Source organism: Petromyzon marinus, unplaced genomic scaffold, assembly GCF_048934315.1.
Source record: "Petromyzon marinus isolate PM22_M1 ecotype Great Lakes invasive population unplaced genomic scaffold, UKy_Petmar_22M1.pri1.0 PM_G_Scaffold_20, whole genome shotgun sequence".
Taxonomy (NCBI): Eukaryota; Metazoa; Chordata; class Hyperoartia; order Petromyzontiformes; family Petromyzontidae; genus Petromyzon; species Petromyzon marinus.
In genome coordinates, this window is record NW_027422762.1 from 2,089,061 (window position 1) to 2,147,743 (window position 58,683).

A 58,683-nucleotide genomic window follows, 5' to 3' on the forward strand; every position below is an offset into this window, starting at 1 on the left:
CAGTCGCCGCACACTGCCGGAGAGGTGACTTGAGGCCCGAGTAATCGACTTTAAAAAGATGCAGTCGATTACAATTTTTTGGCGATTAATCACCTTCATGGACTCATCGTCCCAGCTCTAAATTGTAATATGCAATCCACTGCTGGATGAAGGCCTCTCCTAAGCCGCCGTCATTTCTCGTGATCGTCCTGCGGTGTATAACAATTAACATCTTTTCATCTCCACAGTATTTTACTTTGAGCTTCAACTCGGCAGACTCCCATGTTCCCGGGGGGAGTGGAGGGAGCCAAAAACACATCACGCGTAGAAATCCGCGCATTCCTAACCCTGGAAGAAAACAAAATCTGATGAGCAGATAGGAAGGACCATGGTCCCCTGCACCTGTGAATGCGTTTAGAGTATTTAGAGAAACGTGCGTTTAGAGTATTTGGCTGCTATACAACGCCACATGATAAGCCACTTCATTGAGCAATCATTTTTTTGGCCAGGTCGCTTCTGAAAAAGAGCTATACAGCTCAGTGGGCCTTGCCTGGTAAAATAAAATTGTAGTAAAATGTCATACTAAAGTACAGTATATGGAATCCTGCCATGGTGTCATGGTTAGCACACCGGACCTGCAATCTAGAGGTCATCGGTGGCCCAGTGTTGGGTTCCAAGTGGGATTACCGCTTTGCGACGATACTACGATAGATCGCGCGATATAAGATCCGCAATTGTCATCGTGGATACAATTAAAATGGTTTAGTTTTCGTTCGGGATTAAAACTTCATGGCAGGATTGAGAAAAGGCTGTATTTTCCGTACACTCTTACTTGCGAGCTCATGTAGCTGTGGCGAACGTTCTAAAGCAGCGTTTGCGTATTAATGTAGTTCACCCGTGTCATCCTGAAAGGGGTTCAAATCCGCGAGTCCCCGCATGGGAAAAAAAACCCCTTTGGTAGAAAGCCCAATAACCTGAGAGAGAGAGAGCCCCATATGAACCGAGAGAAACCCGAGAAAACCGAGGCGCAGATATAGTTAACTGTCATGGAGGCAAGGGCTCGTCTCATTGAATTTGTGTGGCAGAGCAATAGGCGAATGTGACTTAACCACTTGGTGAATGCGCCCAGAGTTCAACGATAAATCGTCTTGGATAGGTGTGATTTAATCTTGATTTGAAGCTTTCGTGACTGCAGGAATCCATACTCTTTGGTTCTTTCACATAGTGGGTACAAAATAAAATAAATGACGACGTTTCGGGCGCGACACAAGCGTCCGCCATCAGGTGAGAATGCTTTCTCACCTCATGGCGGACGCTTGTGAGAATGCTTTCTCAGAGAAAGCTTTCTCACCTCATGGCGGACGCTTGTGAGAATGCTTTCTCTGAGAATGCTTTCTCACCTGATGACAGACTCTTGTGAGAATGCTTTCTCAGAGAAAGCTTTCTCACCTCATGGCGGACGCTTGTGAGAATGCTTTCTCAGAGAATGCTTTCTCACCTGATGACGGACGCTTGTGTTGCGCCCGAAACGTCGTGATTTATTTTATTTTATACCTACCACGTGACTTTACGAAAAGAGCCGAAGAGTATCGGTGCGTATTCTTGGTTCTTTCGGTAAAGTCACCACCACGTAGAAGGGAAACAATAAAGTGATAAAAATATAAAACAATACAATTCTCACGACGTTTCGACCGCAACACAAACAATCATCATCAGGTGTAAAACCCACAGCAAGAAAATGTTCTTGTTGTTTTATATTTTTATTACTTTATTGTTTCCCTTCTACGTGGTTACTTTACCGAAAGTACCAAGAAGATTAATCCCTGCAGTCACGAAAGCTTTAATCGAAACACATTTACATTTACGCGATCTAACCCAAAAAACGCGCCAGTCACGTGGTCCCCCCGCTCGGATTAGTCCATTTTGTTCTCGGCGCGGGGGGGTGGGATGGGATCCACGCCAGGGCCTCTACCGAGTCGCCTCTAGCGTGGTGGGGGGGGGGGGTGGCGGTGGAGACGTTTGCCTCGTTTCTCCTTCACGACGTTTGAATTACAATAACAAATAATAATGTCTTACTGTCATTGTTATTAACGTCTCGCATCCGCCTCTGTCAGACCTCGGCGATGTCGACGGCGTCGGTGATGGGGTCCGGCTCTTCGTCGTCTGGCTCTTCGTCGTCCTGCTCTTCGGACGGAGCCTCGGGCTCATCTAGCGGGGCGGCCGGGAGAGGCTCGCCTCGAGGCGGCCGGCGCAAGCGGCCGGCGCAAGCGGCCATCCGTGACGGCCTCGTGAACTCGTACGAAGACAAGGTCAAAGACTTCTTGTGGTGGGTTGGGTTTGACGCGCGCGGGCGGCATGGCGGTTTGTCGACTGTTCATTCGCGTACGCGACAGAACTCCAATCTACTCGTGGATGAAGGCCTCCAAATTACGCGGTGTCGATACTCTTTGGTTCTGTTTACCTACGTGACTTTACCCAATAGAACCAAAGAGTATGGATCCTTGCAGTCACGAAAGCTTTAAATCTAGAATACGCAGTGTCGCTCCGTGCGAATTGCTTGTCCATACTTCACCACGCTGGTCAGTGCGTGTTTGGGAAGTACTTGGGGGGGGGTGGCTGGGCAGGACTGGTTCAAGTATCGCTTGCCACCGATGTAAGCCGTCGCCGGGATTCTATCCCAGGTACAGGGAGTAGCTACCCGTGGATTGAGTGGTTACGGCGCTCCGTGACCCCGTTTCCCCCCCCCCCCCCCCCGAGTTTGATTCCAGGCAACGGCCTAAACCTCAGTGCCGAGAGAGAGAGAGAGATGCCCCGAACCGGTTCTGGAACTTGGCTTCTGTACAAAGCCGCAAATGAAGTAGCAGCAGCAGCAGTGCGCTGGAGGATGATCGAACAAACATCGTCGCCTTTTGATTTAAAGCTTTCGTGACTGCAGTAATTCATATTCTTAGTTTTTTCGGTAAAGTCACGTTGAAGGGAAACAACAAAATAATAAAAAATATATAAAACAATAAAAATTCTCACGACGTTTCGACCATAACACAAACGGTCGTCTTCAGGTGTGTTGGTTTGCATAAATGTATTTTTAAACGGTGCATTTATTTATTTATAAAAAACGTTAGCGCCACGCGCAGCGATTTGGCAGTTTATTTAGGACTAGTCCATCTATATTCTGAAAAGAGGAGGGGGGAGACGAATTTTTTTTTTATGTATGCTGTCTGAAAGCCACTGTAAGCGTGAACAATCAATTAAGACCTGAAATGGTTTATCAAATCTTTCCAATGATTGCTAAGATAGAATCCATCTTCTCGGTTGAAATTGTCTCTGTGCTTGTATATGTGGATAGCCTCATGAACGAATCTCTCATGGTAGCCAGATGGCTTACAAAGAACCTCTGTCTTGGAAAAGTAAATGGCATGTGAGCCTACTGAATTATAACAATGATCTGCCACGGCCGAGGTGTTGGTCTTACCGTGTTTAAGGTCTGCTTTGTGTTCACGAATGCGGTCCGAGACATGGCGTTTGGTTTCTCCAATGTAACTACTACCACAGAGGCAACTTAGTTTGTAGACACCAGGGTATTGTATGTCCGGAATCACATCTTTTACAGACGGAACCATATCACGGATTTTATGTAATGTGTTAAAACGGACCTGGATCTTGTGTTTATTCAAGATTTTGGAGATCTTTTTTGTGATCCCCGCAATGTAGGGTAAAGTGATGGTTTTGAAAGGCTCCTCAAGAGGGTCCTTCTTCATGGTTTGAGTGATAGCTTTGCGGATTGTATAGTCTTTGTAAGCCATCTGGCTACCATGAGAGATTCGTTCATGAGGCTATCCACATATACAAGCACAGAGACAATTTCAACCGAGAAGATGGATTCTATCTTAGCAATCATTGGAAAGATTTGATAAACCATTTCAGGTCTTAATTGATTGTTCACGCTTACAGTGGCTTTCAGACAGCATACATAAAAAAAAAATTCGTCTCCCCCCTCCTCTTTTCAGAATATAGATGGACTAGTCCTAAATAAACTGCCAAATCGCTGCGCGTGGCGCTAACGTTTTTTATAAATAAATAAATGCACCGTTTAAAAATACATTTATGCAAACCAACACACCTGAAGACGACCGTTTGTGTTATGGTCGAAACGTCGTGAGAATTTTTATTGTTTTATATATTTTTTATTATTTTGTTGTTTCCCTTCAACGTGACTTTACCGAAAGAACTAAGAATATCGTCGTCTTTGTCAACTCGCTTGGTGTTTTTCTTCTCACACAGCTTAAAGGTCGTGATCTAAGCGTGGCTTCTCCCACTCCAGCGCTGTCCTCCAGACAGTCTCGTCCCTTCACCTGATGAAGGCCGCTTGTGTTGTGGCCGAAACGTCGTGATTTTTTGTTATTTTATTTTCACCTACGTGACTTTACCCAAAAGAACCAAAGAGTATAAACATCGTCGTGGACGGGCAGGCGGCAGGGTGCGAGTGTGGGGAGGCACTCGGCCACCAGTTGATCATTGGCATGGCTTTTGGTCATTTAAAGACCCTTGTACGAATATCGGTGAGACACTTTACTTAAAAAAAGTATTTACGTCATTGGTTTAATGCAGTATTGATTGCGCTTAGTTTGTGTTTGTGTTCGGTGGGTGAATGCCAATAACGACGTTTATTGTTTACGTTTATCCGGGGATGCTTAATTGAATTTCAAGGATGTTTTAGATGTTTATGCAAACGGTACTAACATCGCAATTGGACTCGTTCCGTCACTCCAGTCTACTTCTAGAGTGAAATTATTCGACAAATTTTGCAGAAGTTATGTTAGCCATTGTCCCGCGTTTGCATTGTTTTTAAAAATAATTGTTGGCGCTTTACAGGGCAGACTGGACTTAGTTGTACTAAAAATGTATTATTTTTAACAGTTTTTTTTGGGTCCTATAATAACGACAACAAAGTATTCGTGTTTCCAAGGAACATTTTATCGGGGACATCTGAGCTCGGTAACGTTCTAATACACCATTACTATAATTGCCATAGCTGTGTAATTGCTTTAGTGGATGCTCTGTTAGTCCTAAAAGCTAAAGCTGATTGATGTCTCAGTGTGCTGAAGTTTCTATTTAAAGCTTTCGTGACTGCAAGGATTCATCTTCTTTGGTTCTTTCGGTAAAGTCACCACCACGTAGAATGAGAATAAAGTAATAAAATAACACAATAAAATTATCACGACGTTTCGGCCATTCTACGTGGTGGTGACCTTACCGAAAGAACCAAAGAAGATGAATCCTTGCAGTCACGAAAGCTTTAAATCGAAATTTAACCGCCTCTACGGGGAGGGATTTCACACAACCTTAAGCACCTGAAGACGGCCGCTTGCGTTGTGGCCGAAACGTCGCGATAATTTTATTGTGTTATTTTATTATTTTATTCTCATTCTACGTGGTGGTGACTTTACCGAAAGAACTAAAGAAGATGTGCTGAAGTTGCCACAGCTATCTGTCTGTCCTCGAGAAGTCGTTCTTAACCTTAACTGCAACCTTGCACCAAATTGGTTCTCAATTGTATTTTTATGACGTGAATAAAACATCGACTTGATAAAGCAAAGTAGTTGTATCATTAGACCTCCTTTGCCAGTACCAAAATATAATAAAAGGGTTTTTTCCCCTTTTTTCTGGCAACAAAACTGAAACCTTTTTACAAGGATTCATGTTACTGCATTAACCACAATACCTGCAGTCAAAATGCAAACAAAACACATACTATGATAATATATGATGCATTGCTGTTGAAACTGATTGGTCCACGCCAAGGGACGGCTTTCTTTTGAGCCTCGACCCAATTGGTGTTCGACCAGATGACGCCACGAGGCTTGCAGCTCAAAGACAATGCACTGTCAAAAGTAATGAGGGCTCGGGGTGAGCATCTACATCATTAGACCTCCTTTGCCAGTAACAAAATATAATAATAGGGGTTTTTCCCCTTTTTTCTGACAACAAAATTGAAACCTTTTTAACAAGGATTCATGTTACTGCATTAACCACAATACCTGCAGTCAAAATGCAATACAATAAACATACTGTGTTTGCATTTTGACTGCAGGTATTGTGGTTAATTCAGACACATACTATGTTTGCATTTTGACTGCAGGTATTGTGGTTAATGCAGTAGACATGAATCCTCGTAAAAAAAGGTTTCAATTTTGTCGCCAGAAAAAAGGGGAAAAAACCCTATTATTATAAAGTAGTTGTAATTACGTGCCCGCGCTGACGTACGCGTTTCAACGATTTACCTTTAAAAACAATGTGGCCATGCCTCGCACCCCCAGAACGGTAATCTCGCACCCCCAGGAGGTGCCCGGGTTAAGAAGAACCACTGGCCTAGAGCATCTTCTGTGTGGAGTACTTTATTGGCAAATCGTAGCTATAGAATCCTTAATTGTCCGACTGCGTCAGCTGTCTTAGTCTGTTCGTAATGCTCTTCATCTGTTAAAGCCTAAGTGAGCGACAAGACTGCGTAGTATATATGATGCTGTGTAAACATCAAATATTTTTTTCGTATAAAAGAAGGATCTTGCATGAGGATGTTTGACCAAATCCATGCTGTAGGTTTTTTTTGGGTTAGATCGCGTAAATGTGAATGTTTTTTGATTTAAAGCTTCCGTGACTGCAGGGATTCATATTCTTGGTTCTTTCGGTAACGTCACCGCCACGTAGAAGGGAAACAATAAAATAATAAAAATATAAAACGACACAATTCTCACGACGTTTCGACTGCAACGCAAGCAACCTGATGATCGCTTGTGTTGCAGTCTGATTGCTTGTGTTGCTAACCTGATGATTGCTTGTGCCGTTGCATTTTCAGCCCCATCTGTTTCGACACGATGGAAGAGGCGTACATCACCAAGTGTGGCCACAGCTTCTGGTACGTGCTTCTGCTTGGCGGAGAATTGCTTACGTTCACTTGTTGGGGGGGCTGCACGCTCGAGGTTGAATCATACGCGGCAGGCGGCAACGATCGCTTCAGTGGCCGTGCATGCACGTTGATGAATAAAGGATGTCGTGCGGTGCACCGCGTGGCACTGGATAGTTGTTCTTGCGAGGAAAGACACGGCATCGCGCAATGTTACATTACATTTAGGCGCCTCATGCATACTTGGTACGCTGTGCATGGTCCGTGTGGGATGCGGTAGTGTAGTGGTTAGCGGTAGTGTAGTGGTTACCGGTAGTGTAGTGGTTAGCGGTGGTGTAGTGGTTAGCGGTGGTGTAGTGGTTAGCGGTAGCGTAGTGGTTAGTGGTGGTGTAGTGGTTAGCGGTAGTGTAGTGGTTAGCAGTAGTGTGGTGGTTAGCGGTAGTGTAGTGGTTAGCGGTAGTGTAGTGGTTAGCGGTAGCGTAGTGGTTAGCGGTAGTGTAGTGGTTAGCGGTAGCGTAGTGGTTAGCGGTAGTGTAGTGGTTAGCGGTAGTGTAGTGGTTAGCGGTAGTGTAGTGGTTAGCGGCAGCGTAGTGGTTAGCGGTAGTGTAGTGGTTAGCGGTGGTGTAGTGGTTAGCGGTAGTGTAGTGGTTAGCGGTAGCGTAGTGGTTAGCGGTGGTGTAGTGGTTAGCGGTAGTGTAGTGATTAGCAGTAGTGTGGTGGTTAGCGGTAGCGTAGTGGTTAGCGGCAGTGTAGTGGTTAGCGGCAGTGTAGTGGTTAGCGGCAGTGTGGTGGTTAGCGGCAGTGTAGTGGTTAGCGGCAGTGTGGTGGTTAGCGGCAGTGTGGTGGTTAGCGGTAGTGTAGTGGTTAGCGTACTGTGCTACGGACCTGGCGACCAGAGTTCGATTCGCGCTCGTGGCTATCACCCGTGACGAATATCTGAACCGAGACCTGGGCCACCCACCCCATCGTGTACAACAGTACCGGCCTTCATAGGTCCTTGCTAACAACGCTTACCCCAACAGCCCTTGAAGGCTTAATCGGCGGTCTTTGAATTTGTATTCTTAAGACTGTTTCGAGGATAGAAATGGCTGGAGGGCTCAGGTTGCTAAGGTCGGGTCAGAGTTCCAAGCCAGCACTGCTGAGATATCCTGGGTTTGTAACTGGGCATCCATCCATGTTTTAACCTTGGTCTCCCATCTAGCTGGTTAATGGTCAAATCCTGATTGCCAGTGACAGCACTATATACATTCTTCATATTAAATTAGCTTTTTAACCAAATTCTGCTTAACACGTCGGCTTTCACGACCAATATGATCCATTATAGAGGTTTTTGAGGTAGAGCGCGTATAAATATATAAATGTTGTGTCGCTAAAACCCGCCACCACCCGACACAGCCAACTAGTAAGGGTTGTCACCTAAACAGAACGTGGCCAATTCGTCACTAGTACAGCACTAGTGTGTAGTGTATAGTGTAGTGTATAGTGTAGTGTATAGTGTAGTGTGTAGTGTATAGTAGTGTATAGTGTAGTGTATAGTGTAGTGTGTAGTGTATAGTGTAGTGTGTAGTGTAGTGTATAGTGTAGTGTATAGTGTAGTGTATAGTGTAGTGTATAGTGTAGTGTATAGTAGTGTATAGTGTAGTGTATAGTAGTGTATAGTGTAGTGTATAGTGTAGTGGGTAGTTTAGTGTGTAGTGTAGTGTATAGTGTAGTGTATAGTGTAGTGTATAGTGTAGTGTATAGTGTAGTGTATAGTGTAGTGTGTAGTGTAGTGTATAGTGTAGTGTATAGTAGTGTAGTGTATAGTGTAGTGTGTAGTGTATAGTGTAGTGTATAGTAGTGTATAGTGTAGTGTATAGTGTAGTGTATAGTGTAGTGTGTAGTGTATAGTGTAGTGTATAGTGTAGTGTATAGTGTAGTGTATTGTATAGTGTATAGTGTAGTGTATAGTGTAGTGTGTAGTAGTGTATAGTGTAGTGTGTAGTGTAGTGTATAGTGTAGTGTATAGTGTAGTGTATAGTAGTGTATAGTGTAGTGTATAGTAGTGTAGTGTATAGTGTAGTGTATAGTAGTGTAGTGTATAGTGTAGTGTATAGTGTAGTGTATAGTGTAGTGTATAGTGTAGTGTGTAGTGTATGTGTAGTGTATAGTAGTGTATAGTGTAGTGTATAGTGTAGTGTATAGTGTAGTGTGTAGTGTATAGTGTAGTGTATAGTAGTGTATAGTGTAGTGTATAGTGTAGTGTATAGTGTAGTGTGTAGTGTATAGTGTAGTGTATAGTGTAGTGTATAGTGTAGTGTATTGTATAGTGTATAGTGTAGTGTATAGTGTAGTGTGTAGTAGTGTATAGTGTAGTGTGTAGTGTAGTGTATAGTGTAGTGTATAGTGTAGTGTATAGTAGTGTATAGTGTAGTGTATAGTAGTGTATAGTGTAGTGTATAGTAGTGTAGTGTATAGTGTAGTGTATAGTGTAGTGTATAGTGTAGTGTATAGTGTAGTGTATAGTGTAGTGTGTAGTGTATGTGTAGTGTATAGTAGTGTATAGTGTAGTGTATAGTGTAGTGTATAGTGTAGTGTATAGTGTAGTGTATAGTGTAGTGTATAGTGTAGTGTATAGTGTAGTGTATTGTATAGTGTATAGTGTAGTGTATAGTGTAGTGTGTAGTAGTGTATAGTGTAGTGTGTAGTGTAGTGTATAGTGTAGTGTATAGTGTAGTGTATAGTGTAGTGTATAGTGTAGTGTATAGTGTAGTGTGTAGTAGTGTAGTGTAGTGTATAGTGTAGTGTGCAGTGTAGTGTATAGTGTAGTGTATAGTGTAGTGTATAGTGTAGTGTGTAGTAGTGTATAGTGTAGTGTGTAGTGTAGTGTATAGTGTAGTGTATAGTGTAGTGTATAGTGTAGTGTATAATGTAGTATACTAGTACAGCACACCGGTGTGTTGGATAGCCAAGCCACAACATTAACAATCTGAGTACGACGTTTCGCCAGTAATCACAACTAGCTTCATCAGGCGACAGACAGATTTGTGGAGAAGTCTTACTGTCTCGTTACCTTATATAGAGGCGTAGATGTGGTGACCACGCTTCTGCGCTCTTGCACAATGATGGGGGAGGGGGGATCACTGAGGCAACGTACATGATGCATGTGCATTATGCAGGCCCTTTGAACCAGTCCTTCCTGTCCATTGTGTTTATTACCAACGGTAATCCCTATTGGAGTACGCTGCCCTTTGTAGGCATGCATTTAACTAATGTATTATTTGATGATTCGCTTCCACGCAGCACTCAGGCGGTAGCTATCACAACGGTTAAAGTTATTTTGATTTCTTTCAATTTCGATATATTCTCTAATTAGTCTTGGCTAGTAGTCGCTCGTTTTGCACAACACTTCAATATTATTGGCAGGCGTGTTCTGCTACTGCTGACAGTTGCATTTGGGAGAATTTAATATTCCTCTGATGTTCTTTTAGTCTTGTGCTGATCATTCGTCCTGTTTGCCTAACATAACATTTACCACACGTGCAGTTAATCCTGTACACACCTTCTTTGGATAGCTTCGGTAATACATCTTTTTCAATGCTCTTGCTATTGAAACTGCACCAAGTAATGAAAACGATTAAAATACCGCACATTGCGGGAGTAACTGATAAACTAGCTAGATGTTTGGAAAAACAAAACATCCGAGTCAGATTTGGCACGGTACATAAAATACAGAAATTTATTTCTGCTACAAAAGATGTATTTACCGAAGCTATCAACAGCTGGTGTGTACAAGATTAAGTGCACGTGTCGTAAATGTGCAAAGTGATGTTGCTTTGGTGTCCACTGCAAAATAGAGCGGCTCACAATTTTCAGTGTAATTAATGATTAATCAAGCCTTGCGAACACCGTTGTGAGTTTGTTTACGAAAATGCAGCATTATCAGTGCATTATAAGATGAAGCCAAGCGTTCTGTTAATAAGGAACTACCCTGGGTGTTTTATTTCTATGTTTATAGCAAAAGTCTGAGTCCTAAAATGCCTTTGCTGAAATTGTGCCCGTTAACTCTTACTGATAAGCTTTCTTTTCAAAGTACTTCAAAGTTTACTTCTTGCTGAGCAGTAGTACACACACACACACACTCATTTTATTTGGAATGGACCCCATTATTTAGATGGAGTGCATTTGCCACATATGACAACCCAGCAACATTTGCCTTGCAAGCCCTAACTGCTGATGAGACCTCAAACGTGTAAACTGGTCCATAGTTGGTTGAACATGCGTCTGGAAAGCCAGTGGGCATATAGAATATATACACGTGTGGAAACAGAATGTAGTTATGTGTGCATAGTTCTCTACATTTCAAGAGGAATGTATAGCGATGTATCATGATTCCTCGGCGCATTGTTATTTAATATTGAACTTTGCTTGGTTTGCAGGCAGGCACCTTTAAACACTTAGCATTCGCGTGATCGTAGTAACGTCCACTTTTAAAAATTGTAATTTTTACGTTAATGAATTGACAGCTGTGGCATTTTTGCAGGCTACATCATAGGCAATTGAATACGTAAGCCATACACATCGAAGCCAGATGCTTTTTTTTACTCCCATTTTTAAAAGAGCCCCAGTATTCGGTGACCTCAATGCCCGACGTATTTTTTTCCAGTTTTGTTGGGAGAAAGCAGATAGGGTTTGCAGGAAAACCACCTCCTATTAAAACTCACGAATTCACAGCCCTTTTCAATTCACTGCTGGATGGAGGCCTCGCCATGTGTTGTCGGTCGTGGGGGGTTTGTTTTACTGTACGTTGCCACTCCGGTCAGAGTGCTTATTGAAGTTAGTTCTCAGGTCCCCAGGACCGGTTTGGATATGACGTGCCACTGATGTTAGCCGTGGCCTAGAATCCAACTCGGGCTGCCGGGTTCACCGCATAGTTGCCTAACCACTGCTTCCCACGCTCCTTCCCCGTGTTGCCTGCCAACAATTGCGGTTGTGCTGGCTTCGAGTGGCGCGGCACGGTTTGCGTTTCGCACGTCCGATAATTGCCGGGAAACTTGTTTTTTTTGTTCAAGCCGAATAGAACGCACTGCAGCCCCTTTAATTTGGCTTTTGTGCCAGAGTCTCGCCCGGTCAGAGCTAACGCAGTGCGGATGCTGAAGTAGTTTGTTATTGCGTTCCATTTTTTGCTCCGCCGTCTGATGAATGCACGACAATATTCGGTGATTGGTAAACTTTCCGAAAATGCTAATAACGATGATTGCCAATTTCCTCGCCGTTGCATTTTGTCTGTTTCAGTGGCAAATGCATCCGTCGGAGTCTGGAGGAGACGAATCGTTGCCCAAATTGCAGATACCTCATTGAGCATCCAACCCACATATTTCCCAACTTCCTCTGTGAGTTGTTTTCACTTATCTTCCTTCCACCTGCATTTTTGTTGCATATATTTGTTTCACCACAATGCAACACACGCCTTCAATTAACGATGCTCGCATTAAATTTTGATTTAAAGCTTTCGTGACTGCAGTTATTCATATTCTTAGCTCTTTCGGTAAAGTCACGTTGAAGGGAAACAATAAAATAATAAAATATATATTAAACAATAAAAATTCTCACGACGTTTCGACCATAACACAAACGGCCGTCATCAGGTGTGTCGGTTTGCATGACACACCTGATGACAACCGTTTGTGTTATGGTCGAAACGTCGTGATAATTTTTATTGTTATATATATTTTATTATTTTATTGTTTCCTTTCAACGTGACTTTACCGAAAGAAAGATGCTCGCATCATTGAATATTTAACGGCTTTTTGTTCCACGCGCGTTTTGTTCGCAGTGAATGAGCTGATCCTGAAGCAGCGTCAGCGGCTTAAGGAGAAGAGAATTAAGATGGAACAACCGGTAAGTGTCCCACGTGCACGTCTTGCCTTGGCCGGAGATGTGCAGGGAAAAAACATAACCGGCACATTTTGTTGCATTAACTTTAAATTAAATTATCCCCAAGTTTTATTCTGTGCAATGGGCAGGATGTCCTTGGGACAACTAATCTGATCGGAACTCTCACAGAATAAGTGCAGCCCATTGTCCTAGACCAGGGGTCACCAAACTTTTTTCACAGCGGGCCGGATAACTGATAGAATGACGATCGCGGGCCGCATAAACATTCCGTTCAATACTTGGGGGGCGGGAAAGATGCGTGTTTGTGTGTGTGTTGCCATGGAAACCATGGTAACGTGTTGCCATGGAAACCATGGTAACGTGTTGCCATGACGTTGCCATGGAAACCACGGTAACGTCAGAGCGTAGGCGGAGCTACCACTTGGGATGGCGCGAAATAAGCAAACGTCACAATAAACAAGAACATCTAGATACAATAATTTACAATTTAATATAGTACATTTAAGGCACATAGCAGTAAGGAGGTCTCCGCACGCGTGAAGATCTTCCGGTATTCTAAACATAATATTTAAATTGTATCCGTACGTTTTTTCAACCAGATTCAAGTACCGTCGGCGGGCCTGATGGACTGACGTCGCGGGCTGAATCCGGCCCGCGGGCCGTAGTTTGGTGACCCCTGTCCTAGACGGTTATTTTATTATTATTATTGCAACTTGCTTATCCGTGAAAGCTTGACCGAGTCACACATTTTTTTCCAGGAGGGTCCCAACAAGTCTTTTTGTTTGTAGTGGCGGGTCTCAGGGTCTGCTGCGTGTAATATTAATTTGTTTGTAGTCACGGGTCTCAGGGTCTGCTGCGTGTAATATTAATTTGTTTGTAGTCACGGGTCTCAGGGTTTGCTGCGTGTAATATGAATTTGTTTGTAGTGGCGAGTTTCAGGGTTGGCTGCGTGTAATATTAATTTGTTTGTAGTCACGGGTCTCAGGGTCTGCTGCGTGTAATATTAATTTGTTTGTAGTGGCGGGTCTCAGGGTTGGCTGCGTGTAATATTAATTTGTTTGTAGTCACACGGGTCTCAGGGTTGGCTGCGTGTAATATTAATTTGTTTGTAGTCACGGGTCTCAGGGTCTGCTGCGTGTAATATTAATTTGTTTGTAGTCACGGGTCTCAGGGTTTGCTGCGTGTAATATTAATTTGTTTGTAGTCACGGGTCTCAGGGTCTGCTGCGTGTAATATTAATTTGTTTGTAGTCACGGGTCTCAGAGTTTGCTGCGTGTAATATTAATTTGTTTGTAGTGGCGGATCTCAGGGTTTGCTGCGTGTAATATTAATTTGTTTGTAGTCACGGGTCTCAGGGTTTGCTGCGTGTAATATGAATTTGTTTGTAGTGGTGGGTTTCAGGGTTGGCTGCGTGTAATATTAATTTGTTTGTAGTCACGGGTCTCAGGGTCTGCTGCGTGTAATATTAATTTGTTTGTAGTGGCGGGTCTCAGGGTTGGCTGCGTGTAATATTAATTTGTTTGTAGTCACACGGGTCTCAGGGTTGGCTGCGTGTAATATTAATTTGTTTGTAGTCACGGGTCTCAGGGTCTGCTGCGTGTAATATTAATTTGTTTGTAGTCACGGGTCTCAGGGTTTGCTGCGTGTAATATTAATTTGTTTGTAGTCACGGGTCTCAGGGTCTGCTGCGTGTAATATTAATTTGTTTGTAGTCACGGGTCTCAGGGTTTGCTGCGTGTAATATTAATTTGTTTGTAGTCACGGGTCTCAGGGTCTGCTGCGTGTAATATTAATTTGTTTGTAGTGGCGGGTCTCAGGGTCTGCTGCGTGTAATATTAATTTGTTTGTAGTCACGGGTCTCAGGGTTGGCTGCGTGTAATATTAATTTGTTTGTAGTCACACGGGTCTCAGGGTTGGCTGCGTGTAATATTAATTTGTTTGTAGTCACGGGTCTCAGGGTCTGCTGCGTGTAATATTAATTTGTTTGTAGTCACGGGTCTCAGGGTTTGCTGCGTGTAATATTAATTTGTTTGTAGTCACGGGTCTCAGGGTCTGCTGCGTGTAATATTAATTTGTTTGTAGTCACGGGTCTCAGAGTTTGCTGCGTGTAATATTAATTTGTTTGTAGTGGCGGATCTCAGGGTTTGCTGCGTGTAATATTAATTTGTTTGTAGTCACGGGTCTCAGGGTTTGCTGCGTGTAATATGAATTTGTTTGTAGTGGCGGGTTTCAGGGTTGGCTGCGTGTAATATTAATTTGTTTGTAGTCACGGGTCTCAGGGTCTGCTGCGTGTAATATTAATTTGTTTGTAGTGGCGGGTCTCAGGGTTGGCTGCGTGTGTAGTGGGTTCCAGGACACGGAGACGGCAGAATAGAAGCAGCACTATTTATTTAAACCTTAACAAGGGTTACACTAGAAGGGGTAGCGGCCCCTCCACCCGTATAACTCAGGAACACACCCCAGGCTCTCTGGCCTAAGCTCTAGGCTCCCAGTTCCTCCTGGTAGGGCTCTAAGGGAGGCTATCAGATCCGGCCCTGGTTAGGCACAGATCTCGGCTCCCCGCCGACCAGACCGGCCCTTAGAAGGACTCTGACTCTGGGGCTCTGGGGCCGCACCACTGGCTTGCTGTGCCGGCCCTGAAAAGGGCAGCGGTCACAGGAGTTCCAGGGTCTCACCTAGCTGGCCTTCTTTCTTCACTGGTTGCTTCAGCCTCGGGCCCCACACTCTGCCCCGAGCTCCCTGGCTCCCCGCACTTTATACCCACTGGAGCCTTAGCGGACGTTGTTGTAGCCACCAAGGTGTGGGTGAACCACACCTTCCCGTGTCATGTGTTTATTCCCCATAGCACCCCTACATCACCCCCTCCCGTGTAACCCGCAGCCGTCCCGGCTGCAACAATACTCGAACAATAAACACAACAAACCCCCACCCGTGCGTGCCTCATAAGAACGAACACCCCAATAAATAACCCAACCCACCTATACAAAATTACACTATATACACATATACATTGTACCCGCTCCCCCCATCAACGCAGCAAGAAAACTTAACAGTGAACAACAAGAGTAACAAGAACCATTTTTACAACAAGCGGCGCATTTTGGCGCGAGTCCGATTTGCGGGTCCATCGTAGGGGGAGGGTCCGGTCGGCCCGGCAGTGGGCACCGGCTGTGCAGGTGCACCGTCTTCCGTCACCCCGGAAGGGCAAACTCCGTCCCCACCGGGTGGCGCAGGCGCGCTGGAAGCCGTCATTCTTGAGGCGCCTGAAGGTGGAACAGTTAGCGAAGCATCAAGGGCAGGTGACGAAGACGCCGTCCGGGAGTCAGCGGAGACATCACATGCTCGGCCTGTGTAATGTGGTGGAGGGACGCGCGGCGCCACAAACGGCTTCAGACGCGAGGGGTGTACGTACCAGCGGCGTTTCCCCCACTGGATACGAACGCACTGCGGCCGCATAACCTTCACAATAACCACAGGGCCCCTCCAAGGCCGCAACAATTTCGCCGAGGTAGCCAACGGCACCTGAGGGCAGTGCAGCCAGGCTTGATCGCCTGGCTTCCACGCATGTGTGCGTGATTGGCGCGATCGCAACCTCTCGTTGGCCTTCTGCCGAGAGGAAGAGTTTTGGGCCGCTGCCTCCCGCGCCTCGGTCAACCTCAGGATATTAAATTTAACGTGGTCGGCCAATTTCGATTTTCTGCTGGTTTCCGAGACGCGGAGCTGATTCGCAATTGGTGGGTCAACGTCGCGACCGTACATCAAAAAGAACGGCGAGAAGCCGGTTGCCGCGTGAGGAGCCATTCTATAGGCGGCCAAAACCCCCGGAATGTGAAGGTCCCAATCGGTCTGGGAGTCACACACCTGGTGACACAACATAGATGTGAGCGTCCTATGCAGCCGCTCCACCATGCCATCGGTTTGTGGGTGATAGGGGGAAGTGCGAATCTTTTTCGTACCAAGAAGCGCACACACCTCGTGCAGAAGGACGCCAGAGAAGTTCTTCCCTTGGTCAGTCAGCAGCCGTTCGGGAGCACCCTTGTCGAGGACATAGCCCTGGACAAAGGCCTCGGCAACGGCTGCTGCTGACTGGTTAGCAAGAGGCCATGCCATAGGCCATCGGGTGAAATATTCCACGCCAACCAGCAGGTACTTGTTACCCCTAGGGGTCGCAGGGAAGGGCCCCAATATATCGAGTGCGACGAGTTCGTTAACCCGAGAGACCGTGATAGATTGTAGCGGTGGGCAGGCGCCTTTCGCTGGTGGTTTTCGTTGGGCGCACTGAGTGCATGCACCCAGGAGGTCATCCACATCCCTTGCCATACCCGGCCAGAAGAAATCCAGCTGGAGCACGGCAAGGGTCTTGTGGGTCCCCAGGTGCAAAAGTCGCTCGTGTGCGGCCCAAACGGCCTTACCCCGCAAAGCGGATGGCACCACAAGCCTGTGACGGCAGGCCCTCCCATCCCAATGCATTAGGAGCCCCTGGAGCAGCCCGTATGAATCAATCCCCGCGACCCCCCGCACGGAACCCCCTGCGCGACGACGCAACGCGAGGAGGGATGCGTCCTCCATCTGGAGGCGCCCCCATTCAGCAACGGACAACCCCAGCAAGGAGTCCGCACCTCCCTCCCCGACAGGACCCTCAGGCAAGGGGTCCTCAGTGGCAGCAGCGAGAACCGGGATATCTAAGGGGGGGCTATCCTCTGGCGGCTTACAACGCCCCGATCCCCTGAGACAAGCGCAATCTGAGGCGGGCGGCAGGCGAGACAGCGCATCCGCATTAGTGTGCCGAGCACCCTTCCGATATGTGGTCGTGAAATCATAATCCTGAAGGATTTCGAGCCATCGGGACAATTGCCCCGAAGGCTGTGTCACCCGCAAGGCATATTGTAATGCCGCATGGTCCGTACGGACAGTGAAATGCCGACCGTACAGGTATGGGCGATACTGTTGCATAAAAAATACAATAGCCAAGAGTTCCCGACGCGTGACGCAGTATCTCTGTTCCGCCGGAGACAAAACCCTACTGCCATAAGCCACGACGCGTTCCACACCACAGATCACCTGTGAGAGCACACCCCCAATGCCCGTATTGCTGGCGTCTGTATCGAGCAGGAAGGGTTCCGAAAAATCGGGGTAGCTCAATGGAGGGGCCCGCACGAGAGCGTCGCGAAGGGAACAAAAAGCGACCTCCTCCTCCTGGCCCCAGTGAAATTTCACTCCCTTCGCCGTCAGAGCGTGTAAGGGCTTAGCAATGGTCGCGAAATCCGCGACGAACCGCCGGTAATAAGACGCAAATCCAATGAAACTCCTGACCTCAGCCACCGAGGTGGGGGTTGGCCAGGAGTTGACACACTGCGTCTTTGCGGGATCGGTGGATATGCCCGAGCGGCTGACGATGTGCCCCAAATAGCGTACGGATTCCCGTAGCAGGTGGCACTTTTGCGGCTTAAATTTCAAATTCGCAGCACGCATTTTGAGGAACACGGCGCGCAAGCGCAAAAGGTGTTCGTCAAATGTCTTGCTGAACACGATGACGTCATCCAGATAGATCAAACAGACGTTCCACTGTAAGCCAGCCAAAACCAGTTCCATAAGGCGCTGAAATGTCGCCGGAGCGGAGTGTAATCCCATAGGTAACCGGTTAAATTGGAATAGGCCGTGTGGTGTGCGAAACGCAGTCTTTGGCTTGGACTCATCATCCAATGGGAGTTGCCAAAATCCGGATAACAAGTCCAACGTAGAAAAAAAACGTGCGCCAGCCAGAGCATCCAGAGATTCGTCCATCCGGGGAAGTGGATACGCGTCGGCCACGGAGATCTTATTAAGGCGGCGAAAATCCACACAGAATCGCAAGGACCCATCGTGCTTTTTGACAAGCACTATGGGTGCTCCCCATGGACTGGTGGAAGGGGCTATAATGTCTGCAGCCAGCATGTCATCCACTGCCAATTTGACATGATCTTTTTCGGCCGGACTTAACCGAAAAGGATTCTGGCGTACCGGGGCATTGTCACCCGTGTCAATGTGGTGACGCAACAATTTCGTGCACCCAATGTCATATTTGTGTTTACTAAAAACATCGGAAAATTCCGTCAGAAGGGTGCGTAGGCCGGCACGCTGGGAGTCGGACAGATCACTCGTGCCCGAACATAGTGTGTCCATCCAACTATCGTCCCCCTCAGAATGCGGTTGAGCCAGAGGATCGGTCCCCACATTACCCATAACCGTGTCTACCACGGGGACCGGTGTCGCGTGCGCGAGCACAGTTCCCTGAGGAACGACGGCCGTCTGTACGCCAACGTTAAGGACGAGGATAAACGGGTCATCGCTCCCCTTAACGAGCGTTTGAGCGGCCACCAGATCCAGCCCGTTTTCCCCAGCCCTCGAGGGCCCTAACAGAATTCCCTGGTCCAGAACACCGGGCACGAAAGGCCGACGCAAGCGAAGGGGCACGAGCATTTGCGCCCCGGGAGGTACACGCACCGTCCGAGTGACGAACGCTTGTATCGACGCGCACGCTGCCCTTGAGGTGACAGGGGAAGGCAGGAATGTTACCCGTCGGCCCGAGGGAAGCTCGATGCAACCCTGATCAATTAGAATTTTAATCGGCATTTTGCCCAAAAAGTCCGTCCCCAACAAGCACGGAACCGCCAGCGAGGACGAGACTAATATCGGCCCGGAGAGTTTGATATCGCCAATGCAAATTTGTGCTCGAATTTGGCCTATGATACCCAGCGAACCCCCGTTCGCTGCGTAACACGGAACGGTGACTGGGAGCAAGGGGCGGCGGCTTTGAACGGGAAGAATATTATAAATCAAGTCTGACACAATGGTCGCCGAAGCTCCCGTATCGACGAGGATACGCACCTCGACCCCGTCAATGCGACCCGCGACCACGGACGAGCCTGCCGACGCAGCAACAATGCGGTGGGCCAATTCCGTCCACTGCCCCGGCCCGAGCACCCTCTCGACCCCGCCGCCACCCAACAAACCAATGGGCGTACCCCGAGGCCCGTACACCGAAACGCGCGAGGTGGGGACAGGTGTGTGCACAGGCCGAGCATGTGGGGTGCCGCGACTTGCCGGGTTGCGATGCGGAGGCCTGTAGGCTGGAGCGCCGTCCGACCGTCCCGGCTGTCGTTGACGAGGCGCCCGGCATTCCGCAGCCACGTGGCCCTTGCGGCCACAGTTGTAGCACGTGATGAGCGCCTTGGGGTGCTCCTGGCGATCCGGTGTGGTCCGAGCCGGCCTCCCTCCGGATCTCCACTCCACCGGGCGACCCGCCGCGAAGACCTCCTCGGGGGGGGGGATGGTCGGCGTCCCAGCGCACACCGCAGCTGCGCCCTTGGGGACGAGAGGTGATCGACGCTGCGCTATCAGGTGCGCGTGGATGTGTCTTGCTGCCCGCAAGGAGCACATGTCCGCGTCGTCCTCTGCGACGATGACGATCTGTAGCTCCTGGGCCAACGCCAGGAGCTTCTCCGTCACCATCGCGTCCACCCCTTCGCCGTCCATCCGCGGGAAAGCCGCTTTTGCGAGGGCCAGGAGAGCCGTGCGATACGCCAGCGGTGGCTCCTTCTGGCCCCTGCACCGCTCGTGGAAGAGTTTGCGGCAGTCCGACGATGGCCCGTAGACTATGGTGAGGACCTGGAGCGCCGACTGTAGCGTAGATCGCGTTGATCTGGGAGCTGTGATGAGCGTAGCAAGGGCGTCATCGTCCAGCATGGCCGGTAGCGCACTCAACGCCTCGTTGTCCGTCCAGCCGGCCATCTCTTGATGAGCGAGAAAGCGGCGTTGAAAGGCCCCCCAGTCGCCGCCGTCTGAAACGAACTCCTTCAACACCGGCAGGCGTTGTTGAAACGATGGCTTCGTCTCTGAGAGGTGCCGCGCGCCATTTCCGGCCTCTCCACCGGTGTCTGAGGGGCTGGGGACACCCATCGGCGGTCGCGCAGGTGATGACGATGCGCCCGCCGATTGGTCCTGACAGCGGGCGTCCGTTGGTGATGACGTCACCACCGCTGATTGGCCCACAGCGTCCACGTGGCGCTGCGACCCTCCAATCGCCGTGGCGGACACTGTCATGGCGGCAAATCCGAAATCTGGTGGCTGTGTTTCGGCGGGAATGGCCGTTGAACGGCGTTCGTCTCTCTGCCGCCTTTGCGCCCGCAGCCCCGCGCGGTTGATTTCCTCCAGCGTGGAAGCCGCGACATACAGCAGCTCAGCCAGTCGAGAGTGAGCCGCCTGCAACCCGTCCTCCATCGGCGGCCACTCCTCCAGCGGCGGCTGCTGTTGGGGCGTCTGGGACATCCCAGGATCGTCGGCCGCGGCCTCTGGCGCAATCCCAGGCGAGCCGTCCTCCTCCTGGGGTTCCTGTGATCGGTTTGTACTCCTTGTGTCCATTTTAAGACCACTTCTGACACCAGTTGTAGTGGGTTCCAGGACACGGAGACGGCAGAATAGAAGCAGCACTATTTATTTAAACCTTAACAAGGGTTACACTAGAAGGGGTAGCGGCCCCTCCACCCGTATAACTCAGGAACACACCCCAGGCTCTCTGGCCTAAGCTCTAGGCTCCCAGTTCCTCCTGGTAGGGCTCTAAGGGAGGCTATCAGATCCGGCCCTGGTTAGGCACAGATCTCGGCTCCCCGCCGACCAGACCGGCCCTTAGAAGGACTCTGACTCTGGGGCTCTGGGGCCGCACCACTGGCTTGCTGTGCCGGCCCTGAAAAGGGCAGCGGTCACAGGAGTTCCAGGGTCTCACCTAGCTGGCCTTCTTTCTTCACTGGTTGCTTCAGCCTCGGGCCCCACACTCTGCCCCGAGCTCCCTGGCTCCCCGCACTTTATACCCACTGGAGCCTTAGCGGACGTTGTTGTAGCCACCAAGGTGTGGGTGAACCACACCTTCCCGTGTCATGTGTTTATTCCCCATAGCACCCCTACACGTGTAATATTAATTTGTTTGTAGTCACGCGGGTCTCAGGGTTGGCTGCGTGTAATATTAATTTGTTTGTAGTCACGCGGGTCTCAGGGTCTGCTGCGTGTAATATTAATTTGTTTGTAGTCACGGGTCTTAGGGTTTGCTGCGTGTAATATTAATTTGTTTGTAGTCACGGGTCTCAGGGTTTGCTGCGTGTAATATTAATTTGTTTGTGATCACGCGGGTCTCAGGGTTGGCTGTGTGTAATATTAATTTGTTTGTAGTCACGGGTCTCAGGGTCTGCTGCGTGTAATATTAATTTGTTTGTGGTCACGCCGGTCTCAGGGTTGGCTGCGTGTAATATTAATTTGTTTGTAGTCACGGGTCTCAGGGTCTGCTGCGTGTAATATTAATTTGTTTGTAGTCACGGGTCTCAGGGTTTGCTGCGTGTAATATTAATTTGTTTGTGGTCACGCGGGTCTCAGGGTTGGCTGCGTGTAATATTAATTTGTTTGTAGTCACGGGTCTCAGGGTCTGTTGCGTGTAATATTAATTTGTTTGTAGTCACGCGGGTCTCAGGGTTTGCTGCGTGTAACATTAATTTGTTTGTAGTCACGGGTCTGAGGGTCTGCTGCGTGTAATATTAATTTGTTTGTAGTGGCGGGTCTCAGGGTTGGCTGCGTGTAATATTAATTTGTTTGTAGTCACGCGGGTCTCAGGGTTGGCTGCGTGTAATATTAATTCGTTTGTAGTCACGGGTCTCAGGGTTGGCTGCGTGTGATATTAATTTATTTGTAGTCACGGGTCTCAGGGTTTGCTGCGTGTAATATTCATTTGTTTGTAGTCACGGGTCTCAGGGTTTGCTGCGTGTAATATTTATTTGTTTGTAGTGGCGGGTCTCAGGGTCTGCTGCGTGTAATATTAATTTGTTTGTAGTCACGGGTCTCAGGGTTTGCTGCGTGTAATATTAATTTGTTTGTAGTCACGTGCCTCAGGGTTTGCTGCGTGTAATATAAATTTGTTTGTAGTCACGTGCCTCAGGGTCTGCTGTGTGTAATATTAATTTGTTTGTAGTCACGGGTCTCAGGGTTTGCTGCGTGTAATATTAATTTGTTTGTAGTGGCGGGTCTCAGGGTTTGCTGCGTGTAATATTAATTTGTTTGCAGTGGCGAGTTTCAGGGTTGGCTGTGTGTAATATTAATTTGTTTGTAGTCACGGGTCTCAGGGTCTGCTGCGTGTAATATTAATTTGTTTGTAGTGGCGGGTTTCAGGGTTGGCTGTGTGTAATATTAATTGGTTTGTAGTGGCGGGTCTCAGGGTTTGCTGTGTGTAATATTAATTTGTTTGTAGTCACGCGGGTCTCAGGGTTTGCTGCGTGTAATATTCATTTGTTTGTAGTCACGCGAGTCTCAGGGTTGGCTGCGTGTAATATTAATTTGTTTGTAGTGGCGGGTCTCAGGGTTGGCTGCGTGTAATATTAATTTGTTTGTAGTCACGCGGGTCTCAGGGTCTGCTGCGTGTAATATTAATTTGTTTGTAGTCACGGGTCTCAGGGTTTGCTGCGTGTAATATTAATTTGTTTGTAGTCACGGGTCTCAGGGTCTGCTGCGTGTAATATTAATTTGTTTGTAGTCACGGGTCTCAGAGTTTGCTGCGTGTAATATTAATTTGTTTGTAGTGGCGGGTCTCAGGGTTTGCTGCGTGTAATATTAATTTGTTTGTAGTCACGGGTCTCAGGGTTTGCTGCGTGTAATATGAATTTGTTTGTAGTGGCGGGTTTCAGGGTTGGCTGCGTGTAATATTAATTTGTTTGTAGTCACGGGTCTCAGGGTCTGCTGCGTGTAATATTAATTTGTTTGCAGTGGCGGGTCTCAGGGTTTGCTGCGTGTAATATTAATTGGTTTGTAGTCACGCGGGTCTCAGGGTTGGCTGCGTGTAATATTAATTTGTTTGTAGTCACGCGGGTCTCAGGGTCTGCTGCGTGTAATATTAATTTGTTTGAGTCACGGGTCTTGGGGATTGCTGCGTGTAATATTAATTTGTTTGTAGTCACGGGTCTCAGGGTTTGCTGCGTGTAATATTAATTTGTTTGTGGTCACGCGGGTCTCAGGGTTGGCTGTGTGTAATATTAATTTGTTTGTAGTCACGGGTCTCAGGGTCTGCTGCGTGTAATATTAATTTGTTTGTGGTCACGCCGGTCTCAGGGTTGGCTGCGTGTAATATTAATTTGTTTGTAGTCACGGGTCTCAGGGTCTGCTGCGTGTAATATTAATTTGTTTGTAGTCACGGGTCTCAGGGTTTGCTGCGTGTAATATTAATTTGTTTGTGGTCACGCGGGTCTCAGGGTTGGCTGCGTGTAATATTAATTTGTTTGTAGTCACGGGTCTCAGGGTCTGTTGCGTGTAATATTAATTTGTTTGTAGTCACGCGGGTCTCAGGGTTTGCTGCGTGTAATATTAATTTGTTTGTAGTCACGGGTCTGAGGGTCTGCTGCGTGTAATATTAATTTGTTTGTAGTGGCGGGTCTCAGGGTTGGCTGCGTGTAATATTAATTTGTTTGTAGTCACGCGGGTCTCAGGGTTGGCTGCGTGTAATATTAATTTGTTTGTAGTCACGGGTCTCAGGGTTGGCTGCGTGTGATATTAATTTATTTGTAGTCACGGGTCTCAGGGTTTGCTGCGTGTAATATTCATTTGTTTGTAGTCACGGGTCTCAGGGTTTGCTGCGTGTAATATTCATTTGTTTGTAGTGGCGGGTCTCAGGGTCTGCTGCGTGTAATATTAATTTGTTTGTAGTCACGGGTCTCAGGGTTTGCTGCGTGTAATATTAATTTGTTTGTAGTCACGTGCCTCAGGATTTGCTGCGTGTAATATAAATTTGTTTGTAGTCACGTGCCTCAGGGTCTGCTGTGTGTAATATTAATTTGTTTGTAGTCACGGGTCTCAGGGTTTGCTGCGTGTAATATTAATTTGTTTGTAGTGGCGGGTCTCAGGGTTTGCTGCGTGTAATATTAATTTGTTTGCAGTGGCGGGTTTCAGGGTTGGCTGTGTGTAATATTAATTTGTTTGTAGTCACGGGTCTCAGGGTCTGCTGCGTGTAATATTAATTTGTTTGTAGTGGCGGGTTTCAGGGTTGGCTGTGTGTAATATTAATTGGTTTGTAGTGGCGGGTCTCAGGGTTTGCTGTGTGTAATATTAATTTGTTTGTAGTCACGCGGGTCTCAGGGTTTGCTGCGTGTAATATTAATTTGTTTGTAGTGGCGGGTCTCAGGGTTGGCTGCGTGTAATATTAATTTGTTTGTAGTCACGCGGGTCTCAGGGTCTGCTGCGTGTAATATTAATTTGTTTGTAGTCGCCGGCTCAGGGTCTGCTGCGTGTAATATTAATTTGTTTGTAGTCACGCGGGTCTCAGGGTCTGCTGCGTGTAATATTAATTTGTTTGTAGTCACGGGTCTCAGGGTTTGCTGCGTGTAATATTAATTTGTTTGTAGTCACGTGCGTCTCAGGGTCTGCTGCGTGTAATATTAATTTGTTTGTAGTCACGGGTCTTAGGGTCTGCTGCGTGTAATATTAATTTGTTTGTAGTGGCGGGTCTCAGGGTTGGCTGCGTGTAATATTAATTTGTTTGTAGTCACGCGGGTCTCAGGGTTGGCTGCGTGTAATATTAATTTGTTTGTAGTCACGGGTCTCAGGGTTGGCTGCGTGTGATATTAATTTATTTGTAGTCACGGGTCTCAGGGTTTGCTGCGTGTAATATTCATTTGTTTGTAGTCACGGGTCTCATGGTTTGCTGCATGTAATATTCATTTGTTTGTAGTGGTGGGTCTCAGGGTCTGCTGCGTGTAATATTAATTTGTTTGTAGTCACGTGCCTCAGGGTTTGCTGCGTGTAATATTAATTTGTTTGTAGGCACGTGCCTCAGGGTCTGCTGTGTGTAATATTAATTTGTTTGTAGTCACGGGTCTCAGGGTTTGCTGCGTGTAATATTAATTTGTTTGTAGTGGCGGTTCTCAGGGTTTGCTGCGTGTAATATTAATTTGTTTGTAGTCACGGGTCTCAGGGTTGGCTGCGTGTAATATTAATTTGTTTGTAGTCACGGGTCTCAGGGTTGGCTGCGTGTAATATTAATTTGTTTGTAGTGGCGGGTCTCAGGGTTTGCTGCGTGTAATATTAATTTGTTTGTAGTCACGGGTCTCAGGGTTTGCTGCGTGTAATATTAATTTGTTTGTAGTCACGGGTCTCAGGGTCTGCTGCGTGTAATATTAATTTGTTTGTAGTGGCGGGTCTCAGGGTTGGCTGCGTGTAATATTAATTTGTTTGTAGTCACGCGGGTCTCAGGGTTGGCTGCGTGTAATATTAATTTGTTTGTAGTCACGGGTCTCAGGGTTGGCTGCGTGTGATATTAATTTATTTGTAGTCACGGGTCTCAGGGTTTGCTGCGTGTAATATTCATTTGTTTGTAGTGGCGGGTCTCAGGGTCTGCTGCGTGTAATATTAATTTGTTTGTAGTCACGTGCCTCAGGGTTTGCTGCGTGTAATATTAATTTGTTTGTAGGCACGTGCCTCAGGGTCTGCTGTGTGTAATATTAATTTGTTTGTAGGCACGTGCCTCAGGGTCTGCTGTGTGTAATATTAATTTGTTTGTAGTCACGGGTCTCAGGGTTTGCTGCGTGTAATATTAATTTTTTGTAGTGGCGGGTCTCAGGGTTTGCTGCGTGTAATATTAATTTGTTTGTAGTCACGGGTCTCAGGGTTTGCTGCGTGTAATATTAATTTGTTTGTAGTGGCGGGTCTCAGGGTCTGCTGCGTGTAATATTAATTTGTTTGTGGTCACGCGGGTCTCAGGGTTGGCTGCGTGTAATATTAATTTGTTTGTAGTCATGGGTCTCAGGGTTGGCTGCGTGTGATATTAATTTATTTGTTGTCACGGGTCTCAGGGTTTGCTGCGTGTAATATTCATTTGTTTGTAGTCACGGGTCTCAGGGTTGGCTGCGTGTAATATTCATTTGTTTGTAGTCACGGGTCTCATGGTTTGTTGCGTGTAATATTCATTTGTTTGTAGTGGCGGGTCTCAGGGTTGGCTGCGTGTAATATTAATTTGTTTGTAGTCACGTGCCTCAGGGTTTGCTGCGTGTAATATTAATTTGATTGTAGGCACGTGCCTCAGGGTCTGCTGTGTGTAATATTAATTTGTTTGTAGTCACGGGTCTTAGGGTTTGCTGCGTGTAATATTAATTTGTTTGTAGTGGCGGGTCTCAGGGTTTGCTGCGTGTAATATTAATTTGTTTGTAGTCACGGGTCTCAGGGTTGGCTGTGTGTAATATTAATTTGTTTGTAGTGGCGGGTCTCAGGGTTTGCTGCGTGTAATATTAATTTGTTTGTAGTCACGGGTCTCAGGGTTTGCTGCGTGTAATATTAATTTGTTTGTAGTCACGGGTCTCAGGGTCTGCTGCGTGTAATATTAATTTGTTTGTAGTGGCGGGTCTCAGGGTTGGCTGCGTGTAATATTAATTTGTTTGTAGTCACGCGGGTCTCAGGGTTGGCTGCGTGTAATATTAATTTGTTTGTAGTCACGCGGGTCTCAGGGTCTGCTGCGTGTAATATTAATTTGTTTGCAGTCATGGGTCTCAGGGTCTGCTGCGTGTAATATTAATTTGTTTGTAGTGGCGGGTCTCAGGGTTTGCTACGTGTAATATTAATTTGTTTGTAGTCACGGGTCTCAGGGTTTGCTGCGTGTAATATTAATTTGTTTGTAGTCACGGGTCTCAGGGTCTGCTGCGTGTAATATTAATTTGTTTGTAGTGGCGGGTCTCAGGGTTGGCTGCGTGTAATATTAATTTGTTTGTAGTCACGCGGGTCTCAGGGTTGGCTGCGTGTAATATTAATTTGTTTGTAGTCACGCGGGTCTCAGGGTCTGCTGCCTGTAATATTAATTTGTTTGCAGTCATGGGTCTCAGGGTCTGCTGCGTGTAATATTAATTTGTTTGTAGTGGCGGGTCTCAGGGTTTGCTACGTGTAATATTAATTTGTTTGTAGTCACGGGTCTCAGGGTTTGCTGCGTGTAATATTAATTTGTTTGTAGTCACGGTCTCAGGGTCTGTTGCATGTAATATTAATTTGTTTGTAGTCGCCGGCTCAGGGTTTGCTGTGTGTAATATTTATTTGTTTGTAGTCACGGGTCTCAGGGTCTGCTGCGTGTAATATTAATTTGTTTGTAGTGGCGGGTCTCAGGGTTGGCTGCGTGTAATATTATTTTGTTTGTAGTCACGGGTCTCAGAGTTTGCTGCGTGTAATATTAATTTGTTTGTAGTCACACGGGTCTCAGGGTTGGCTGCGTGTAATATTAATTTGTTTGTAGTCACACGGGTCTCAGGGTTGGCTGCGTGTAATATTAATTTGTTTATAGTCACGGGTCTCAGGGTTTGCTGCGTGTAATATTAATTTGTTTGTAGTGGCGGGTTTCAGGGTCTGCTGCATGTAATATTAATTTGTTTGTAGTCGCGCGGGTCTCAGGGTCTGCTGCGTGTAATATTAATTTGTTTGTAGTCACGGGTCTCAGGGTCTGCTGCGTGTAATATTAATTTGTTTGTAGTCACGGGTCTCAGGGTCTGCTGCGTGTAATATTAATTTGTTTGTAGTCACGGGTCTCAGGGTTTTTCTGCGTGTAATATTAATTTGTTTGTAGTCACGGGTCTCAGGGTCTGCTGCGTGTAATATTAATTTGTTTGTAGTCACGTGGGTCTCAGGGTCTGCTGCGTGTAATATTAATTTGTTTGTAGTCACGGGTCTCAGGGTTGGCTGCGTGTAATATTAATTTGTTTTTAGTGGCGGGTCTCAGGGTTTGCTGCGTGTAATATTAATTTGTTTGTAGTCACGGGTATCAGGGTTTGCTGCGTGTAATATTAATTTGTTTGTAGTCGCCGGCTCAGGGTTTGCTGTGTGTAATATTAATTTTTTTGTAGTCACCGGTCTCAGGGTCTGCTGCGTGTAATATTAATTTGTTTGTAGTCACGGGTCTCAGAGTTTGCTGCGTGTAATATTAATTTGTTTGTAGTCACGGGTCTCAGGGTTGGCTGCGTGTAATATTAATTTGTTTGTAGTGGCGGGTCTCAGGATTTGCTGCGTGTAATATTAATTTGTTTGTAGTCACGCGGGTCTCAGGGTCTGCTGCGTGTAATATTAATTTGTTTGCAGTCATGGGTCTCAGGGTCTGCTGCGTGTAATATTAATTTGTTTGTAGTGGCGGGTCTCAGGGTTTGCTGCGTGTAATATTAATTTGTTTGTAGTCACGGGTCTCAGGGTTTGCTGCGTGTAATATTAATTTGTTTGTAGTCACGGTCTCAGGGTCGGCTGCGTGTAATATTAATTTGTTTGTAGTCGCCGGCTCAGGGTTTGCTGTGTGTAATATTAATTTGTTTGTAGTCACGGGTCTCAGGGTCTGCTGCGTGTAATATTAATTTGTTTGTAGTGGCGGGTCTCAGGGTTGGCTGCGTGTAATATTAATTTGTTTGTAGTCACAGGTCTCAGAGTTTGCTGCGTGTAATATTAATTTGTTTGTAGTCACACGGGTCTCAGGGTTGGCTGCGTGTAATATTAATTTGTTTGTAGTCACACGGGTCTCAGGGTTGGCTGCGTGTAATATTAATTTGTTTGTAGTCACGGGTCTCAGGGTTTGCTGCGTGTAATATTAATTTGTTTGTATTGGCGGGTCTCAGGGTCTGCTGCGTGTAATATTAATTTGTTTGTAGTCACGCGGGTCTCAGGGTCTGCTGCGTGTAATATTAATTTGTTTGTAGTCACGCGGGTCTCAGGGTCTGCTGCGTGTAATATTAATTTGTTTGCAGTCACGGGTCCCAGGGTCTGCTGCGTGTAATATTAATTTGTTTGTAGTCACGGGTCTGAGGGTCTGCTGCGTGTAATATTTTTTTGTTTGTAGTGGCGGGTCTCAGGGTTTGCTGCGTGTAATATTAATTTGTTTGTAGTCACGCGGGTCTCAGGGTCTGCTGCGTCTACTATTAATTTGTTTGTAGTCACGGGTCTCAGGGTCTGCTGTGTGTAATATTAATTTGTTTGTAGTCACGCGGGTCTCAGGGTCTGCTGCGTGTAGTATTAATTTGTTTGTAGTCACGCGGGTCTCAGGGTTTGCTGCGTGTAATATTAATTTGTTTGTAGTGGCGGGTCTCAGGGTCTGCTGCGTGTAATATTAATTTGTTTGTATTCACGCGGGTCTCAGGGTTTGCTGCGTGTAATATTAATTTGTTTGTAGTGGCGGGTCTCAGGGTCTGCTGCATGTAATATTAATTTGTTTGTAGTCACGCGGGTCTCAGGGTCTGCTGCGTGTAATATTAATTTGTTTGTAGTCACGGGTCTCAGGGTTTGCTGCGTGTAATATTGATTTGTTTGTAGTCACGGGTCTCAGGGTCTGCTGCGTGTAATATTAATTTGTTTGTAGTCACGGGTCTCAGGGTCTGCTGCGTGTAATATTAATTTGTTTGTAGTCACGGGTCTTAGGGTTTGCTGCGTGTAATATTAATTTGTTTGTAGTCACGGGTCTCAGGGTCTGCTGCGTGTAATATTAATTTGTTTGTAGTCACGTGGGTCTCAGGGTCTGCTGCGTGTAATATTAATTTGTTTGTAGTCACGGGTCTCAGGGTCTGCTGCGTGTAATATTAATTTGTGTGTAGTCACCCGGGTCTCAGGGTCTGCTGCGTGTAATATTAATTTGTTTGTAGTCACGCGGGCCTCAGGGTTTGCTGCGTGCAATATTAATTTGCGGGAAATGTTTCAACGTTTGGATGTTCGGCCAATGCCGGTTCCACTGTACAGTTTATTAGCGGTTGGAGGAAACTGGAGATCCTGGAGGAAGCCTGTGCAGAACACGGGGTGAACATATAAACGCCATGCAGAAAAGTGACCACTAACCGCCACGCTCACTACTTCAGAACCGCTTGTTGTGTTTAGTTCGTTGTCCTTCCCCCGCACCTCCCGATTTTAGCACGGTTGGCTACGTACGGCGTGAAAGAAGTTCGACATGCACACCCATTAGATCCTCCCTCCTTTAACATCTTTGTGCTGTGTATCGACCACCGGTGCTCCTTAGATGGTGAGCCAGTGGACGGCTTCACAAGTCGCCTGGAGAATATCTGAATCCCACAGCGAATGATCGACGTGGCAAGCAGTGGTTCATATACTTTATACGAGAATTTGGCTTTTGTAAATTTCCACGTAAGCCACTTCATTGATCCTTCATTTGTGGCCAGATCGGTACTGAAAGAGAGGTATATAGCTCAGTGGACCTTGCCTGGTAAACCGAAAATATAACATTTTTGAAATAGTTCCTCTACGTGGTCCACGGTTGGAGTTTGCTGACCGAAGACGCGCTGTGCGCTAGGGCCTGTAGGTGTCGTCGCTAGCTGCACCTGCCTCGACGTGGACACGCGTGAACTCTGCTGAAAGAAGGTGACCGGCCGCGTCTCTTGATTCCCGTGTTGTGTGACCCTTCCACCCTTCCACCCTGCCACCCCCCCCCCTCTTCCTCACAGAGCGGCCAGCAGTGGCACCCTATCCAGGAGTTGCTGGTGCTGGAACAAGATGGCCTGGAGCTCGCCGACGTGAACCGCATTCTGGAGCTGCTCACGGAGAAGAAGATGCGGCTGGAAGCGGTGAGTTGTTGGCCCCCTGGAGGAATGCTGGTGGCGTTTGCACAGGTTTGGCCACCGGCGGCAACGGGAACGCGGCACGGTGGCATTTGCGATGGTGTGGTGTCGGGGAGGAATGTGGTGCCGGAGAGGTCGGTTGTTGTCAGGCGGTGCGACATCGCTGCGATAATTCCGCAGCGATAGGGCGCCGGTATAATTCCGTTCCGCACAGGCGTTCGCATGTGCGGACACAGCTTCTGCCACGAGCTTCCGCTCACGGGGCAATCGCTTGCCTTGCATCCGCACGCTGACGTAAGTTGCTCGCGACAAGTAGCGACGGTGCCCCATGCGCGCACGTGCAAACGCAGCGTGCGATTGCACGGCACCCATATGGACGAAGGGTGATGGAATGTGTGGAATTCTCTCCCACCCTAGGGAGATAATTCTCTCCCACCCTAGGGAGATAATTCTCTCCCACCCGATGTGTACGAAGGGTGATGGAATGTGTGGAATTCTCTCCCACCCTAGGGAGAGAATTCTCTCCCACCCAGTGTGGACGAAGGGTGATGGAATGTGTGGAATTCTCTCCCACCCTAGGGAGAGAATTCTCTCCCACCCGATGTGGACGAAGGGTGATGGAATGTGTGGAATTCTCTCCCACCCTAGGGAGAGAATTCTCTCCCACCCGGTGCGGACGAAGGGTGATGGAATGTGTGGAATTCTCTCCCACCCTAGGTAAGAACTGACCAATTCTCGGCAGTCATTTAAATACGTTGTGTTTTGTCTTAACGGTGCATTACGCGTGAATTTGTTAAGTGCTTTGCACAATCTTGATCCCGAAATTGCCTTTGAAATCGAATGTTGTTGTAGTTACGGAGCTGGGCCTATGCATGATTACATAAAGGCGGCAAGTTGGTACAATCCAATTAGGATTTATAAAGCGCCTGTGTGTGACCACATCTAAAGATGCTCTACAAGAGTGGTGGGCATGGATGGCTGGAAAATTCCGCAAATCACCATGATAGAAGGACCCTGTGTTGCAATCTTAATTGTTTAGTCCTACAATGGATAAATATATTTTTTTATCACATTGCGATAGAGTTGAGCAGCATCCAAAGGCACTGCCATCGTGCCTGCGAGTGTAATTCAGAGGTCTAATCTACGCCTAGAGACGCACCATTGTATTTATACACGTAGCGCGGTGTATTGGTTTACGCGCACTGCGCTATGAACCCAGCAACCTGTGTTTCGTTCCCAGTCGTGGCTAACATCGGCGGTGAGCTAATTCTGAACCGTGTCCGGGCTCCATCCCTTCAGCAACCCACACTGACGCAGCATGATGAAATATGGCCAAACAATCCCCGTGACCGGCACAGCGTGGGGAAGCCTTTATTCGTCAGTGTATTAACAAAGGACCCTGCATTATTTTACAACGTCTACGTCTTAAGTGAAGATGCAAAGTATTTTATTTGACCTTGTCATGCGCTTTGCTTTTTTTTTACTTTTCCAGGAGTCTACAGTGGCACAACACCAGCTGCTGATTGAATTCCTGCAGCAGGTTCAGCGCGGCAAGCAGGCGGTGCGTTGTCTCATCTCACCACTCGCCGTTCCACAACATCACAAGCTCCGCCACACTGCGTGGCGTGTTTGGCGTTTCGCACAAACACAGAGTTAATGGAATGTGTATTTCCTCTGAAGCGTTTTTATTGCGATCCTGGTATAAAAGCTGATGAACTGATCGTGGTGGGTTCAATAATTAATTTTTGTACTGACAGCCTTGCAGCCCAAGCCTCTACTGTACACTCCTATCGTGTTCTTTGTTGTAACGTTTTCACCCGCACCCTACTGGACATCTCTGAAAAAGAGCTTAATACCTCATCGGATTCCTCCAGTGTAAACACATATTCTGATTCTGATATGCATATTTAGCAAGCTTAACGCCACTTAGCTTCTAAGATCTCGATAACATTCGATGCATTCAAAATGCTTTGGTCAAAGGCGGTGTTAATAATGGAGGTACGTTTTTTTATCTCCATATATATTTGTGCTGTACTACCAACAGTACTTTTTTAAAAATGTCTTTGCATTTATAGTTTCGAGACTGTCCCCCCCCGCACCTTGTGGCCATGAGAGGTGTTCTCATTGACTACCACTCACGTTTGTAGTGGGTTCAATTGAGGCGCACACTCAACTTGGAGGCAACACTATCTATTAACGCATAACAACCAACGTGAACATTAAGTACAGGGTGGTGACCACCGTTCCTAATCTCGCTAACACTCGGGGCGAGTACTACACAGCGTGACCAGGGCAGGTGACGGGCTGCCTGGTCACGAACGACGATCGGAGACTCGAGGACCGCTGACGGCGTCTTCGTCCCGGGGTTGAACGGCCCAGCTCTCTGTTCACACCCCCCCCCCCCCCCCCCCGATTGTAACTGCCGTGGCTCCGCCCCAGGCCACGCCCCCAAGCTTCCCCCCTGGGGCCCCTAGCCCCACCCCCTTTGTCCGGTCACGTGTCCTTGTTGGTTTCACGCAGAGTGTCCACGGGCTGACACGACCTCCGTGACACCCGCCTACAGCACCCATACCGAGCCAACACGGTAGTGACGTCATGTGTCCCTACGCTCGTACGGTCCCTACACAGTAGTGACATCATATGTCCCTACGCTCGTACGGTCCCAACACAGTAGTGACATCATGTGTCCCTACGCTCGTACAGTCCCTACACAGTAGTGACATCATATGTCCCTACGCTCGTACGGTCCCTACACAGTAGTGACATCACATGTCCCTACGCTCGTACAGTCCCTACACAGTAGTGACATCACATGTCCCTACGCTCGTACAGTCCCTACACGGTAGTGACATCACATGTCCCTACGCTCGTACGGTCCCTACACGGTAGTGACATCACATGTCCCTACGCTCGTACAGTCCCTACACGGTAGTGACATCACAAGTCCCTACGCTCGTACAGTCCCAACACGGTAGTGACATCACATGTCGCTACGCTCGTACAGTCCCTACACAGTAGTGACATCACATGTCCCTACGCTCGTACGGTCCCGACAGTAGTGACGTCGTATGTCACGACACATTTATATTGTCCTCTGGTAATCTTTCAGTCATTTGTTTGACAGGCCTGACTGAATAATATTCGCCTGCAAAGCCAGGCGGGCTGGTGGATGACGTGATATTGGTTTGTGTAGGCACAGAATAGAGTCCTGATTGCATTTGCATTTACCCTGTTGTACGTATTCACTCACCGTATTGTTGATTGTTAAATAAACGCGTGATTGGCATCTGTTACAATATAACGACAACTGCAAAGCATTTATCATTGCGTCTTCTGCACAAATGCGATTGTGGTTACCGGTGCCGCACAAGCAAACCGTTTTCGTGTGATGCAGCCCAAGGCCGATTGTGGTTTTTTTTCTCTCTCCCTCCCTCCCCGCAGCAACTGGATCAGCTGTCGAAGGAGCTGAGCGTCCTGCAGGGCGATATGCGGCACGTCGAGGTGCGGGACTGTACCTCGGACGTGGGCGCGGGGTCACGTGTTGCAAATAGGCCCTGAGCGCAAGCCGTCCCACGCTCCGATTTAAAGCTTTCGTGACTGCAAGGATTCATCTTCTTTGGTTCTTTCGGTAAAGTCACCGCCACCACGTAGAATGGGAACAAAATAATAATAAATTAATAGAATAAAATAACGCAATCAAATTCTCACGACGTTTTCGGCCACAGCACAAGCTGCCTTCATCAGGTGAAGGGACGAGACTGTCTGGAGGACAGCGCTGGAGTAGAAACACAACCAAGCTCAGACCGCGACCTTTAAGCTGTGTGAGAGTAATTAAGGTGCCTTGTGAAAGGAATTAGCATAACAATTGTCCTCCAGACAGTCTCGTCCTTTCACCTGATGAAGGCCGCTTGCGTTGTGGCCGAAACGTCGTGAGAATTTTATTGTCTTATTTTATTTTATCAATTTATTATTATTTTGTTCTCATTCTACGTGGTGGTGGTGACTTTACCGAAAGAACCAAAGAAGAAGTTTTCCACACTCGTGTGTAAATGAGCACGAGAGCCCCAGCCTCGCGATAACTAAAGCAAACTTTTTTTTATTTTACTAGGTAAGGCCTACTGAGCTGCATAGCTCTTTTTCGAAAAGCCACCTTGGCCACAAATGATAGCTCAACGAAGTGGGCTATCGTGTGAACACTTATAGCGGCGAAACGCGCGCTTCTAAAACGTGGAAGGAAAAACCGGAGGACCCGGAGGAAAGTCCGCACGGCCGCTGTTGTCCCGGGGAGGGAGACACGCAAACTCCAAATATACGAACGTCATAGGTCGGGATTGAACCCACAGCCTCCTTGTATACTAGGCGAGGTAGTCAACATCTCGCCACGGGTTGCATCTGCAACAACCGCCGATGGTGAACGGGCCTGCCCATGGCTGTGTAGGCGACATTGCAGCTAGGCTGCATCTTGAGTACTTCAAAATGAAACGTGAAAAATTGCAACCACTGCGGTTTTTTTGCAGTGGTTCACCACCAGCACGTGTAATGAAAGCTCAACACGTTTGTCAATGACGGTGGCCCTAGACGTGTGTGTGTGTGTATAAATAATAGGATACGTGTTGGCCACCCACCTCCTCATGTGTCGTGCCGGCCTTCGTAGGCGTTCGCTAACAACAGCGTTTCAGGCTATATGGGGGGATCCTTATTTAATAGGATAGTAGGGAGCGGCAGTGTAGCGGTTAGCGGGCTGTACTACGAACCCGGCGACCCGGATTCGATTCTCGCTCATGGCCGACACCAGTGACGATTATCTGAACCAGTCCTGGGCCTCCCCCTAGGTCGACTCAGCCTCCAAATGAGTACCTGGTGCGGTGCGTGAACATCGCCTCTGGGGAGACAAAGGCGGCTGGGTGTGGTGTTGGCCACGCACCCCCCTCGTGTGTCGTACCGACCTTCGTAGATGCTCGCTAACAGCACTTGTCTCAACAGTCTGTTATAGCCTGTACGGGGGATCTTTGTCTTTATATAATAGGATACATTTTTGGGCAGGGGGCTTCTCTGCATTGGTCTCGACGATTAAGAAGGGTGGGCCATTGTCAGAAGCATTGCTTATCATATATCATTCCTTTCAAGGCAGGGTTTTTGACAGATATTTAAGAGTTTTTGTTACATGCGCGTTATTCGTGCGTCGTGTTAAGTTAATTTGTTTTCATTGAACACATGGGTTTTTGAGGATGCGTGAGAATCTATTCAGCTGTGGTAAATGTGCGATGACCATTTTATTAGTTTAGAATAGTACGTTTTGCTTTTTATTGCCTTTCTTTTCTCGTGCTGCTTTATTGATATTAATGTGCATGTCCGGTGTCCTGACTTGCGTCATAGCATCGTTAATGGATCATCTTCAGGGTGGTTCGAGTGCCTTCCCTGTTACAGGCGGACTAGAGCGCTTGCGTAAATTATTTTAACTTCGGTTGGAAGGCGTCGCGAACCGAGACGTTGCTTGTAAAGTGTTCCGATGGTGTCGGCGTGGCTTCTACGTCAAATCGTATGTCGGCAAGTTTTTTTTCTTCCCCATGATGCTTAGCCCCTCGATTCAATCCCCCCGCCACCATAATGTGCACATCTAGGAGCTGATGCAGAAACAGCACGAAGCCGTGGTGCCCCAAGTGCCCCAGTTGCCAGAGACCCCATCGACCAGGTGAACAACAACCGTTGGCTTTGGTGAACCGTGGCCCTGGCATGTCTTAGAATTGGGAGCGCGCGATTGCTTTGGAAAGCCCCAAAAAGACGGTTTAAAATGGGGATCGATGTCTTTCGAAGTGTGGTTCTCGACAACGATAAGAAAACACGTCTTCCGGAAGATCCCTATGGAGTAGTACCGTCTTCCAGAAGGTGACTTATGAACGCACCCCTTTAAATTGCGCAAATACGTCCTGGGGGAAAGGTTATCCTGAACAACCGGTTTAACAAATAAATTAAAATCTTTTTGAAAGACGGCGCATTCTCCGGATGATAAGACGCGCCTGCTCCCGTTCCTTTCCTTTAAATTACATGGGAAAAAGTCCACCTCATAATCCGGATAATATGGCAATGGTCGCAAGAACCTGGGTGTACGAAACCCCGCGCTGGGAAACCACGCCGTTTTCTCGTGCGGTTAGTTGACGCGGGCGGACTTCTTCTGACGTTGCTGCAACGTTGCGCTTGCGTGCTTTTTTTTTTCCAGCGGTTGTCTGGTGGACTCGGATCACCCCTTCCCTGCATTCACGGACAGCGCTCGGGTGAGCCGGCATGCCAGCGTCTCCCACGTGCGAGATTTACCCGGCACCTGAGCTTCGTTGTAACGTCGTGATATGTAACGTACGGCTCTATCGGCTCGTTTTGTCATGTTTACGAGCGGTAAAGCCCCCCCCCCCCCCCAATACGTCGTGGACGTTTTTTGACCACGGCGCATGTCGAAGGCAAGGATTACATGTGTGAGAATAGGCGCACTGTTGTAGCGTAGTGGTTAGTGCCCTGCGCTGCAAACCCGGCCTACCCGAGTTGGATTCCCGCTCACGGCCAACACTCGGTCCCCTCCCCTAGGTCGACTCAGTCTCAGACTAGTACTTGTTTCAGTGCGTAACCATCGCCACTGGGGAGACAAAGGCGGCCGTGCATGGTACTGGCCACACCCCCCCCCCCCCCCCCCCCCCCGTGTGGGGTGGCCCTGCGCTGTGGCCTAGAACACCGGTTGTGCATGGCCGGTCTTCCCGCCCAGGAACTATTCTACTTGGCTTCTCTAAGATCTGACAAGGCCGGGAGTGTCGCCGGCCATTTTGTTCATCGGCTATTGGAACGTTAAATACCCAACGAGGACGACTTCCCCCCTCGCCGCCACCCCCGCCGTCGATGGCGAGCACGTCTCTCTCCTCTCTCTCTCTCCGTGCTGGCTTGCAGGTGAAGCGGTTGCCGTGCCACGGGACTGACTCAATGGCGGCAAGGAGGCGGAAACTGTCGGCGCATTTCGATGGCCTGGAGCGGTGCTACTCCGCCCGCCGCCTGTCGTCGCCCCCGGGTCGGTACATCCCCCCTGCGTGGCGGCCGGCCCCAACGCCGTTCCGCCCGTTGTTGCACCTGGGGAAAGGTGTTACGCCTTTCCGAGGTCCATTATGTATGTTGAACTTCTTGCGCGTTAATCGGAGGTGCTGGGGGGGAAGGACAACGAACAAGAAACGGTGCTGTGGAACAGCGAGTCCTCCTTTGACGCGGTGGATGCGTTCCTTTTAAAAAACGTAAATCGCCGTAATAGAACGCGATGATGAAGTTTGGTGGGATGCAATGTACGCATACACAGACGGCGGGACAAATCACTCGGGGTACGCCGCCACGCTATTGTGTTATTTCGCGTACTGCATTGTACCACCCAGCCACGCGGCTCAGGAAAGTCGCCCATTGTAGATCTCTCAGAAACCGCGTTATAGTGGTGCGCATTCCGCGTTTTAACGGGCGCGTTCCCCTTTTTAACGGTGCAACGTTACGCAAAAAAGTCTTCCCTGATGGAATAACTTGCATTTAAAGCAAAAACGCGTTAGTGTGAACACAGCGCATTAACGCGATGACTTTGCCGCGGTGGGTCTTAACCGCGCCTGGCGATATCATCCAGTCACCAGCAGAGGGCTCTGCTCTTGCTCCAGTCTGAAATGACTGCATTGACGCGGCCAGTGCCTGCTTATCAACGCAAGTTCGTAAGCCCTTCGGGGAACTGCAGTACCATGGTGTGAAATGACGCCGGGGAGGCTGAACGTTATTCCGCGAAAGTTTGCCGTTTGTGGAGAATACTAAAAGTAAAGACGAGGATTCGTTTGACCGAGTGAAATAAAACAAATTTAGCCCCACAATCTCATGAGCCTTTTGGACCAGTTTCTGCCAGCAGCAGCAGCATTAGTTGAAGCAGGCGGACTCTGGATTTTGCCTTGACTTGCGCAGTCTTTTCAGCGCAGTTCTGTAATTGCAGTTGTATATTTCACAGACTTTGTGTGCATGTATATTAAATTTATTTGTCACCGTACATAGCCAAACGTTCTAATCGGAGGTGGGTAATCACTGGGGTTAGGTGCAATGCAAAAATACGTCATGGGGCTCTTACGGCGTGGCAGGGAAGACCCAGGCATTCGCGTCTGCCGTGCTGGTGGCAGTGATCCACAGGCCTAAGACCCAACACGTCAATAAACTGGCAACGGACGGCACTATCGGAGTTGCGATAGAGTTAACACTTGTCTGGATTTGAGCAGGAGCTTGAGAAAGAGACGATTGTAGGGAATTCCAAAGTCGAGCAGTAGCGAGGAGAGAAACATACGTTTTGTGAGTTTACCACGTAGGCTTTCGCGACCAACATCGCAATTTCGATTTGAAGCTTTCGTGACTGCAAGGATTCATCTTCTTTGGTTCTTTCGGTAAAGTCACCACCACGTAGAATGAGAATAAAATAATAAAATAACGCAATTCATTGAAGCTCTGTCGTCCCGACAGTTCTGTACCTTTCACCTGAAGATGGCCGCTCGCGTTGTGGCCAAAACGTCGTGAGAATTTTATCATGTTATTTTATTATTTTATTCTCATTCTACGTGGTGGTGACTTTACCGAAAGAACCAAAGAAGACAATATCGCAATCTCACCCAAAAAAATCTATATTGTGGAGAAGTTTTGTGACCTGCATCGTGGTGGTTGAACACAGTATGGGTGACACAAACCCGCCTGGTAGACCGAGCCCTCGGCGTGGGCGGGTGAATCAATGAGCGAAGTTCTGCGGCAGTGACAAGGAGGCGTCTGTGGAACACCGGTGAGCAAGTGGCGAGGGTGAATTCGCGGGGGTCTGAATCGTTGACAAACCCGACCGCTTTGCGTTCAACCCTGCCGGTGCGTGTCTCTGCGGTGCCGTCGGGGCTCAGATGAGGACAAGCGCGGAGAGCTGGAGGAGTTCCAGGACTGCCTGGCGAAGTTCACGCGCTACAGCTCCGTGCGCCCGCTCGCCACGCTCTCCTACACCAGCGACATCTACAATGGCTCCAGCATCGTGTCCAGGTGACCCGTCTCCTCGTGTCCCCCGTTTCATTTTGATCATGAGGAGGGGAAGAATTAATAAATTTTATAAAGTCTCCCCGCGTCCGTTTACCCTCGGAGAGAGAGAATAATTCGGAGGTGTGTGGGAAACCACAGAGAAGCAGGGAAGGCGGCCTGAATGCACGGCAACAATTGCCCCCAAGCGTTGTGGTCCTATATTTGGATCATCTCCATGAATGTGGTTCGTAATGATGTCCCTCTGTCTCTTCCACCCCCCCCGACCGATGTTTTTCTTCTCTATATTCAGGAATATCTTAACCTTGTAATCGGATAATAATAGTGGTTTTTCCCCTTTTTTCTGGCAACAAAACTGAAACCTTTTTTTACAAGGATTCATGTCTACTGCATTAACCACAATACCTGCAGTCAAAATGCAAACAAAAAACATACTATGATAATATATGTGTCATTGTCCTTGAAACTGATTGGTCCACACCAAGGGGCGGCTTTCTTTTGAGCCTCGACCAATTAGTGCTCGACCAGATGACGCCAAAAGGCGTCACACAGCTCAAAGACAATGCCACTATCAAAGTAATGAGGGCTCGGGGTGAGCATCTACATCATAATCGGATGTTCAGGACTCTGAAGAGTGCCATTTTGCAATTTGATGTGTAACAAACATATGAACCTGTAATTAGGGCAAATTAGTACGTGTGTGTAATGATTCACCGATTTAATGTTGATTCTTGAGCTCGCGATGCATTCATTGAACTGCTTGCGTAGGAGCCAGTGGGTTTAGATGTGTGCGCCTTGTATGTAATACCGACCCCAGCCACTAGTAGCCGTTGCATTTGTCACATCGTGGAAAAAAAAAGCTGCTTTTGAATGGCAATGATTGGGATTATTAATCAAATCTGTATGGGGGCAGGAGGGATTAACCATTACACCCCCCCTGATATTCAAAGTTTGTCGAGAAATATTAACAACATAAATTTGTCATTAGTACGTAAATTGATGACATTCAGTGACACCGTGTAACGTCTTGGTAAATGCTGCATTGATTGCCCTTGAAATCGTCTCTGATGTCTGGAAAGACATTGGTTCAAAGAACTTAATTTAGTTTCTCTCAAACTGGCCTTTGAAGGGCAACTTTTATAGACTTGGTTGTAAGTGACGTAGCAATTCAGTTGTTTTGTCTGAGTTGGTGAATTGATGCTGCCACCCGCCGGCTTTGTAGTAGTCGCGGACGCGCACAGACAGAGGGGGGAGTTTTATTTTTATTTTCCAAAGAGTTAATTTAACTCAACTCGGGCCGCGCGCTTTGTTCCACGGTCGTGCCGCAAAAGCTGCGTTGACAAAGCGAGGCTAAGTGCGAGTTTGGGATGAAGCCTAATGCGCAAGACCTGGGCTACACAAGCACCATTGAGAGACGCTTGGACGCCTAATTCGGAAGCCCGAGAGTGACGTGAAGGGACACAATGGCTGGTCCCCAAGTGGTACCTGATAGCGGCGACGCGGCTTCGTGTTTGCCACGCTGCGTCATTGGCCGTGGGGTCTGGTTCGTGTTCAAGTCGGCGCGTTGACTCGTTCCCGACAGGGGAAATGTCAGAACTACTGTGGTTATGCTTCCCAGTTGTCTCTGGAAAGCTCTGCAGTGCAAAGAGGGAAACAAAATTACTTCTTGTAAATATGCGAATGCATTGTTGCATACCGCTAATTGTACGTATGTAATTTTGTGTGACTTCTTTTGCACCGTACGTAGAGAACCGTGATTGAAGTAATAGGTTTTACCCTTTTAACTGGCACAAAAACTGACACCTTTATTCAAGGCATCGTGTTTGCAATAACCACAACACAAGCAGTCAAAATCCAAACAAAAGAGACAACTCTGATAATAATATTGGCACTGTCCTTGAATTTGATTGGTCCACACCCGAGACGGCTTTTCTTAGAGCCCTTAGTCTCCACTGGTGTTGGACCAGAAGACGCCAAAAGGTGTACAACTCAAAAACAGCGCACTATCAGAGTATTGAGGGCTCGGGGTGAGCAATTACATTATGAGACCTCCTTTGCCAGTAACAAGATATAGGAATAGGTTTTACCCTTTTAACTGGCACAAAAACTGACACCTTTATTCAAGGCATCGTGTTTGCAATAACCACAACACAAGCAGTCAAAATGCAAACAAAAAAGACAACTCTGATAATAATAATATTGGCACTGTCCTTGAATTTGATTGGTCCACACCCGAGACGGCTTTTCTTAGAGCCTAGTCTCCACTGGTATTGGACCAGAAGACGCCAAAAGGCGTACTGAGACCTGCTAATCGAAGGTGAGCACATTTTACCTCCGAAGGCAAAAACGTGCTTCGGTTGGCATTGCATAATCCGCGTGCGTGCACGATTTTTTTTACCCCATAACTGTTTAAGTATTAATAATAATAATGACGATGCCTTTTAATTCGACAGCATCGACTTCGATCGGGACTGCGATTACTTCGCCGTCGCCGGAGTGACCAAGAAGATCAAGGTGTTTGAGTACGGCACGCTGATCCGAGATGCGGTGGACATTCACTACCCCGTGATCGAGATGACCTGCGACTCCAAGATCAGGTGCGCTTCCACCACTCCGCAATCCACTGCCAAGTCCACCCACGCTGCCTACGCCTTTGCACCGGTCCGCAGGGGCCACTACTCCCTGCTCACGGTCGTCGTCGTCACCAGGGTAGTCCTCGTATGAGCAAAGCGTGCCGACGTAACGCAGTGGTGAGGGGGGAGAGTGGAGGCAACCTTTCCATTGCAAGCATACTGCTTCGGATGTTATAATAGTTTACATTTATACGTAAGGTGCCTTCCGCTAATGTCTCAGGGCACCTAAGCGCACACGGCCTTACCCCGGAGGGGTGTGCTTGTATGCAGATTAAACTGCTTCTGAAACGGTCCTGGCAAAAAGGCGCCCCGTCAACCCGCATTGACCGGCGTGGGGGAGGACTGGCAAGAGCAGCTGTATCAACCGATGTACATTTGTGAAAAAATAAACTTTATTATTAATTTATTTCCTTATATATTTTTTATTATCAAACATTGCTTCCCTGCCCGGTGCTGCTGCAGCTGCATCAGCTGGAGCAAGTACCACAAGGGCATCCTGGCCAGCAGTGACTACGAGGGCAGCGTGATCCTCTGGGATGGCTTCACGGGACAGAGGACAAAGGTTTTCCAGGTGTGGAGCGTCGTTCTCTTAAGCATTGTTCTGGTGTCGCCGAGATCCTGGGCGGTTGAAATCCAGGTTTTAACCACCCGTTGATAGTCTCAGCCTGGTCACCAGTGACTGTACGCACAAAAAAAAGCAGTCACGTTAAAGTCGGTCCTGAAACTAATTTTTGCTAAATTCCAGCCCTTGAGAAGTCAACGTCGGTTTGGCTCGCCGCGCGTCGAACATTACTCTCTCGATAGCAGAGCGGGATAGGGAAGTGTTGCCCCTTTTCTCTTTGTGTGGATTAGAGGTCACCTTTAAGGGATCCCAGAGGTGGCTCTGTAACATCCGCTTCCCTGGGCCGTTGCTGAACACGTAGGGTTGCGTCATTGCTCTGGGACGGACGTGATTGGACGCCTTGCCTCGTGACGTGATGCCATCATGATAAGAAGAAACATTTCCACGAAAAAAAAACATTGGTGGGGAAATTAAAAAAAATCATGCGATGCCTTTTGCGAGACACCCAAGACAAACATACTCTTTGGTTCTATTCGGTAAAGTCACCACGTAGGTAAAAAAATAAAACGACAAAAATCACGACGTTTCGGCGAACAACACAAGCGGCCTTCATCAGGTGAAGGGACCGGGCTGTCTCGAGGACAGCGCTGGAGTGAAACACAGCCATGCTCAGACCGCGACCTTTAAGCTGTGTGCGAGGAAACAAGGCGCCTTGACAAAGGAATTAGTATAAAAAATTAGCATTTGATTGGCCGACTTAGCATAGAGGTGGTGTACGTGCGGGTGAACATGCCGGTTGGCGCGGGAGGGGGGTGGAGGGGGAGTTTACCTATTGATGGTGTGAAAAGGGAATTTAAGAGCTGCGAAAGTTTGGGGTACCACTACTTGAAAAATATACTGTACCTTGAAAATTAGTTTAATGTTTGGTTCAATTTAGAACATCTTTCCAATGGTTGCTTAATTTGAAACCATCTTCTCGGTTGAATTTGTCATTAATTTCAATGTTCCGGGAAGGTAATCTATCGGTCAGTGCCCTTGCCACTGGTTCACTTTGCACAGAGTTTGTTTCAAGTCTCGCAGTTTGTAATGTTTATGGTATTAGTAATAGTCATACCGTTATTTGTTATCCAGGAAAAAACCTCACTTCTGCATTGAGATATTTTCATTATCTTTTTAAGGAGTGCTGAGCATGTGGAAGGAAACTTGAATGCCCAGAAAAGATAAAGCAGGGGATATCAATTGGAAGGTTTGGATGAATGGATTAATGACCTGAGTTCGATTCCCCAGCTCTGGCCATCATCGGTGATACATCTGAACCGGTTCTGGGTCAGCTTTTAATGAGTTTAAACATGAGTACCAGAGAGACAAAGGTGGCTGCGCGTGCTGCTAGCCACACCACGCCCTCGTGCACCGTTCCGGCCTTCGTAGATACTCTCACACGGCGCTTGTCCCAACAGTCTGTGTGCCTTTGGAAGGGTGGGGGGGGGTGGGCGGGGCGGAAACTTTGTCTTTGTCCACATGTGGTGTTGATGTGCTCAGCAGTGCGATGATCGCATGGTGAAATTGTATTCTTTCGGAATGTCCGCTCCCTTAGGAACACGAGCAGCGATGTTGGAGCGTGGACTTCAACCTGATGGACCCCGAGATCCTAGCGTCTGGATCCGATGACACCAAAGGTAAAATGGCAAGGCCGCACTCTGTCGGCGTGACATCATCAGGGATTTAATTTTCGATTGAAGCTTTCGTACTGCAAGGATGAATCTTTTTTGGTTCTTTCGGTAAAGTCACCACGTAGAATGAGAATAAAATAATAAATTAATTAAGTAAAATAATACAATAAAATATCTCACGACGTTTCGGCCACAACACAAGCGGCCTTCTTCAGGTGAAAGGAACAGGCCTGTCGGGACGACAGAGCTGCAATGAACGCTGTTAAGATTCGTAGCGTCTTTTTAAGCTGGTTTAGAGAATTGAGGCACCTTGACAAAGGGGTTTACATATCAAACAGGAGAATTTAGCATTGAAATAGCGGAGGGATTAGCTTTGTGACTGGTCATAGAAATAGCTATGTCAAAGTCAAAGCCTACACATCCACAGAGGCACCTAGTACAAATCAAACAGGACAATTTAGCATTGAAATAGCTGAGTGATTAGCTTGTGACTGGTCATAGAAATAGCTATGTTAAAGTCAAAGCTTACACATCCACAGAGGCACCTAGTACATATCAAACAGGAGAATTTAGCATTGGAATAGCTGAGTGATTAGCTTTGTGACTGGTCATAGAAATAGCTATGTTAAAGTCAAAGCCTACACATCCACAGAGGCACCTAGTACAAATCAAACAGGAGAATTTAGCATTGAAATAGCTGAGTGATTAGCTTGTGACTGGTCATAGAAATAGCTATGTTAAAGTCAAAGCTTACACATCCACAGAGGCACCTAGTACATATCAAACAGGAGAATTTAGCATTGGAATAGCTGAGTGATTAGCTTTGTGACTGGTCATAGAAATAGCTATGTTAAAGTCAAAGCCTACACATCCACAGAGGCACCTAGTACAAATCAAACAGGAGAATTTAGCATTGAAATAGCTGAGTGATTAGCTTGTGACTGGTCATAGAAATAGCTATGTTAAAGTCAAAGCTTACACATCCACAGAGGCACCTAGCACATATCAAACAGGAGAATTTAGCATTGGAATAGCTGAGTGATTAGCTTTGTGACTGGTCATAGAAATAGCTATGTTAAAGTCAAAGCCTACACATCCACAGAGGCACCTAGTACAAATCAAACAGGAGAATTTAGCATTGAAATAGCTGAGTGATTAGCTTGTGACTGGTCATAGAAATAGCTATGTTAAAGTCAAAGCTTACACATCCACAGAGGCACCTAGTACATATCAAACAGGAGAATTTAGCATTGGAATAGCTGAGTGATTAGCTTGTGACTGGTCATAGAAATAGCTATGTTAAAGTCAAAGCCTACACATCCACAGAGGCACCTAGTACAACTCAAACAGGAGAATTTAGCATTGAAATAGCTGAGTGATTAGCTTGTGACTGGTCATAGAAATAGCTATGTTAAAGTCAAAGCTTACACATCCACAGAGGCACCTAGTACATATCAAACAGGAGAATTTAGCATTGAAATAGCTGAGTGATTAGCTTGTGACTGGTCATAGAAATAGCTATGTTAAAGTCAAAGCTTACACATCCACAGAGGCACCTAGTACAAATCAAACAGGAGAATGTAGCATTGAAATAACTGAGGGATTAGCTTGTGACTGGTCATAGAAATAGCTATGTTAAAGTCAAAGCTTACGCATCCACAGAGGCACCTAGTACAAATCAAACAGGAGAATTTATCATTGAAATAGCTGAGTGATTAGCTTGTGACTGGTCATAGAAATAGCTATGTTAAAGTCAAAGCTTACACATGCACAGAGGCACCTAGTACAAATCAAACAGGAGAATTTAGCATTGAAATAGCTGAGTGATTAGCTTGTGACTGGTCATAGAAATAGCTATGTTAAAGTCAAAGCTTACACATCCACAGAGGCACCTAGCACGTATCAAATAGGAGAATTTAGCATTGGAATAGCTGAGTGATTAGCTTTGTGACTGGTCATAGAAATAGCTATGTTAAAGTCAAAGCCTACACATCCACAGAGGCACCTAGTACAAATCAAACAGGAGAATTTAGCATTGAAATAGCTGAGTGATTAGCTTGTGACTGGTCATAGAAATAGCTATGTTAAAGTCAAAGCTTACACATCCACAGAGGCACCTAGTACATATCAAACAGGAGAATTTAGCATTGGAATAGCTGAGTGATTAGCTTGTGACTGGTCATAGAAATAGCTATGTTAAAGTCAAAGCCTACACATCCACAGAGGCACCTAGTACAACTCAAACAGGAGAATTTAGCATTGAAATAGCTGAGTGATTAGCTTGTGACTGGTCATAGAAATAGCTATGTTAAAGTCAAAGCTTACACATCCACAGAGGCACCTAGTACATATCAAACAGGAGAATTTAGCATTGAAATAGCTGAGTGATTAGCTTGTGACTGGTCATAGAAATAGCTATGTTAAAGTCAAAGCTTACACATCCACAGAGGCACCTAGTACAAATCAAACAGGAGAATGTAGCATTGAAATAACTGAGGGATTAGCTTGTGACTGGTCATAGAAATAGCTATGTTAAAGTCAAAGCTTACGCATCCACAGAGGCGCCTAGTACAAATCAAACAGGAGAATTTATCATTGAAATAGCTGAGTGATTAGCTTGTGACTGGTCATAGAAATAGCTATGTTAAAGTCAAAGCTTACACATGCACAGAGGCACCTAGTACAAATCAAACAGGAGAATTTAGCATTGAAATAGCTGAGTGATTAGCTTGTGACTGGTCATAGAAATAGCTATGTTAAAGTCAAAGCTTACACATGCACAGAGGCACCTAGTACAAATCAAACAGGAGAATTTAGCATTGAAATAGCTGAGCGATTAGCTTGTGACTGGTAATAGAAATAGCTATGTTAAAGTCAAAGCTTACACATGCACAGAGGCACCTAGTACAAATCAAACAGGAGAATTTAGCATTGAAATAGCTGAGTGATTAGCTTGTGACTGGTCATAGAAATAGCTATGTTAAAGTCAAAGCTTACACATGCACAGAGGCACCTAGTACAAATCAAACAGGAGAATTTAGCATTGAAATAGCTGAGTGATTAGCTTGTGACTGGTAATAGAAATAGCTATGTTAAAGTCAAAGCTTACACATCCACAGAGGCACCTAGTATAAATCAAACAGGAGAATTTAGCATTGAAATAACTGAGGGATTAGCTTGTGACTGGTCATAGAAATAGCTATGTTAAAGTCAAAGCTTACACATCCACAGAGGCACCTAGTACAAATCAAACAGGATAATTTATCATTGAAATAGCTGAGTGATTAGTTTTTTGACTGGTCATAGAAATAGCTACGTTAAAGTCAAAGCTTACACATCCACAGAGGCACCTAGTACAAATCAAACAGGAGAATTTAGCATTGAAATAGCTGAGTGATTAGCTTGTGACTGGTCATAGAAATAGCTATGTTAAAGTCAAAGCTTACACATCCACAGAGGCACCTAGTACAAATCAAACAGGAGAATTTAGCATTGGAACAGCTGAGTGATTAGCTTTGTGACTGGTCATAGAAATAGCTATGTTAAAGTCAAAGCCTACACATCCACAGAGGCACCTCGTACAAATCAAACAGGAGAATTTAGCATTGAAATAGCTGAGTGATTAGCTTTGTGACTGGTCATAGAAATAGCTATTTTAAAGTCAAAGCTTACACATCCACAGAGGCACCTAGTACAAATCAAAGAGGAGAATTTAGCATTGAAATAGCTGAGTGATTAGCTTGTGACTGGTCATAGAAATAGCTGTGTTAAAGTCAAAGCTTACACATCCACAGAGGCACCTAGTACAAATCAAACAGGAGAATTTAGCTTCGAAATAACTGAGGGATTAGCTTGTGACTGGTCACTGAAACAGCTATGTTAAAGTCAAAGCTTACACATCCACAGAGGCACCAGGGATGACCAGCGTTCCTTCTGGGCCCAAGGGCTCTTTAAAAGTGATTATTTTTCTCACTTTGGTTTCCAGCTGTTCGGGCGGACTCGTTCCTTTTGAAGTCGGTTCCACAGTTTTGGGGTTCCTTCCCTACCCCCTATGGCTAGGCCGCTTAGCTTTTAAATTCCGCAAACCTGGACGATAATTGAGCCGGAGAGAGTTGCGGGCATCTGGAAGCTTATCTCTTGCCTCAGCCTCTCTTTTCTTCCTGGCAAACTGCGTTTTATGTCGTGGTTGTGGTGGTGGTGGTGGCGGCGATAGGGGTGTGAAATGTCATGCCCCTAAATTGACCCCCCCACTTTCCCCAGGGTCTCGCGATTCGATTTGCGTCCCGTCAGTCGCACTCCGCGCCAACTTCCCCGCCACCCCTCGGTGCTTCGTCGCTGCCGGCCCGTAACTTCCTGCTCAGCGACGAAGGGCTCCATTGCCGCTCTCTCTCAGCTGCTCCTCCTCATCTCCATCTCGCCGGCGCCGTCTCTTCCTTCCGCTGCCTTCCTCCGCTCCTTTCACGCTCCTCCGTCGTCAACCCCGCGGTCGGTTTTTGCATGACGTGTGCCGCTCCCTTTCCCGCTCAATTCCTTTTTGCTTCAGCAGCAGCAGCAGCACGTGACCCCCGTCTGTTCCTTATACAGTGGTCCCTCGTAAAAATAACCCGCAATAGACGAAATCCGCGAAGTAATCAGCTTTATTTTTTACAATTGTTATACATGTTTTAAGGCCGCGAAACCCCTAACCACACACTTTTATACACTTTTCTCAGACAGGCATTAGCATTTTCTCACATTTCTCTCTTATTTAAACACTCTCAAAGTTCAAACTTTCGCAGATTTAAAAAAATAAGTGCAATATTAGTAAATGAAACCAAAGATCAAAACCTGTTTTCAAGCCCAAAACATTTTTGTGAATCTGGCTAGCCGAACGCATTCTGTACTCCCTTAGCTAATCAGGACGCAGAACACAATGCGCGTTCATACTGTACGCAGGAAAAGAAAGCGTGCAAAATTACACTAAACAAAAATCCGCGAAACAGCTAGGCCACGCAAGGTGAACTGCGTTATAGTGAGGGACAACTGTACCTCCATCCCTTAACCTAAACCCATCCCCCCCCGCCCCCCGCCCAGTCAAGCTGTGGTCCACGCACATGAACGCTTCCGTTGCGTGCATCGAAGCGAACACCAACGTCTGCTGCGTCAAGTTCAGCCCCACGTCACGCTACCACCTAGCGTTTGCTTGCGCAGGTGGGCGCTCGAGTCTGCACCGCGCGTTTTACCTCGCTCGCCTGATGATCGCGCGCTCGTTTTGGGGGGAGAGGGGATTTGGCGAGCGGCGGGTACGGTGGGGGTACGGTGGGGGGTTACGGTGTGGGGGTACGGTGTGGGGGTATATTGGTGGGTACGGTGTGGGGTTACAGTGTGGGGGTACGGTGTGGGGGTACGGTGTGGGGGTATATTGGTGGGTACGGGGTGGGGTTACGGTGTGGGGGTACGGTGTGGGGGTATATTGGTGGGTACGGTGTGGGGTTACAGTGTGGGGGTACGGTGTGGGGGTACGGTGTGGGGGTATATTGGTGGGTACGGTGTGGGGGTACGGTGTGGGGGTATATTGGTGGGTACGGTGTGGGGTTACAGTGTGGGGGTACGGTGTGGGGGTACGGTGTGGGGGTATATTGGTGGGTACGGTGTGGGGTTACGGTGTGGGGGTACGGTGTGGGGGTATATTGGTGGGTACGGTGTGGGGTTACGGTGTGGGGGTACGGTGTGCAGGTATATTGGTGGGTACGGTGTGGGGTTACGGTGTGGGGGTACGGCTTGCGGGCCGTGGCGTTTCTGTGCCCGGTGTTGCTCAGTGCCGCCCCCCCAACAGCAACCGTTGGAAGATCTCTGCGAAAAATGCACGCGTGTTAAGAATCTATTTACAATCCATGCACGCTGGGTCCTCTCGAACCATTGGGCTAATTGATTTAACGATGTGGAACAAGACGGAACATACGAGATAGACGATGCAAATAAGAAAGAAGGGAAAACATTTTTAAATCAAATCGTTGTCCCGAATAGTCTCTGTTCGTTGAATTGTTGCGGCGGGGACGAGGAATGGCGGTGAATCGTTGTGTGACGAGTACTCGCTGCGGTTAAAAAATCATCGCCGTAGAGGTTATGCAGACAGATCTCGATGTGCACGGCTACACGCTTCAATTAAATGGGGAACGTAGCAGCGGTGGCGGCGGCGGTTGTGTTTTACAACAAGGTGGGCATTGTGAATCATCGGTGGAAGCATTATTTTTTGTTCGTATTCTCCTGTGGACAGGCTATTAACGCGTTACTCACTGAAGAGTGCCGAGCTGTCCTCGCTACCCTCCGTGACATTGCCGCGGGCGTAGTAAGCTTTTATACCCTCCCTTACATTTAATTGGCGAAAAATAAGACTTTGTGAATAAAGAACTAAGACTGTGAGAATGATAAGCAAATGACGGTAATGGACCTCCTTTTGGGGGCATTATTCCACTTCCTTTCCGGCTAACGTTTCACAAGAGCCCTCGTTGGGTGTGATTTTTCCACCGCACGGTTGATTGGGCCAGCTTAATCTGAGCCGGGCGATTCGTCCGCCGTCTTTGAAAGGCGCGGGGAGAGGCGGGGGGCACAGGACTCGCGCGAGCGTGAAGTGACCCCTTCCGATTGTGCTCGGCAGACCACTGCGTCCACTATTACGACCTGCGCAACACCGAGCTGCCCGTCACGGTGTTCAAGGGCCACCGGAGAGCCGTCTCGTACGCCAAGTTCGTGAGCGGCGAGGAGATCGTCTCTGCGTGAGTAGCGCCCATTGAAAGGCGCGGCCGTTTAAAGTGGCAGGGGGCCAGATCAACTCGGAATGCCCACCCAATCACGCGCGGCTCGCCAGTTATGAAAGTTGTGCTTGAATAAAAAGTTATTTTTTTATTTAGAGCTTTCGTGACTGCAGCAATTCATATTCTTAGCTCTTTCGGCAAAGTCACCACGTTGAAGGGAAACAATAAAATAATAAAATATATATAAAACAATAAAAATTCTCACGACGTTTCGACCATAACACCATAACACACCTGATGATGACCGTTTGTGTTATGGTCGAAACGTCGTGAGAGTTTTTATTGTTTTATATATATTTTATTATTTTATTGTTTACCTTCAACGTGACTTTACAGAAAGAGCTAAGCATATAAAAAGTTATTTATTTCTGTGAAAGAAAAAATCTAAAATGGTTCGCTAAGAATTTTCTTTTCTCAAAATGTATTTACCTGCGGAGTCAAGAAACCGCGAAAGGCCGTCGAATTGAGCTTGTGCCGTGCCTTTTGCTGCTGCTGCGTGCGCCCTTGCGAGACTGGCCCTGTTTAATCGCCGGTGCCCGCGTCCGCTTACAAAATCGAGGGCCTCATTCGCTCACGTTGTTTCGTTCGGGGGCAGCTCGATAGACGGCCAGCTGAAGCTGTGGAGCGTGAACAAGCCCCGCTGCACGCGCTCCTTCAGAGGCCACGTCAACGAAAGGACCTTTGGGGGGCTGGCCACCAACGGGGACTACGTCGCTTGCGGTGAGCGCAGCCTCCGCACGCTGACCCCCACCCCCCCACCCACCCAACCCTTGCCTGCCCCCCCCACACCCCCTGCTTATCGCGTGCACAGATACACACACACACACGCGCGCGCGATCATGTTTCAATCGTGACAATCCCCCGATTTACCTCTGTCTTTATTTTTTGTTTTGTTTTTGGGCCGAGCGGTGGTGGCGCTCGCCGTGGGGTTTGTCGCCTTTGAAGCCGGGCGAGGGCCCCCCCTCCAGGGGGGCGACCCCCCTAGGGGGGGGGCCGTCGTGTCAACGGCGGCATTTCCCGTGGTCCGCTTCGCGTGTTGGAGTCATCGTCGGGGAAAGCAGCGGTTGGGTCACTTTGCGCGCGGTCGAAATGTACCGAATTTTAAAAAAAATCGCCCACAAAATTGCCAATTTGAACGCTTGCGATGACGAACGGCCGCCTGCTGGAAAGCGTCGGCTAATTGATGCGCGCGGATGATTTCCCGGGACACGCGTTTGGCTCGCGTCTCGTCGGTTGCGCGTGGCGTGCGCGTGGTGGAGGCGGGTGGCGGCGGCGGCGGGGTGGATGATGGCATCGCTCGTTTTTGAACCGGTGATGCTTCGCCGGTCTCTCACGTGTCCCCCCCCCCCCCTTCTGACCGTGCCGCCGGTCGCTCCGCTCTCTCTCTCTCTCCGCCCTCTCCGTACGCAGGGAGTGAGGACAACTCGCTGTACGTCTACTACAAGGGCCTCTCCGAGGTGTCGCTCACGTTCAAGTTCGACGTGGCGAAGGGCGCGCTGGGGAAGGAGAGTGAAGGGGACGGGAGAGAGTTTGTGAGCGCCGTGTGCTGGCGGCTGCTGCCGGACGGGGTGAGCGCACGCCCTGCAGCCTGGCCCGCGGGCCCGGGCCGGTCGCCCGCCGCCCTTCACGCTTGCTCACTCGCTCGCTCCCTCACACGCGGATGCTCGCCCGTCTGATTCGCTCGCTCCCTCGGAGTTACTCAGCCGCAAAATTCCCCTCGGCCCCCCCGGGGGTCACCCGCCCCCACAAGACGTACGTACGTATGCACGCTGAGCTTCTTTTGTACCGTACGTGGCCAACCGTGCTAATTGAAGGTGCGGAATCCACTCGCCGAAGGTTACTCGCCCACAAAATCCACTCGACCAAAGAGGGCCCTTTTTTAAGAGCAAGCGTGGAACCCTCACGGCTTCCTATATTCAGATTCCTCAAGCAACCCGGTGTTGTCCCGGGCGCGTGCACAACGGCATCCACACTCTTTGGTTCTATTCGGTAAAGTCACCACGTAGGTAAAAAATAAAACAACAAAAATCACGACGTTTCGGCCACAACACAAGAATATGAATAAGGCCACTTGTGTTGTGGCCGAAACGTCGTGAGAATTTTATTGTGTTATTTTATTTTATTATTTTATTCTCATTGTACGTGGTGGTGACTTTAACCGAAAGAACCAAAGAAGATGAATCCTTGCAGTCACGAAAGCTTCAAATGGAAATTTAAGAATGTTTTTGTTTTGCTGTTGTTCTTTCATCGCCACCTCGGAGAAGGACGACGCTCACCTCAACAGTCGGGGAATATTTAGGAGGCGAATCTCGGTCCCGCCGAGGAGGACGGAGCGGGTGGTGGTAGCGGGGGTCCGGGGTGGACAGAAGACTTCTCGCGTCATTGAACGTTTAATGTGCCAAGGGCGGCGTTGAGCCACCTGCTGGTGTTGCGAGTCTCCATGCTGCCCGCTGCGTATTGTTGGCTTGCTTCCCGGCGCGATTTCGGTGCCCGACGCGTCTGTCCCCGTGGGGTTAAGATTCAACGGTGGTTTACGTTGCTACTGCTGCCGCTGCTGCTGCTCTGCGCTGTAAATGAGCGGCTCACCGGTTACGTTGGATCTCCCGGCGTGACAGCTTGAAATGACGTGGCAGCAGCTATCTGGAATTTCAACCACCGCCTCCTCTGTCCACGCACACGACGGCGCGAATGGCTGCGCTGCGGTCGATGTACGATCGGCACGGTGGGCGTGGTGGGGGAAAGTGTGTCGGTGTTCCCAGCTCTTCGAAAGACATCTGGCCAGTGTGGAGGAGTAGGCCCAAATATTGCATCCTCTAGAGGGGACTGCCCGCACATTGCTAGTTGCGGCCCCTTGTCAGCAGTGGCACGGCTGGCTACGTGCGGAGCGAAATAAGTTAAACGTGCACACGCGTGCTAGCAATTGCGAAACTGCACCTTCACCTTTAAACGTTATTCGTACGGAAAATAAAAAAGGTATACCGTTGGTTTGCATCGCTGTCGTGTGGCAGGATCAGTGTGGAAAAGTTCGAATTCGTGACGTTGCTATCGCTTTGCTTAAAGTGATTCTCGCCCTTGCAGGACTCCAATGTACTTGTAGCAGCCAACAATCAAGGAACCATCAAGGTAAGGGTACCGTGGCACTGACTGCAATTGCTTTTTTGAAGGGAAGGCGATGCGCCATGCACTATCTGTAAGATTGGTTGTGTTGGCGTGGTAGAATCGTTACTCGGTATAACCTTCGTGGGGAACTTTGTTCATTGCCTGTTGCTGATGATGAGATGTGCAGTGACCCGCTGATTTTATTTTTGTTTGCTCAATTGCGATCGCTCGTCCAGGTGTGTGTGTGTATGGTGGGGGAATGTTGGTGCGGTGATGTGTGCATTGTGCTGTGAGCCCATTGAGAGAGGTTCACTTCCCTGCCACGGCTCACGTCACAGACGAGTCGATGTATCAAACGTTAGCGGGCATCCTTCTAGGTCAAGCTACGCCTTAAATAAGTATGTCGTGTGGTGCGTGAACACCAGCATCGGGGAGACGAAATCATTCCGATCTTCGTAGTGGTCATATCTGCCTTTGATTTTTTGTCTTGTTGGCTTTAATCGGTGCTTATTCTTAGCTCTTTCGGTAAAGTCACCTTCAACGTGACTTTACCGAAAGAGCTAAGAATATGAATTACTGCAGTCACGAAAGCTTTAAATCAAAATTTAATAGGTGCTTGTTAACACTTGCTGCTACAATAACTAAAGGGTGGGATTTTCTTGTGTGTGTAAGTGTGGTTACTTGGGTAGCGGTGGTGTAGCTGTGCTCTGAATAACCGCAGGAGCCCCGGTTCGATTTCCGGCCACGGCCAACATCGGGGACGAGTGATATTGAACCGATTCAAGGAACCTCCCCTTGAGCTCGCCCGAGCTGAAATCACTGACTGCTGCGGTGTGTAAAACATCGGCACTGGGGAAGACAAAAGCAGGCCAGGGGTGTACCCCGGGGCCACATCGCCACCACCGCCACGGTGTGGCGGTCTCAATAGGCGCTCGCCAGTCGCGCTTCGCTTGTCCGTTGCTTGTACCCATCATCATCGTCATCATCGTCGTCATCGCCGTCTTTCACCACCAACCTCACTCTCTTTGTCCTCAGGTGCTGGAGCTGGTGTGAGGGGCCGCCCGCTGCAACGGCACTTTGCGCGGGGACCGACCCGCGGTACCGTACGACGCACAACCCCGCTGTGGTTCTTTGGTTCTTTCGGTAAAGTCACCACCACGTAGAATGAGAATAAAATAATAAAATAAAATAACACAATAAAATTCTCACGACGTTTCGGCCACAACACAAGCGGCCTTCATCAGGTGAAGGGACGAGACTGTCTGGAGGATAGCGCTGGAGTGAACATAGCCACGCTCACCTGATGAAGGCCGCTTGTGTTGTGGCCGAAACGTCGTGAGAATTTTATTGTGTTATTTTATTTGATAAATTCTATTATTTTATTCTCATTCTACGTGGTGGTGACTTTAACCGAAATAACCAAAGAAGAGAATCAGATTCGTTCATCAGGATGATTATTTATACACGGGAGGAATCCAATCGTTAATTTTTTTGTTTTATATATATTTACAATTGTTAACAAATACGTAGAGTTTGATGAGACAAGTTGCCACTTACACGTGCCCGCGGCTTAATTTGTGTTTTCGATTCTATTTTGCCTTCTGAAAAAGAAATCTGCCCAACGAACCCCCCCAACAGGGAGTCCGTGCACCCCGGGTTAGGAGGAACTGCTGTGCACTGTAATTCCTGGTTTTACTCTATCATTCCGTACGATTGGCGCTGTGTCCGCATAAGTACATTAGACACACGCACGCACACACACCAATACGTGCGCTGTTTGAAATTGAAAATGTAATCGAGGCTTAAAGGTCCCTTCACCTGATGAAGGCTGCTTGTGGTGTTGTGGCCGAAACGTCGTGATTTTTGTTGTTTTATTTTTTGACCTACGTAACTTTACCGAATAGAACCAAAGAGTATGGATCCTTGCAGTCACGAAAGCTTCAAATCTAGAATTCCTTGACCCGTATCGGTCAAAAATAACTTCCGTCACTGAAATACGACGCGACTCAAGATGCGTTAAACACGCCTTTCCCAAACTTCGCAATGTTTTCAAAATCAAATAGTTTGGTGGTGGTGCTGGTGCTGGTGGAGGAGCCCACGTTGGCCTTTGGGCGCGTGCGCTTTCTCGGAGGCGCGTATTGAAGCAGACTCCTCGCAACAAAGTGAACTTGGTTCTGTCTCTCACTGTTCAAATAAACCTACCATTAAAATTATAGACTGATCATTTCTTTGTCAGTGGGCAAACCTACAAAATCAGCAGGGCATCAAATACTTTTTTCCTCACTGTATACACACACACATATACACACACATATATACACGGCTGGTTGGGTGGGTGAGTGGGGTGTTTGTTTTTGACATCATCCGAGCAAGTGCTTTGGCGCGCGGCAGTCACACACACAAAAGACAAAAGATCCCCCGTGTAGCCTTAACAGACTGTAGGGGCAAGTGCTGTTAGCGAGCAGCACCAATGAAGACCGGCACGGCACACGAAGGGGTGGGTGGCCAGCACCACGCCCGACCGCCTTTGTCTTTCTCTCCGGGCGGCGCACGATTCTGCTCGCAGCTCCTCACTCACTCTCAGAACTCATCAATTGTATTCGCGCGGCTCTTAGCTTCTCGCAACTCTTATCGCTCATCGAAATCCTTGACTCTGCAAAGCGACTCAAAATATCAGGGTAAATGTAGAATGAAACTTTCAGCGACGCTGTCGGTCAGCACCTAGCAACACATCACCCCTCTCCTCTGCAAGACTAAGTTGCATGATCCTTTGTCCTTGCTTATATGTGAAACGACTTCGTGATATATAAAAAAATCACGACTTCGTGATATTTTAAATATTTTTTTATTCACAGTCTGTTCAAGGCTACACGGGGGATCTTTGTCTTTGTGTTGGGTGCTAACAGCACTTGCCCCAACATTCTGTTCAAGGCTACACGGGAGATCTTTGTCTTTGTGTTAGGTGCTCGCTAACAGCACTTGCCCCAACAGTCTGTGTGTGTGTACACTGTGTGTGTGTACACTCTGTGTGTGTACACTGTGTGTGTGTGTATACTGTGTGTGTGTCCACTCTGTGTACACTGTGTGTGTATACACTGTGTCTGTGTGTACACTGTGTGTGTGTACACTGTGTGTGTGTCCACTCTGTGTGTGTCCACTCTGTGTGTGTGTACACTGTGTGTGTGTGTACACTGTGTGTGTACACTGTGTGTGTGTACACTCTGTGTGTGTGTCCACTCTGTGTGTGTGTGTACACTGTGTGTGTGTACACTGTGTGTGTGTACACTGTGTGTGTGTACACTGTGTGTGTGTACACTGTGTGTGTGTAGTGGGGGGCACAGGTGGTGCATTGGCCAGTCATCTCAGTCAGTCGACCCATGGCATCTTTTCATCAATTTATTATTTTCAATTTATTATTTTTACTTGTTACGAATTTTATTAAAATGTTAATTTATTATTTCTATCTTTAATTCTGTTTATTTTTTGTTTTCTACCTACGTGACTTTACCGAAAGAACCAGGAATATGGTAGCGCATTCTCAAATTTGT

The 58,683-nt window shown here is 47.7% G+C and overlaps 1 protein-coding gene across 1 annotated transcript; it reads left to right on the forward strand.

Annotated features, from left to right (window-relative positions):
- The first annotated feature begins 2,110 nt into the window (after positions 1-2,110).
- LOC142912436 (E3 ubiquitin-protein ligase COP1-like) lies at positions 2,111-57,350 on the forward strand. Its single transcript, XM_076060635.1, has 20 exons — positions 2,111-2,305; positions 6,833-6,892; positions 12,155-12,252; positions 12,696-12,760; positions 31,216-31,335; positions 32,822-32,890; positions 34,771-34,830; positions 36,951-37,021; positions 37,547-37,628; positions 38,260-38,377; positions 40,251-40,383; positions 42,831-42,974; positions 43,473-43,581; positions 45,167-45,248; positions 50,316-50,432; positions 51,880-51,997; positions 52,632-52,756; positions 53,447-53,604; positions 55,115-55,159; positions 56,171-57,350. The coding sequence occupies exons 1-20, from the start codon at positions 2,121-2,123 to the stop codon at positions 56,186-56,188; spliced, it is 1,977 nt and encodes a 658-aa protein (XP_075916750.1). The 5' UTR covers positions 2,111-2,120; the 3' UTR covers positions 56,189-57,350.
- The last annotated feature ends 1,333 nt before the right edge of the window (positions 57,351-58,683 follow it).

Excerpts from the sequence above, each read along its gene's own strand:
- LOC142912436 (XM_076060635.1), top strand. The coding sequence starts at position 2,121 with ATGGGGTCCGGCTCTTCGTCGTCTGGCTCTTCGTCGTCCTGCTCTTCG. Across the intron at positions 12,761-31,215 it reads GAATTAAGATGGAACAACCG|AGCGGCCAGCAGTGGCACCC; the intron begins GTAAGTGTCCCA and ends TCTTCCTCACAG. Across the intron at positions 45,249-50,315 it reads TGGATCCGATGACACCAAAG|TCAAGCTGTGGTCCACGCAC; the intron begins GTAAAATGGCAA and ends CCCCCCGCCCAG.